At 38.4% G+C, this 72,089-nt stretch overlaps 1 long non-coding RNA gene across 1 annotated transcript; it reads left to right on the top strand.

The window, feature by feature from the left end:
* The first annotated feature begins 27,289 nt into the window (after positions 1–27,289).
* Positions 27,290–51,750, top strand: LOC121267800. The gene is made up of 3 exons (XR_005941084.1): positions 27,290–27,382; positions 27,745–27,747; positions 51,504–51,750. It is a non-coding gene; the product is annotated as an uncharacterized LOC121267800 (long non-coding RNA).
* The last annotated feature ends 20,339 nt before the right edge of the window (positions 51,751–72,089 follow it).

Raw genomic sequence — 72,089 nt, 5'->3', positions numbered from 1 at the left:
TAAACCACCATCATTTCCTCTCCCCAGTAGCTACAAGGGTCCTGTAGATGACTCCAGGTAGTGGGGCATCATTTGGATGGCAGAAGATCCCTCAAACCACCCTTGAAAACAGGTGGATGGAGGTGGTTTTGTTGTGGCAGAAAATCAATTCGGTTTTGAATGTTTTTGGGCAGCAAAAATGAGTCAAAATCCTTCATGATGGTCATGGGACTTATTGGTGATTGGGTGGAGAAGGAGGTGGCATGGGGTGGTGGTGCAAACCCTGACAGGAGGCTGGTTCAAATTCAATCCAAATAGTTCCTACACAAACTAGACCAAGGTGCACTCGGTTTGGTTTTTTGAGTTGGTTGATGCAATCAATTTCGTCCAAGACTTAAGCTGAGTTTGGGAGGGTCTCATGAGGTGTTTAAGGACCATAATAACCTTGAGTACAAACCACAAAAATGTTGGGCCCAAGGGCAAAATAGTCCAAGTATTACAAAGGGCAATGCACAAAACCGATTGAAGCATGGTTTGGGCCTGTTATGTCATTTTTCTTAATGACATGTGGAATAGTTTAGATATGGTATTAACAAGGTCTAATCATGGTTTAAGGTAGTATTAATTCAAGAAAATTTGAATTAAAAAGTTTAAGAAAAGATGAAGCATGATTTAGCTTCAAAGCATAGCTTAAAGTGCACTAACCTCAAGTATGATGGCTAATGGCCTTAACCAATTTTCGAAACTTAATTTGGGTACTTTGAGTGTGATTTGGGCTTAAAGAAACTAATGGTATGGTGTATTGGGCCTTTGGTATTTGAATGGTAAAATGAGTCTAAACATGGCTTTGGGCCATATGAGCTTGAAAAGGGCCAAGGGTCCAATCTACACCAAAAGCCTTATGCCTTCCTATACTTGGGCCAAGACTAGCCTCGATTTTCTAAGGCTTGGTTCAAGGTTTCCTTAGGCTAGGCCCATGAATGCAGTTGGGTTCTAAAAAGTCTCACCAAAATTACTAATGGGCTTGCCTCTCTAATCCTTAGCTCATTAACACTAAGTATCAATATTAATGCTAATCCCACTATCAACCTTAATGAAAGTGATTAACCCAAAAATAAAAGCCTAATTTAGAGTACTTAAGGGTTAATCAAGAGTTAATTAAGTGGGCTGTTACAGAAGCTGTCAAGCTTTCAGGGAGAAACCAAAAGCTTCCAATACACAAAATAAGAACTCCTAATCAATCGTATCATAGGCTTTTGCAAAATCAATTTTCGTCAATATATTGACTCCTCGGAATTTTTTCTTAATATCATGAATAAGCTCCTGAGTGAGATTAACATTTTCGAAGATACTTCTTCCTGGTAGAAAAGCTCATTGTTCCTTTGAAATTATTTTGCTAACAAGTGCTGAAAAACGGTTCACTAGTATCTTAGAACATATTTTATAGACCACAGAATAAAGACTGATCGGCCTACAATTCCCAAATGACGTTTTATTCTATACTTTAGGAATTAGGACAATATAAGAGGCAGTGTAGAACCTTGGAAATTCAATCCGGCTAAAAAAATCAAAAATTGCTTCAAATAAATCATCTTTTACTAATGACCAATAATGCTGATAGAACTCCGAGCCAAAGCCATCCGGACCAGGACTACTATCCTTAGGAATAGAGAATAGGGCATTTTTTACTTCCTCCACCGAAGGAGAACTGCCAAAAATATTATTGTCCTCTTCTGACACTTCGCCCGAAATTAATGCAGCCAAATTCAGCAAGGAACTCGACTGATTTACCTTCAGAAAGTCCTCAAAGTAGACACAAGCCTCTTCATGAATGCCTTCTAGCGTGCTAAGAACACGGCCATTAGCCATTTTCATTTCCATCACCACATTATGTTTCATGGACTATAGTGCTTTAAAGAAAGATGATGACACTTCATCCTGCAAAATCCAATCTTGCTTAAACTATTGAGCAAGACGAGCATCCTCCCTTTTTAATCAAACATCAAGCTCCATCTTATTTGCTAAAACATCCATTTCAAAATCTTCCGAAAACCTTTCTTGCAAGCTAGCTTCACCTTCTTTCACTTTTATCTCTAACTCTTTAATATGTCACCCAGTCCAGCCAAATATCTCCTTGTTCCAAGTTCTAAGTACCTGTTTGAGCCTCTTCAACTTTTCTGCTAACTTCCACAAACCATTTCCATTAACCTCTACCTTCTCAGAACTCGACAAACATCTCCAAAATCCTCATGAATAGTCCACATATAATGAAATTTAAATGAGGTAGGACCATACCTAGATGAAGTCTCCGAGAGACCCAAGAGCATTGGAGAATGGTCTGAGGACCTCCTAGGCAGATAATGATTTTGTACGGAAAGGAACATCTCCAAACATTTCAGATTACATAAGGCTCTATCAAGATGTGCCCATGAGTGAGCCATCCCAGATTGCCCATTACACCATGAGAATTTGTTCCCTAAAAAAGGCATCTCCACCAATCCACCATTATCAATGAAAGAACAGAACTCCTCCATCACCGTAAGCAACCTCGGACTGCCACCATGTCTTTCATATCATTTCACAATATATTAAAGTCCCCTAAAAGCACATGAGGCAACTGTAAATTATTGATAACAAGCAGATCATCCCATAAAGTTTGCCTATCTAAGTACCGACATTTTGCATATACGGCTGAAATCAAAACACTAGAATTGATCATCAAAGAGATATGCTGATTTGATCCACCCATGACATCCACCTGTATCCCAGCATTCCAGAAACACCAAATTTTACCAGCATGGTCTGCATTAGATAGACATTCATTAAATGAAAAATAATTGCTCCAGTAACTCAGTTGGTGATCATCTCAGAACAGCTCCGCCAAAAAAAGAATAGAAGGCTTATGTACCCGAACCAATGTTCGTAATTGCTTTCTCGAGGTGCCAATCCCTCTTATATTCCAAAACATAATTTTGTTCATCATTGAGGATATTGAGAGGGCTTGCTTGGAACCCTTGTAGAACTTCTTAACATTCTTTTAGGAATTACCTTTTTCCTCGTTAATTCAAAGTTAGAGCTTCCATCTTTCTCCTTTGCAGGATGCACCAAATCGGCCTGATCTTCAGAATTCGATTCCATACCAATATGATCTTGGTTAAAAATCACCAGCTGCAAACCCTCTGATATAGAAACCTGTGGAACTTCTAGTTACATGTTTGAATTATCTTTTAGCCCATCCATGGGAGACGTAACCGCAGGCTGTGAAATCTATTCAGAGCCCATCACCAAAATCAATTTGTTATCCGTTTTGGCTCCACTTGGTTCTGCACACATCGTTAGGTCTTTCTCATGCATTAAGGGCTTAGCTTCCTCCCTATCAACCTCAGTCTCTAAAGACACAACCCCTGCATCACCTCTGTCCTTTAATGTATGATCATTGGCCTCTAAGTTTTGAAGAACCAAGACAAGGAAAGACTCTATTGTCTTCCCTGGCGGATCATTCTTTGCTTTGACCTCATCCTCCTTCTCCTTAGGAACCCAAACTCTATTTGATTTCATAGTCCTCAAGTTCTTGAAATCTTTTCCTTCCTTCAGCTTAGCCCTACACGTTTTCAAATTATGTCCTTGCACTTTACAGCAAGAACAAAATGCTGGCAAAGTTTCATACTCCACCTCTTGAAAAATACTTGTAGGGTGCCTCGACGTTCCAATCCAAATGAAAGAAATAGGATCTTGATCAATGTTCCTAAGCACACAAACTCTCGCACCATTAGTTTTGGTCGTACACCGTGTTGCATTATCCCTTCGCAAAAAGATACCAATTGGAGCCACAATATTACATAAATATGATTCTTGATATAGATTTGGAGGGAGGCCAGGTAGCATAATACACATTGGTACCTGCACCGGTTCCTCATCCTCTTTAAAATCTACCGTCCTTTGAAAGGCCCGGTATGCAGCCCCCTCATTGTCACAACTCTACCGTGAAAGGGCCTTCAAGAAGTCTTCTTCATTTGAGAACCTTACAAAAACATTTTGTGCCTTGCGCATCACAGAAACCACTGGCTGCGTCGAACGACCCCATCATCTATGAATGAATCCTCTAATACGATCCAGAGAAGGCCTTTGCCGCAAGAACTTCAAAACCAAAAAGAAGCAAAACAGGATAGTAGAATGATCCAGTTCTTCCTTTGTAAATTGCATAAAAACTTCACCCACCACATGCTTTGGCTGTTGAAGTGGAATAGAAACCTCAGGGATCGCCTAAGGCGTATGTAGCAATAATTCCACAAATGTCCTCTGGCTGGCTGGGTTTCATGGAGGGGATTGGGAGCTCCCTGCATTAGCCATGTACATTGCATGTAAGCACTCCCTAGGCAAGGAGCAAAATTTTCTCTAGCCGTAGTTCTTGGAGCGTTCTTGGAGCTTTACGCCTTGACCTTAGTAGCCTTAATACTAGTTAATTAAGAGTTGAGCTATTTGAGAATAAGAACATTTTTTAATATATGAGTTGGTAAGAGGACCTTATACTTTGGGTTTAGTAGAACTTCTAAAAGATTCTAGTGCAATATTGTTTTTGAGGAAAATGAGAATTTTTGGATCTTGATTGACATAGTAGTAGTATTCTGGAGAGATTTTTTAGTGCTTAATTAATTTTGAGGAAATGTGCCAAGAGATCAATGTTAGAATGACAAGTGGAATATTGGAGATTTTGCCACCTTATTGGGCTAAGTAATTTCACTTAAATTTTTTATGGATTTAGGAAGGCCCAAGAGATTGGTTTATTATGGGCCTAGGCTTTTTGGGTATAAAGGCTTAAGAGAGACACTAAGGCCTTAGGCCCAACTTGATGGTCATAAAATTTTAGGTATCTAATTCGATAAGGATGTGATGGGCTAAGAATGGGTACCATAAGCCCTAGACCAATTTGGGAGTTATAAGAACCTAGGCCTTTTTGGTAGAACCTTAAAAGTTAAGCCTAATGTATAGAAGGCTTGAAGCATTTGGGCCTAACTTAGTAAGAGTGAAGGCCTTTGGCCCAACCTTAAAAATATTTGCCTTTTACACCCAAACTTGGTAGGCCTTTAAGGCCATAGTTAAGCCCAAGAATCTGGACATAAGGTCAATATAATAACCCACTCTAAAGCCCACATCCAAGGCTTACACTTTTGGCCCAACCAAAGCCCAACGCCTTGTCTTTTATTTCATTCTTCCAATTGGAGCTCACATTCACCATACCATTGGTTTTCCTCAAGCCCAAGGATTGCCACACGCTCCTAGGGCCCCCACCTAACCATGGTTAAGCTTCTAACTTGAGTTAAGAAGCATTAATCAACTCTCACATTGTTAATCACCTCTAAACCATGTTTTAAGCTTAAGTTTTCTTCAAATTATTTCTCATATGTTTTTATCTGAAATTTATTGATTTTATTATTGATTTAGATTATTCTTAGACTAATTTAGAAGTTTAATCTTGTCCCAACACATGTCAATAGAAGTAAAGTCATGTCAATGCCCATGTCACCACCAATCGGCACATAGGTGCACCTTCTTGTGCAATGCACCAAATCACTCCTTAGCCCATGCCATTTGCATCATCTTCTCAGGGGAAAATTCATCATTACACCTCACCTTAACCCTCCAAGTTCAGTTCTAGCATTGGACTAATTGTCTCAAAGAAACCAAGCCAACCCAACAAATTCCATTACAAGCCTAGTTGAAACCAAACCGAGTGGCCTTGGGATTCAATTGAATTTTCTGCACCTATTTTGGTCACTACCCCACGCCATGTCCCTTGTCTTTTGCCCCTTGGAAGTGCTAGCTTACCCAAATACCTCCCCAAGGCTGCCCAACTGATTGGTAAATGGATAGGTGCAACTCATCCACCTTGACCGAAACCCATATGCATCCAAACCACTCTCCTTCATTTTCTGCTCAAGCTTAACCAATTAGCCGCCAACCCCACATCTTTACCAACCTGGGAAGGTCACTAAATGATGGTCATAATACCCCCAAACCAGACCAAGAGGATGAGACAAGAAGGGAATCAAAATCTAGATAGCTTTAAAGGAACCTAAAACCGTTGGCCATGGTTTGATTTCTTTGGGAATTTTGGTTTTATTTTTCTAAACTAATGCAATGCACTGCACCTATGGCCTTCTTCTACCTCCTTTCCAAGGCTTAATCATGAAGGTTGAGGTCAATATTCAGTTGACCAAGCCATGACACAAAGCTAAAAAGTTCACTCATCACTACACCTCCTACCTCCACCAATCCCCAGCCTCATCTTCATCCAAAGCCAACGTCCCCCACTTGAAGCCTATAAATACCTCCCTGATATTCTCATTTTTCCACACTTCTCCTCCAAACTTTCTCTTTAGTCTTGGGAGCATTTCTCCCCCTTAGTGTGCAATAAAGTGAAACTGAGTGAAGTTCTTGAGAGTTCTTTAGTAAAGTGGTGTTGGGAGCTTTAAAGGCCACGATTTATGTAAGTAATCTTGCCCTATGTTTTGTTAAGTGTTAGGTTGACATGATAGGATTCAATTTCTGACATGGGAATGAGGTTTTGATTGATTTTAATTGAGGTTTAGCATGCTAATGTCAAATTGGATCAGATTTGATGTTTTGGTGAAATAAATTACTTTGGGTCAAATTTTTAGCTATGGCATGACTTGATATGATTTTATATGTTTTACTAATCTCTTTAAAGATTTATTGGAGGTTTAAATTTGAGGAAAATAACATGTCATGATGATTTTATATGTTTTACTAATGTCTTTGGAGATTTATTGAAGTTTTAAATTTGAGAAAAATAACATGTCATGATAGGTTTATAAATCCATATCTTGTGTTGATCATCTATGTATTCGGTTTTCACTTGTATGAGAATGATCTTAGCATATCATGTTTTATTTCCTCAAGGATGGACTTAATAACCTTTAGGAACCAATTATCATCATGCATACACAGGGTTTGAAGGTTTTTAATGAATTGGGTGTTATTCAATGCCTAAGTGTTGGGATGAAGTCGTGTGGCATTATTCTAAGTTTTAAGTATGTTCCAAGATTAGTTTTATGGAATTATGTTTAATGGAATTGGATCACACATGCATGCAAAGAAGTTATAGGTTTGAAATCACAAAATGGTCACCAAGTTACATGCCACGGGTTGGATGATATTGACATAGTAGTTGTGTGATTTTTGAATTTCCCAGGTCAAATATGGATTTAGAACATAGAAAATATGAAGTTGGTGAAATTTGAGGCCAAATTGCAAATAGTAAAAATTTAGGACTTTAGTGGCAATTTTGGGATAGTGTAGGGGCAATTTCGTAATTAATGGTTCATCATTTTGATTATGAACACCTTCCTTAGTTATGCAATTTCTAACACAAAACAACTCTTATTACAGCCGCACCAATTTTTTAAGCACCTGAAAGTTTGTAAATGAGTTTCAAACTTACTCTTAGCTAATTTATTTATGATTCTTGTGTAAACGTCACACTCATATTAAATGTCATTTTGAGCATGAAACATCATATGATACATCATTGAGCCTTTTATTACTTGTTTACATGACATGTGAAATTTTCACTATTTTTAGCATATTGCATATAAATGTTAATGTTACATAAAAGTTTGCTACATATGCACATGTCATGAAATACAATTTTCAAGTATAAGCATAAAAATGAATTTTGTCACGGCCCCAAAAGCTAGGATGGAGAATTATCCCACTAGAACTCCTTTGTCCACTCCGGAGTGAGTAAAAATGGAGCGGTAACCCTGGGTTCACAAAGAACCATCAACGGGTTTCGAATGGATTTTTTTTTAAAGAATGTTAGAATGAAGTCATATATGGCATTTATCTGAAAACTTCCTACTCTTGTTCTCCAGCTGAACCATCAAAATTATCTGAAAAATATATGGAGATAAGGGGTGAGTTATCAACAACTCAATAAACAGAAGACATATACTAGTGTGTAAACATGAGCATTTACAGAGTTCAGAATGTAGAATAAAATATTTTTCTTTCAAAATGCAAAATCAGAATAATGTTTTCAAAATGCAGCGTCAGAACATGTTATCAAAAATATCAAAGCAAAAGTTCGAAAATATTCATAATCAAAATCTCTTTGGCATAGCATAAACTGAAACATCTCATCTTATCTTATCATATCAGAACAAATACCATGTTTAAGCCCCGTGGTAGGGTTGTGCAAACGCCGGTAGCTAACCGAGCAGAAACAAAATGTGAATCTTCCCCTTATTCATTCTCGGAGCCTCGAGTGTGCACATAGGAAAGACTACGCAGAAAACCACTTTGTTTCCAAAGTGGGTGCACTAGAAACAGAAAAGTTGGTATCAACCCGAACAGAGGCCACAGTTTTACACCCGTGGTAAGGTCAGAACGGAACATAAATAGAAACAGAATGTTATGCCAAAGGTTTTCAGAAATCAAATCAGATCATATAATAGTACAGAAAATCTTCAGAACAGAACAAAATCATATCACAACATAATTTTTGCACAAAATTTCATATTCGCTCTCTTTTCAAAGTTCAAAAACAGAATGTAAAAAATAAGCTCATGTCTACACCAGTCATGACAGAAAATAATTTCTTCTTAAATAGAATCTCATGAATAATGCAAAACAAATAACTGAGGTAGTTCAAATTTCTTTTCATAATCAAATATGTGTATTTTCCAAAAATAACCTCAGCTCATTTTATTTTAATGCAAAGTCTAGCATAGGAACCACGCTTACCTGGACTTCTTAGCTTTTTAGGAATTTTCTCAAAATGCCGAACAATTATTAATTGTCACCTATAACATAATAACGTAATTCTCATTAATTTTCAATTAATCACGTATTTCGATATTTAATCCTAAACTTCTAAAATAACCTATCTAATTCCTCAAAACCTAAAATTACAAATCATCACTGTCTAAAATCGTCAATGCTGATTTAATAACTATGACTAAAACATTTAAAAGTTTGATCTATTTATTATTGAAAACAAACTATAAAGTTTAATACTAGATAATATAATTATCCCAAAATATTTTAAAATATACATAACTATTTTTAAATAGACTAAATCATATCTAAAGTGTAAAAACAACGTTACTCCAACATTTACTCTTAAAACATTGTTTACTCTTAAAATAAATCTTTATTTAATAATATATTTAAATACTTAAGTGATTTACGTAATCATAATTATATAAGAGTGTACTAATACATAATAAATAAAAAAATTAAAAGCACATTAATATAACATGTAGTAAAAGGGCTAATGTAATTTCCTTCATTTCTTTGAAAACCAACAAAAACCTACGGAAACAGATAACTTGCATGGCAGGGGCTTACTCACGGAGGAATCATGCGGTAGCGTGCGACGCAACGAGGGCTAGAGGCCCAGCAACGTAGTGGCGATGATCTCGGCTTAGCACTGGAAGCAAGAGAGAGTGAGAAAGAGAAACATAGTGAAGGTATGAGTGAGAGACGCAGAGAGTATGGCGTACGGAAGGGGAGAGAGCTCACCGTGGGATAGCGAGAAGGCATGTGACTGGTCGAGAGCTATGTGTGGTGGCTTCCGTCGTGTAACGTGGATGAAAAACTGAGGGGCACAGGGAGAAGGAGAGGCTAGTGGAGGAGCTCAGTGGAACGGCTTGAGCAAAGACTGCTCTGTTTCGAGAGTGGAAAAATAGAGTATGCCATGTGTTCCTCCTTCAACGGCTTGTCGATGGTGGTTGGCTTTCTGTGGCAGCGAGGACGGCCTAGACAGTGGTGTGCTGCTTGCAAGGAGGAGTTGCTGTCTGTGAGTTCGTGTGGTAGGGCAATGGCGTCACGGAGAATCAACCCGTGTTGTGCTACAGGCTTGGCCAGTGATTGGATGTTGCACGGCTGTGCTAAGGGGAAGGTCTCACAGTGAGTAGAAGAAGTGGCTATGGTGAGGCTTTGGGCCCTGGGCGATGGTCATTTATTGTGGAAAAGGGTTGTGCTGTGGAGGAATTGTGGTTGTTGTTCATTTGTGGGGAGGAGTGTGCAGTAGGAGAGATAGGCCGTGACTTGTTGGGGATAGAAAAGTGTAAGCGGCAACCCTAGTTTATCAAATTGAGGAACTGCTACACGTGAGTATATATATGTATATCTATTACAAAACAGTTGTCGTGAATGATGCTGGGATAGGGACGTTCATGCCATGGAGAAACGGACGAGTAAAATGCACTAGATGAAGTCGTGTGTGGCGCCCACGACCCCCATGTAAGGAGACACGGGAATCGAGACACCAGGATGGTGACAACACAGTCACACATCCCAACGAAGTGCCAGTGTGTGTACATGCAACAGTGTACAAATAAAATAACGCAGCGGATAGTCAACTAAGTACCAGAATTTATTTACAATCAAACATCAGTAAAAATTTAAATAGCAGTTATACAGTCATCCATAAAAATATATTACAATAGTTTTCAAATAAACAAACGAGTGATCCCAGATCACTCCTCGGGCGGAGCCGTCTCCTCAGGCTCGCCCTCCTCCTCCTCATCTGCATCAAAATCTGCGTTACCACAAAATGGTATCGCAGGTAAGTACGACCCTAAATAACAACGTAATATAAAATGCATCAAATGCAACTAACATGCATGCACATGAAAAATATGCATTTTACTCAACACATTATTTTTCTCGAAAATAATTATTTCAACACACGCCAAAATCTCATTTTGGCCCAAAATATCAGTAAAACATTTTCCCAAAAAATGGTTTACCCAAAAATCCAACTCGTACTATTTTCTCAGAAAATAGTGCATTAATTCCATATGCACTATGCATTAATTTTCATATGCACCATGGCCTCCCCTATAGACCATCCGCACCTCCTGGCTTCGTAGCGGTGCTCAGTTCCACGCCCGGCGTGTACATGGCCAAGCACCCACACTACGCAACGAGCGATGCCCAGTTCCGCGCCCAGCGCGTACTTGGCCAGACATCCTCTAGTCCCCACCAGCAGAAGGACTACGGAGTCAGTACGAGACCATCTCGTCCGATCCCATGGTCGCCCGGCGACAACCCAGGGGACGTTACTCAGTATATTCCGCTCCCGAGTAACCAGAGGAGCTCCACCGAGTTAATGCCCCATCTCGGCTTGGGGTCGTGATACACACGCACCCAAAAATATTATCACATAAAATCATAGCCTTTCAAATCACACATGAGCATGAATGCAATGCACAAAAACCTAGTTTTCTTTACAAACATGATCATACATGAAATAATGATATGAACATGCACCAACACTGATCCAACATCCATCCAGAATCAATCCCAACAAATCCAATCAAAACAACTCATCAACAACCAAACCAATTAAACCAAACCAACCAAACAACTTCAATCACAAATCCATCCGACCCCCGAACTCCTTGAACTCAGTCCGGCATGCCAAAAAATACAGTGAAATGGGTTAGTACAAAAATACATTTAAATTACAAAAGTTCTTTGGAGAAATACTTACAGTGCAATATAGCAATTTCCGAAGGATCACGAAGCTACAAGAAGTGACGTCTGAGCTACGCAACAATGCAAAATGCACTATGGTCGTGGGTCTCAAATACCCACTTTTCAACAGAGACAAACGAAGACCCAAAAATGATAGGGTAGGGCCTAGGGAGGTCGGTGAAGCTAGTGGTGGTGAAGGTTGGCAGTGGGTGGCTGCGTGGGCGGCGGTAGAAGACCAAAAAGCCCAAAACGGAAATGTTGTTGAAAATACTTCACCGGTGACAGATCGGAGGTGGGGTTGGGTCCAATGGGTTGCTAAGAGGTCAAGGATGAAGTGGTGAGAAGATGGTGGCCAATGGTGGTGCAATGGCGGTGCTGGAGCGAAGATGACGGCGCGGCTTGAAGGGCTGGTGGTGGCTAACGGCGGCGCGGCTGAGGCTGGAAATGGAGGGGTGACGTCGCCGGTGGATGGGAAAGCAGGGGAGCAGGGCGGTGTCAACCACCGCCGGCTCACGGCGGCGCTGGGTGGGGAAGAGGCAAACGGACGGAGAGAGGGAGAGAGGCTGGGTCGTGCGCGGGAGGGAGAGACCGAAGGAGAAATAAGGAAAAAGAAAATAAAGAGAAAAGAAAATGAGAGGAAAGAAAAATGGAGGGAAAATAAATGAGATCCAATCCTCATAACTTGGGTCACAAAAAATTGATCCAATGGAAACGATTTCAAAATCACAATAAATAAAATAATTTAAACGTAATGGTAAAGTGAAATTAAAATAATTAAATCTCAGAGTAATTAATTAAATATGAAAAGAAATTTAAATGCATAACAATAAATAAATATTAAGAAAACACATAAAAATAATTTTCACCAAATTAAAATCATAAAAATAAACTCACTAAAAATCCAACCAATTTTAAAATAAGAGAATAAATTTTGAATCTATAAAAATAATTCCTTCAGTAAAAATACACTAAAATATGGGGTGTTACATTGTGCACGACGAGAAAAATGTGGGGCTATCTGATGAACTGTGAAGTTGCCGTGTGAATAAAAAAAAAAATGTTTGAAACAAAACAAACACAAAATGAGGAGCATATAGAGGCGTACGTGCATGTGATGATAGGTGCTTAAATATATATTAAAGGGCGATACGAAAAACCCTAGAGAAAAGAGGGAGATGTGCGTGTGCATGTATAGGGATAAAACTGACGTAAAACTGTGTAGAATCGTGGAGTCTGAAACTAAGGTAACATGGGCTTGGGCTTTATGGTCCAAAAAAAAAATGTAGTGAATAAAAATATAAATGGGCTCTTCCTTAAATTTTCTTGGCCCACAAAATAGTATGTTAAAAAAATTTGAACTGGATTTTTTTCACATTCTTAACCCAAAATATATAATAATAAATAAAACCTTGGCGCTAGGCCCGGGTGTTACAGACGGACCTTGAGCGAAAACTAAATATAATTTTGATACTCATAAGCATTAACTCTTCATACTTCTAAGCGTATGAAAGAGTTGATCTAACCATGGTACTTAGATTAAGTATTTTGTATTAAGGAAATACTATCCTTATGATTATTAATATTATTGGGATGTTTAGTTCAATCTAACATAAATTTTTATAAGTCACCCTATTTTTCATTGTGATTATTGCATATTGCTAGTTGCAAATTAGGATGCACTACATATTAACTGTCATGAATGGAGATATTTAACCTTTTGTCGCATATCCAGACACTCCAAAACACCGTTACATCCCCAGTGGGGTTCTGGGGCATCATAGAGAGAGAGAGAGAGAGAGAGAGAGAACCATACCGACGACTTTCTCTATGACGACAACCAACAGCAACAGCGATTCAGAATGAGTTAGGGTTTTGGTAACCAAAAAGATTGAAGAAGAAAGGGTACCATATCGAGAGGAGAGTGAGAGAGAGAGAACCATACCGAAGACTTTCTTTGTGATGACAACCAACGAAGACATCGAATGATCTAACTTAGGATTTTGGTGACATATATATATATATAGAGAGAGAGAGAGAGAGAGAGAGAGAGTGTGTGTGTGTGTGTGCGCGTGTTGGGAAATCTGGGTGTCAAGACTCGAGAAGACGTGGGTTTTAATCCAGTAATATGCAAAACGATGTAGCTGAACATTGCTAAAATAATAATTAAAAAAAGATGTGATTACCGGATCAATACACGGTATCCACGTACCTAATCCAATTTCCATACCCTAGTCCGCCCAGGTCAAGAGGATAATTGCCCATATTCACCCAAATCATAGGGTTCCAAACCGGACCAGTAAAAATTCTAGTCTGGATCTACAACCCGAGGTATCATATATGGTGAGCTTTTACTACTAAGACTATTGAATTCTCCATAGTGTAGTACACTCAATTGTTTTCTATTGCACCACTCATACTCACACAAGGTTCATTGGCAGCACAATCGTATGCGATCAACTCTAGGTGCAATAACGTTTGGTGGTCAATCTTTAAAGGGCATACATTTAACTAGCATACGAGCTAGTTGAGTTTGATATGGAAAAAAATATATCTTGACTTTAGAATACATTGATTGACCTCCAAGCTGGACAGGTTTCCTGGGCTACTCGGAAAATAGAACTTCAAGCTCATTTTGCACATGATCACGAGGTCTTGTTTTGGACACTAGACAATGTAGATTGTATTCTCCATTGTATGACTAACAATTAAAACATAGATTTCAATTGATTCGAGGTGCAAAGTAGAAGTTATATTCTATTTTACTGCTTTCATAGAGATAGTTGTATGGATATTTTATAATTATCAACATTGTAGGTTGAGGTTTTATGCAATTTCTATGGCTATTTCCTAGACAATTCTTATTTCCATAATGTTCCCACTTTATCCTTGTTTATGCTTAATTACATCCACGGGATGTATAGTACAACCAAATTTGATCATTTACAGTGTCATCTGGTTTTGAAACTTAAAAACATCATTACATCGACACAGGGCATAGCCATGGTATGATCCTTACATTCATATGTACACATTGAAAACATCTAGCTAAAGTTTTCTTCATAACCGCAACTGTACGTCGATTCAAATATTAAGTTCTCCAATATAGGCATTAAATATTTGCATGTACTACTTCCTATACCAAGTAGCCACAACAATTGGGAGATAAGTCGATTAGCTATGTGACTATTTATAATCAATTTGAATGTAAACCACAAATAGAACAATGCAAAGGCTACATGTAATAGCCCGCAAGAAACTCACTGGTGAAATTTCAATTGACTTTAGGAATCTCGTGAAAACCCCTTAAGTTTTTACGAATCGACCAATCACACATGTTTTAATCTATCAACATAGTCAGTGTTATCACTCACTATGGTGATAGAAATATGAGTTTAATTATTTCAGATAGTTAAAAGTGTCAAAATACATTATGGTCTATGCCATTAGACTTAGTTGATTATTTAGGATTTTATACCGCATTAGCCCATTTTCATAATTCTGGACAAAACGCCTGTTCGAAATTGTGAAATTATTTTTAGGGGCACCTCGAGGTTGAATTTCGGTAAACAATTTTCACTATAGGTTAATATGAATATTTAAGATTTTCAGTACTAAGTTTATTATGCATTTTTTTCGAAGCAAATAGTAACCTCGATAAGCACACCCAGTGCAGTGTTTTCAAAATCACAATGTGGAATGTCCAAATTAGGTTAGAGAAGTTTTATTTGGACACTTGGTAAGATCTTACCCACACATAGTTAGACACTTAGTACAAAGAGGAACCACTAGATAATTTTGTGAAGGAAATCAAGGTGTGAGATCATGTCATCTAAACAAAGCTTTGTTTCATCTGATCAACCAAATTGTGCCAGACCAAAGAGTGTTTCAATCCTAGTGAAATCCTAAATAGTTAGAATCCAATTGAAACCCCAAAAATTTGGTTGAAACTGAAACCTAAACGGTTTTCCAAACCCTAAAGTTGGCCTTGAAACCCTTTTCAATCCAATTTCTAGCATGGTGTTTAATCACATGATTAAAACACTTTCACATGCTATTAATTAATCAAATCCTTGTTATTACATCATTATCCAACCTTTTAAACTTTGAAAATTTGTTTGGGTCAAGAAAAATTAGTTTTGGGCTTGATAGCATCTCAAACCCTAACCAAACCTCCTTTAAACCCTAAATTAAAGCCCCCTTGGTTGGGGCCCACCAAGGCCCACGAATTTGGTCACCTTGACAAAGTTTCTTGAAGAAATTTCCTCCCCCACATGGCAAACCATCCACTGCCATTGGCTGCACCCAATAGTGCCTTGATGTGAATGAGAAATCCACCCCATCAACCTCCATATCTCACAACTACTGTAGGAAATCCTTGCTCAATCAAGGGTCATTCAAGCCCATAACTTCCCCCTTCAGAAATCTAAAGTCGTGCAAGGCACATTTCATTTCATTTTATCACTTCTTCACCCCGTTCTTAGAGAGAAACTCAAAAGATCTCTATCGGGCAGATTTTTGGATTTTTTTACGTGGCAATTTTTATCCTTTGTAAGTATTTTCACATAATGGATCCTTATAAAAATTGTTCGTCTTTGAGTGTCGTTTCCGTGGATATCTCATTGGGCTCATTCCATGCTCATTTGATCGGTCAAAAGTATTTTTAACTATGGAAATGTCATTTTGGGCATGAAACTAGAGAGTATGTTATGTTTTGGAATTTTTGACCAAGCTAATGGATATATCTTGGTCCAAAAATTTCGTGGAGTGTTGTTAGCATGTGTTTATGAATGTTCATTGAGGTTTTGTTCCATGGATAAAGCTTTTTATAATAGATTTCCTTAGATTTAGAAACTTGAAAACTGAGAGTGGAAACACAGTTTTTGTTTGGAAAAAGTTTGAATATTTCGTGGTTTGATCTTATTCCAAAGGCTTTGATATTTTTATATGATGATCTTAAGTCTCTTATATACATGTTAGGATATTATTTTGAAGATATTTAGTATTATTTTTAAAGATATGATTTTTCTATATAAGAGGATTTTGGTTAGACCTAAGATTTCATGTTTTTGGGTTAGATCCATGTTTTATTGAGTTTTATTGATGTGATTTTAAGTTTGATGGTTCGATCTTCTTTAGGACACATTTTTAAACCATGATATGTTTTACTTTGAAGATCACGTGTCTTAAAGTCATGGATCAAGAGATTGATCAAAGTTAGTTGAGAGAAAAGTTTCTATTTTTGGACTAAGTGTAAAACCAAAAACTCCAAGTGCTATTTTGTGATTTTGGTAACTTTGGTTTGATGATTTAAAGCATGGTTGATCTTAGGATGATGTTATGAATATGTTAGAAGTAAGATTTGGTTTTTTTGAAATTTTTTAAGATGCTTTTATTAGGATCAAAACTTGTGATTTAAGGGTTTACTTTTGTTAAAAAGTTTGAGTCTTTTTACAAAAAGTTTGGTGTTGATGATTAGCTTTTCTTAATGGATATTTTAAGTGTATTTTTAAACTTAGGATAGGAAGATCCATGTTACAAAATTTTGGTTTAATCATGGGTTTTGAAGATGGAAGCAATTGCAACCAAAATCAAGAGAAATGACCTACGAATGTTTTGGCCATTGTGAGTTTTTCATAGTTGTGAATAGTTTTAAAATTTTCTGAGTTGAAATTTGTGTTTAGGACAAAATTTACATGAGGAATGTAAATTGTGGTAATTTTTGGAGTTATGATATGAAATCATTAAGCTAGGGGTAAAATATGGTCATTTTTCCACATGTAGAGGGTACAATGGTAATTTTACTCTAAGTTGCCCCTTTTCACTTTCCTAATTGTTAGTAATTAAGTTTTTAACTTTTAGAGTACCCTCTTACAGTTCCTCGTGTTTCGCGCTTTATTCTCGTAGAAAGCGATGATCGAGGTAAGTTAGCTCTTAACTTATTATCAGTTTACTGTGTATGTGTGATGGGTAAGGGAACTACAGTATGTTCATATGTTGTTATATGTGCCATGTCATCACATGTTTATCTATTACACGAATTATTCTTTCATGAAATACTTATCTATTATACAATATATTCTATCTCATGTTACAATCTATTGTAAGTATGTCACATTACGTATGCTATTTGTTACATGTATGTCATGTCACATAATATTCACTGTCACATGTTATGCTATGTTACAAAATATTATCTGTTACATGTTATGCCATGTTACAAAATATTGTCTGTTATATGTATGCCATGTTATGAAATGTTATCTGTTACATTTATGTCTCAAAGTATGTCATGTCTGTCGTCTTACATTCATGTCATGTCACGTTACAAAAAATCATGTATGCCAGTTAAGTTATTCATGTCAATCACGATCCTAAAAGCTAGGATAGGATAATATCCTAGTAGAACTCCTTTGTTCACGCTAGAGTGTCTAAATATGTGTGAAATTTCCTGGGTTGATGAAGTACAGTCAACAGGTTGCAAATGGGGCCTAACTAGCTGGTCACCGGAGCGCGCTAGGCACTAACGCCGATGGAGCCACACTTTATGTTACATCTGTCCACAGCAAGTATGGCACAAACAATTCATGGGGCCACAACAACTGTGGAGCATACACTACGTGAGACACAGCGATTGTGACACGTAGAATACGTGGGACTACAGCAACTGTGGAGTACCTATTAACGCACTTACAATTGGTATAGACACCTGTGTTGTGATGCGATAATCGGTAGGGACATACGGCTTAAAGGGACCCGTGTAGCACCCGTATGGTTACTTTTATTAATTAAGTCTATTGAATAAGATTCTAAGTTCATGTATTTCATGCTATGTTGTGTTCAAGTTTACGTTCATGTCAAGTTTCAAGTTCATGTCAATCATGGTAACCCCATGAGATAAGATTACTCAATCATGGTGACCCCATGAGACAAGAATATGTTTCAAGTTCATGTTTATGTCATGTTATGTTCATGTTCATGTTATGTTCAAATTCACGTTCATGTTATGTCATGTTCACGTTCACGTTATGATTCAAGTTCACGTTTATGTTATGTTGTGCTCAGGTTCATGTTATGTTCAAGTTTATGTTCAAATTATGTATGTTCACGTTCATGCTACATTTCAAATCCATGTTATGTTTCAAGTTCACGTTCACGCTATGTTGCTAGTCCATGTTATGTTTTAAGTTCAAGTACATGCCATGTCATATCAAGCTAAGTTTCAGTTTCAGTTCAAATTATGTCATTTATGTCATGCTATATGTCAAGTTATGCTATGCTCACTTAGACTTTGATTATGCATTCATACTTTTATTGCCATGCATGCATCATTAACTTGTGTGAGAGTTTCCTATTAACTTGTTGAGATTTGTAATCAAATCTCAAATCTCACCGTAGTAATCTCAACTACCATTCCCCCCGAATGGTAGGTGATGTGTCAGGATCAGAGTAGGGAGCAAATACTGGCAGATTGGAGAAGGTTGACTAGAGGCCGTAGACGCAACACGTAGCTTGCAGCCTCCATAGTTAGGTATTTGGATAGTATGGAGCCAAGTCTCCGTTGTTTTGGGATTACAGTATTTTAATACCCGTGCTGTAATTATGGATGTTTATTTTGTTAAGTATGCATGGATTATGTTTTAACTATTTGGGATGTTATAAGCTTGGTGCATAATATTGCTAAAAATATATATATATATATATATCCACTGCGAATATTGCATAATGCTAGATGCATGTTAGGAACATTGCATCATATATGTCATGAATGGGGGCAAGTAACCTTGTGTTGAATGTCTCGACGCTTCGGATGTATGTCCGATCCCAAGCGGAATCTAGAGGCGTCACAACATAACTTTGGTCAAACTTGTTCTTTTGTTATTCATGGTCCAGTTCTTCCTCGTCAATAATGGCAACTGGGAGCATGAATATTATCTATCTCATTGGCTATGAAATTGACTCTCAAATCTTTTTTCAATGTGGCAATAGTATTGTGCCGAAAATCTAGCTAGATTTATCGAATAAAGTAGGTTCTAGATATATATATATATATATATATATATATATATTTATAGTTGTTTATGTTGGTGGACTTCCCGTACGTAACTGGTGCAAAGAATGTACAATCGCAAGAGTTGGTAATTGTTGTGCCTAGAACTGTAGCACCTCACTTGTTGGACTGCCCACCTCACAGCTAGGTTACTATTTAAAATCGTGAGCATAACGTAGAAACTTGGTTGTCAAAATAAAAAGTTATCTTAGGAGATTCAATAGTTTTCTTCACCACCGCAAGTGTTTCCAATGATGTGAGGAGCATGTCAGCGAGATAGGGCAGACTACCATCTAGGAGCAAAAAGAAGGCGAAGAAGAAGGCATTTCCTTATCGTGTGGAAGGCAAAGATGATCCGCCCTCGACTTGGTGGAAAATGAGATAGCGGTGGTTTGCAAAGCAAGTGTGTAGGTGAGAATAAGGAGTCAAAGAGGCTCGTAGTTCTAGAAAAGTTTCGCAATGTACAAAGGAGAAGAATCGGCAAGCAACGGTCAAGGACAAGATCCTTGTTGACACATACAAGCTTTCCAGGATTTTAGTGAAGCGCTTAGAAGGTGGCAGTGTCATACGCAGAAGCCCATACTCCATTTGAAGAATCACATTCGAAGTGGGTCTACGAAGGATTACGACTTGGCAGATCATATCATCTAAATCTAGAGGTTTGGTCCGATGCCACACTGGAGACCCTCACTCGAAGAGAAACTAAAGATTAGACTCAATGTAGGCCGTAAGGACATGCGAACCATGCTCTGCAAGTTTGTCTTTATCATCCTACTATGAGACAATTAAGACTAAGGGACTTCTATCCAAGCACGTCTTAATTCAGAAGGACGTCAAAAGGATACCTAATGTAACCGTGTTATAAAAGGCATAATGTAAGAGCTAAAATCTCACTTTTGAGATCGTAAACACCTGATAGCCATTAAATCTTTAAAGCAAGTGATTTCAAAGGAGACAAAAAAATGATCAACGTAGCACTATCGTAATTCTAAGACAGTGTGGTAGATTAGCTTCTAAGACAATGCATGTCGAGGAATGAGGGTAAATGTTGTGTGAGGATGTTATGGAATTTTAGCAATACATACTCTGTAATCTTCTCCTTTCTAATCATGAAATAATAAATATTTTTGCCTTTATGTTTATGAGTAGTTTATATTTGGTGATTTCTTATATTTGAATGCATTTGTTTTTGGTGATTTCTCTGTGTGAGTATTTATATCTCTGAATGTGTAAGTATTGCATGTTAATCATCATGGCATAAGACGGAGAATTCCTGGACCATTCTTGTGATACGTCGCCATGAGCTTCATACGAGTAGATAGAGTCCCTGTGAATGATTAAGGTGGGGCGGTATTGTGTTGACCTCACTTGATAAATGGGATGAATCCCCCGGGCGTATCACATTTTGTGTCTTCAACTTGGTTGGCTGGGTAGGCATTCCCCAATGCAACATGTATATCTCTATGTGAGAGTCGACCTGTGGGAGAGATTTCCAAATTCCAAACGGTGGAGTGGCCACCCCCTATTGGCCCACCAGGCGACTAATGTCTATGTGATGAATGTCTATGTGATAAATGTGAACTGCTACGTGATTGGAGTTGCAAGTTTTACGTGCTAGAGAAGAGGGTGATTCCTTACCTCAACGACATGTACAATTCTATAAATATTAATTTTTGTGTAGACGGTAATTCCTCATATGGTGATTTCTCGCCACGTTTACAAATACATATGTTTTTATTTGAGATGGGGATTCCACGCCACACACTAATACATGTGTTCTCTCATTTTATACATTGTCACAAATAATATTTTGTAACAAAAACGTGAGGGAGAGTTTTATTTCTTGATTTCAACATCAACAACAGTGCCACATTAATATGGCCAATGACACAATTCAAAATAAATGCGGAAAGATTAATATTAGTTCTTTCCTCTCCATGCATGCATTGTTCATACAGGGAATTATTATTTTCAAACGCATAGTTAAAATATATTGTACGTTTAGTTTGGAGCCCCATCAATACAGACCCATTGACCAACGAAGAGTGCATCGCAGTTGAGGTTAGGGTTTATCAAAGTAAAGGTCTCAGCGTTCAACTTGAACTTCTCAACAACCCCAGAGCATGTCTCTCCACTTTCTACAGCATGCACAAGATCACAAAGAATGCCCGCTGCCTCCTCTTTCACCATCCCATCTGCACGCACTCATTTATTCAATACCATTATCAAAGAAATTACATTATTCTTTTAAATTCAGAGACCAATTAATCGCATAAACTAACCAAACTGGTGGATCATGATCTATATAAATGCTTTACTGCATGCAATAGATTTTCAGGGAGTACTTGTAATTAGCCATATGTATAGGCCAGAACTTACCCCAAGAAATCGGCTTTCAGCAACAGAGGAGAAGGAGATGAGGAGAAGAGAGAGCATCAAGACTACGTTAAGAATCACTGCTGTTGCCTTGCTAGAATTGGCCATTGTTTTCTCTTAAATATATATTTTCTAGCTTCTATTCAATGTACTTACCTTTATAAAAGCTCCTCCGGTGGGTTTTAGTCTCCATACAAGCCTCCTATTTATAAGAGTAAGGAATTAGCTAGTGATCAGAAGGTAAGAGTTGCCATAAGAGAGGAGGCCGGCCTTTCTTGTAGCCGAACTTCAAGAAATATAGAGCGGATTACTCAAGATTAGGAACTTGAATAATAATATTTAAGCTTTCCTTGTTGGAAACAAAGTTGTGCCAATGGTGGTCGCCCGGGCATCCATGGTTTTTAATAATATTATTAATACTTGTTAATATTCTATAAATTAACAATATTTTAAATATATCTTCATCTAACCTATCACTATTAATAATATAAAATTTTAAATATGTTATTAACACTTCATGTTAATATTCTATGAATTAACTAATATATAATATCAATTAGTTAATTATATAGTAATTATATAAATTAGTAATATAATTTTCATCTAATTTATTATCATTGACCATATAAAATATCTTTTTATTGAGTTTGTTACATAATCTACATTAATAAGTCACTTAATTTAATTTAGTATTTTCAATAAATTTTTTTTATTAATTATTTAAAAAAATAAAACAATAAAAAAAAATAGGCCGGACCGACTGGACCAGACCGGACCCCGAAAATATTCGGTCCATCGCCGGACCGGACCATTTTCACTCCTAGTTTTTATTTTTATTTTTATTTATTCAGATTTTCTTAACAAAAAATAATTTTTTATTTAAAATTAATTTTAAGGAAAGTAGTTTTAATGATCTACTATTTATTTCTAGATCAATACTTTTATAATGGCTCATTGAAACAAGAACAATACTTTTCTAATGTGCTAAGTTAGAAGATCTTCCTAGAAAACCTATCATAGTACTTGTGCATAATCACTCGTGTGTGCAGCTCTGATGCAGGCCGGCCAAGTACTGTTACTTTCCCCAATTTCTTGGTAATTGCACTGATGGAGTATTATAAATAGGAGGGGTCGATGGAGAGAACAAAACCCAACTTCAAGAACGCCTATTACAAAAGTAAAAGAGAAGCAAATAGAGATCTATATATATCAACATGGCCAAGTCTAGCAACTCAACAGCAACCAGTCTTAACATGGTTTTGATGCTCTCTCTTCCTCCTGATCTTCTCTGTTGCTGAAAGCCAATTTCTTGGTGGTAAATTTTGTTCTGAGACTATCATCTATTTTTCTGTTTAACATGTCCAATGGAAAGTTGACATCGTTTTGCTTTCGATGTTGAAATACGTTGCAGGGTTCCTGAAGCCAATTCCCACCCTTGTTTGTAATTCCATCTACGGTGTTCAAACCGGAGACATTTGCTTTAACATCAAGCAGAAATTCAACTTAACTGACGAGTTCTTTAATTCAGTCAACCCCAACCTCAACTGTACCGCAATCTTCACCGGTCAATGGCTTTGTACTAACGGGGCTCTACAGTAAATGGCTGAACTGCGTATTATTTCAATTGTTTGAATGGGAATAAATCACATAACGTGATAAAATTCAATTACGTTTTCCCGCAGTTTTTCTTGATCCAATTACTGGCTATTTGGATTGTCAGTCAAATATTGCCGGCATTTGAATTTTTTCTTCTAGTGTTGAAGATATGGAATAAAACTCTATGTGGATTGGTGCAAGAAGACATTTGATGCCATAGTAAATTCATTATCTGCCAAAGAACCCGCGCTATGCATGTGATCAATTGTGTACAGACAAAGAAAAACAGGCCAATTAACTCAGATCAAGCTGCAACTCAGACAACCTTCAGGTTTCAAAATATGGATCTAAATGTCAAAGCCATATGAAATACAAGTGAAGGAACATATGTTAGAAAATAAAGAGCGGACGAGTTGTTGTTTCCACAAAATGGTAACAATCCTGTTAAGGTGCTTGCATCATGGGTTGGTGTTTGACTGAGTAATTGCAAGCACACGAGTTGTGCACAAATGGTTTCTATTTTATATAGAACATAAGGCACTGGTTGGCAGGCACAACCATTGACAAGGGACAACCGTTTCACTAAATCAAACGATTGTCTTTTGACACTTCCTCAACCAACACTCCTATGGGAACCATCACTAAATTCCTACGAATACTAGTTTTATATAATACGTCACTAACTAAAATAATGGAACTATTCATTTAAATTTACACGTACATTGCCCCAAGACATCACAGTATATGTTGTTGCTCATATACACTATGTACTCACCTGCTTGATTCTCTTTAAGATTGACAAACAGCTCTCTGTTCCTACATATATGTCTTTTTGCTGCAGAGTCAATCCACCATGAATCTGATCAAGCATTACTTTTGAAACCGTAATCACAATTTCCTTGATTTCTTTTGTTTTTTCTTATTAGGAAATTGTGACTTGTAATGCTTATTCTTCCCACATTAGAAACAATTTTTGGTAAATGATTTATTTTGCCTCTTTTTCGACCATTTCTATTTCTTAAACTGTTTTGGCTTCATTTTTTTCTGTATAGAACACATGTCCTAAGACATCAGTAAATTGGATTATTTACTCTCTCTATTCCTCCTCTTCATCCTTTATCCTTCATGTATTAAAAGTATTAGAAACGATGTCATTGTTATTTCATTTCTACTATATGTTAAAGAAGTAACAATATGATCACAAGATGAAGGAAGATTATTTAGTATAGTTGTAACTTGCATTTTATCAATGAGAAGATGACCGGCATCGTGTAATTCTTTTGCATTCAATTGTATTTGGACTATGTCATTATTCTCTTTCATGCATATTTGGTTATACTTATCCAATAATAATTATATATAAGTATCCGACTTTAAATCATACTTTGCCTCAACTGCATCAATAATCTCTTTGGCAGTTTCAAAGTCTTCAAAAAAAGGAACGATATCATCATTGATGCAATGAAAAATCAAAGTTTTTGTCCATGCATTGTGTTCTTCTCATTTGTCTAGAGTTCTTACGCTACTTCCATTTTCTTCTGGTCATTTTCTACATTATCATATGACTTTTGTGTTTTTTATGTTTATAAGGTCTTTTCATGGGTTATAAGAAAAATTATATATCTTTTTCAGGCCCAAAAATCCTTTTATTTAATTTTTCAATCCTTGACGGATCAATGCTTTCTTCGGTGCCATAAATAACAAACCTTAAGATTAACAACAAAAAAATATAGAAATTATATGTGTACTCAATTGAGTGTTCACACAAACTTTTCTTGAAGTTTTTCTTTTTTCAAGAAATTTTTGAAGATTTTCTAGGATAATAAATGCTCTATAAAGATTTTGCATAGAATCTGGCTTTAAATCGGGCTTAAAATGATTTAGAATGGCCAAAAATTTCAAAATTGGTCCGAACCGGTTAAAAAAATAGAGTCAACTTGTTCAAGCACTGTGAAACGAGTCAACCTGTTTAGGCATAGGTGATTAGTTTTTGCCTCGGTCAATTTGACACCCCATATAATAAGGATAAAAGTAAGTAGTGTATGAGATCCTACATTGATTGTGAAGGAAAAATTCTTGCTCTTTGTAAGGTTCCAATTGTATTATTGACTAGTCTTTTTGAAGTATAGGTCATACGGTTTGAGTCTTTCATTGGAACATTACAAATGGTACCAGAGCCTATCCCAACAAAAAATGTGAGATTTGAGCCATGTCACCTACAATGGAATGGCCCGACGAGGACATCCGGAATTTAAGAGAGGGAGATTGTGATACCCCATATGATAAGGATAAGGGTAGGTAGTGTATGAGATCTCATATTGTTTGGGAAGGAGAAATTATTACTCTTTATAAGGTTCTAATGAGGCTCCAATTATATCACTGACTAGTCCTTTTGGAGTATAGGCCATGTGATTTTGACCTTTCATTGAGACATTACAGTCAATGGCTCGGTCAACAACTTAATGTGTGACTCCTAACTTGTAACACCCCGCTTAATTAACTCTTGATTAACCCTTAAGTACTCTAGATTAGGCTTTTATTTTTGAGTTAATCACTTTCATTAAGGTTGATAATGGGATTAACATTAATGTTGGTACTTAGTGTTAATGACCTAAGGATTAGAGAGGCAAGCCCATTAGTAATTTTGTTGAGGTTTTTTAGGACCCAAGTACATTCATGGGCCTAGCCCAAGAAAAATCTTCAACCAAGCCCTTAGGAAATCAAGGCTAGTCTTGGCCCAAGTATAGGAATGCATAAGACTTTTGGTGTAGATTGAACCCTTGGCCCTTTTCAAGCTCATATAGCCTAAAGCTATGTTTAGGCTCATTTTACCATTCAAAGACCAAAGGCCCAATACACCATACCATTGGTTTCCTTAAGCCCAAATCACACTCAAAGTACCCAAATTAAGTTTTAAAAATTGGTTAAGGCTATTAACCATCATACTTGATGTTAGTGCACTTCAAGCTATGCTTTAAAGCTTAATCATACTTAATCTTTTCTTAAACTTTTTAATTCAAATTTTCTCCAATTAATACTCCCTTAAACCATCATTAGACCATGTTAATATCCTAGCTAAACCATTCCACATGTCATTAATAAAAATGACATAACACACACAACACGTTTATCTAGAAAATTAGTAACATCCAGTACCTTGTATAGGTAACGCGCTACAAGTCAACAATCAGGAAGCAGTGCTAAGAGGTAAATAGTATGATCATACAAATGCATGCGTACTGCAAATATTATTGTTATGTATGAAAATATGATATGCTTATGATGGTTATCTATGCTACGCCAAAAGCCAAGTCAAGGTTAGATTCCTTTCACGATCTTTGATGAAATATGACATTGTGCTTGTATGAATGACTTTGTTGTTTAATGGATTGAATGTTACTAAAATCACACGGAAACCATGAAATGTTCATGTGGTAATTCTAAGTCAAGTATGCCATGTTCATGTAATACTTAGATTATGTATCCCGTGTTCATGTAGTACTTATGTAGTACTTGGATCATTTGTGCCATTTTATGTTAGGTCATGTACAAGAATATGCCATGTTATGTTATGTCATGTACAAGCACATGTCATGTTAGAAAAGTTCATGAAGCCTAATAAATTCTCATGCATTAAGAACGAGAAAAAGTTTTAAAGTGACACGGACCCAAGCGTGTTCACCAAGTTATGATAAAGTGCGACAGACTCAAGCATGTCTCTGAAACAAAGACTCACATGTGTTTTCAAGAGTGTTTCACTCCATATTATGACAAGTTATGCAAGTTAGGTAAAATATGGACTCAAACGTGTTTCACTTCATGTTAGGACACGATATGCAAGATAATTGAAACACAGACTCAAGCGTGTTTCACTCCGTGTTATGACAAGATATGCAAGTTAAGTAAAACACAGACTCAAGCGTGCTTCACTACATGATAAGTCAAACGGTGTCACGGACTCGAGCATAGTTCACCATATGTTAAGTGAAATACACGATAAACAAGTTATTTATGCATCCACGTTACATGTTTTCCATGATTATCTATGTTTTCGCTCATGATTAAGGATAAATAGATATGCTATGTGAATATATGATGATATATGTATGTATGTAGAGTCTTTCAAAAATTAAGTCTATGCTAAGCTAAATTATATTTTATGGTATGATGTGCTACTAACTGAGTATTCGACTCATTTTGTTTGTCTTTTTGTTTTCTTCTATGCTTAATTCTCCCAGATGGTGATTATGATGATGCAGAGCTGGATGGCCAAGGGTAAATCTAGTACAAAGACTTATGAAGGAATAAATGTTATTCACACAAGAATTAGACTTCATTTATGTCATTCATAGGATTAATTTATTATCTTATTACTATACGTTCAGTTTCAAAACAGTTATGTTCAATTCAATTTTAATGTTTTTATGATTTTTAATAAATGAGGTATTTCAGGATATGAATCTCTTTACCAGGCATTATGTTATGAATGTTTCGTAATATTCTTAACCTACGGGAAAGGGTGTTACAAATTGGTATCAGAGCCCAGGTCAAGAGATTCGGTATATTTTTAGAGGAAACAATTCTAGAATAGGAAATACGTAGGATTCCTCGCAACCTCCACTGAACGAACCAGAGGTGATAGCTGCTGCTGCTACCAGACTTCTCTGGTATTTTGCTAATGATCAAGGCTTGGGAGCCAGGAATCCCAGGGTTAGTTATACCCTAAACCAGTTTACACAGTAGCATCCTCTGACTTTTGAAGGCAAGGCAGAAGCACTCGATGTCGAAAGTTGGATCAAAATAATGGAAAAGATTTTCAGGGCTCTTTTTTGTACTGATGAACAGAAAGTGTAGTATGCCACTTACATGCTGGCAAATGAGGTGGATGAGTGGTGGACCACTACACGAGAACTACTACAGCTCGTACTTGATGAGACGGTACCCATCACTTGGGATCATTTCAAACGAGCATTTTTGGACCGATATTTTTCTCAGCACTCCGTGAGGCAAAAGCTAGGCAGTTTATTGACCTAGTATAGGGAACCATGATGGTGGAAAGCTATACCGCGACGTTTGTGGCATTATCACGGTTTTCAAGTTATCTAGCTCAAGATGAGGAAAAGAAATGCGAAAAGTTTGGACGAGGCTTGCATCAGAGAATTCAAAGTTGCCTGATACCCTTGAGGATCCATAACTTCACCAACTTGGTTACACGAGCCACTTTGATAGAAGAAGACATGAGTGGGAATGTGAAATTAGTTCCAGCTACAAAGTGGCCAGAGGGCTACCGCACCAACCAAAGTTTTTGCCATTACCCCAAGAGACGTAGAGACATCTAATAATGTGGTTACAAGTACCCTTTTATTATTTTCTCGTTATGCTACTTTTTTATTGGATTCGGGTTCCACACACTCTTTTATAGCACGTGCCTATGCTTGTTTGGATGAAAGAGTACCAAAGAGTCTTGATTGTTCACTATAGAGATTTGAAGCAACAGTATGGTGGAGTGGTATGAAGCAAGAGATAGCTAGCTACTTGGTTCAATGTTTAACTTACCAGCAGGTCATGGCAGAGCATCATAGGCCTTTTGGGTTATTACACCCACTCCTTATACCTATTTGGACGTGGGATGAAATTGGTATGGATTTTGTGTTGGGATTTCCTAAGGCACCAGGAGGTCAGGATGTAACTTGGGTAATCGTTGACAGATTGTCAAAGACAGCTCGCTTCATTCTGATTCAGATAATGTATTCTACAGATAGGTTAGCAGAGTTGTATGTATGTGAAATTGTCAAACTGCACGGAATCCCCTCTAAGATTGTGTCGGACAAGCACACCCATTTCACTTCAACATTTTGGAGGAGTGTACAGAAAGAGTTAGGGACAGAGTTGACTTACAGTACAACCTTTCACCCCCAGACAGATGGACAGTCAGAGAGGACAGTACAGATATAGAGGATATGCTTAGAGCCTACGTAATAGACTTCAAGGGCAGCTGGATTAAATACTTACCTTTGATTGAATTTGCGTACAAAAATAGTTACAAAGAGAACATTCGAGCGGCACCATATGAAGTTCTTTATGGTTGTAAGTGCCAGTCACCCCTCTATTGGGACGAAGTGAGAGAATGTAGAATCCTTGGATATGAGATTATTCAGGATATGCATGAGAAAATAGCAGCCATTCGGAAGAATGCTCGCCATTGCACAAGAGCAACAGAAAAAATATGTGAATCAGACGCGTTGATAATTGCAATTTGAAGTAGGAAGCAAAGTGGTCTTGAAGGTGGCGCCGATGATGGGAGTTATGCGGTTCGGTAAGAAAGGTAAGCTGAGTCTGAGATATTTAAGCCCTTTCGATATACTAGAAAGGATTGGAGCTGCAGCATACAGGTTGGCCCTCCCACCACAACTATCCACCATTCATGATGTTTTCCATGTCTCTCTGCTTCAAAAGTATGTTCCAGACCCTATACACGTACTAGAGTACGAGCTCTCCAAGTCCGCAAGGATCTCACCTATGAGGAATTTCTAGTAGGGATTCTTGCACAAAAGGCTCAAGTACTTCGCAAGAAGACCATTCCTATGGTCAAAGTGCCTTAGAGCAACCACACGGAAAAAGAGGATCAAGTATCCATATTTATTCGATTGAGGTACGTTATCTTGAGGACGAGCTTTTTTCTTTGGGGGGGGGGGGGAGAGGGGGGAAGAATTGTAATATACGAACCCAAATAAGACTTAAGATCAATTTTTTTTCAATTCTATTTATTTTTATTTATTTATCTATTTAATTTTATTTAGATTATTTTCGAAATTGACAACTAATCAGATTAAAGGGTTTGTATTTCATTAAGAAGTTTCCTTATCGACATAGTTATCCCTTAGTTTCTAGTTTAAACAATATCCCTAAATTGACACCAACTCCCAACTCCAAACTCTATCCAGTCTCCTAAAGACTCACGATATTCCCTCTCCATCGTCTATAAAATTTCAAGAGACCCTTAGAAATAAACATAAGAAACATTATACACACTAGCCCAACATAGCAATCTCTACAAATAGAGAAAACCATTCTCACATCCAACCTAGACATTTACCTCACCTAATTCCACCATAGAGGCCACCGACAGTGAGCTTTTCCCCCACCAAGACTTGCATCATCGCTGTCAAACCCTTTGTCCATCACTTTCTCTTGGTCATTACAGACCAAAACCACTGGGTGTTGTGGCCAACCACCGTCGACCACTCAGAGGACGTCGGAGGTGTAACGTCCGTCCTTGTGGTGGGACTTTTTATAAAATAATTTTAGAAAGGATAACGGGAATTACCGTTTGATTTAAAACTTTTTACTTGCATACCCAGGGTGCAAGACTCAACATTTATAGAATAAAATGTGCTTTTAGAATAAAAGAGGTTTACAGTGAAAAACATTAATCTTACAATAAAAAGGTATCTCGTACGATTAAAACTCATGCCTAGACTTCCGTGCTCTTCCCCATGGGCCGTGTCTGTCCTGATCATTCAGTTCCTGTGAGGGGAAGGGACTTGTATAAAAACTAAAATGAGTCGATGACTCGTAAGCATTACTTCATATAGTTAAAATATAACAACATAGGTTTTCATTCATGCATTCATCATTCCATACATACTATACGTACATGCGTGCATGCATACGTGCGTTCATTTGAAAACATCACTGGACGGGGTTTTCTTTTGAAAGGGGGCTTTCTTTTGAAATGGAGCTTTCTTTTCATAAAACGTTTCCCCCGTCAGTGCCTTCAGTTCTTAAAAGTTTGTGCGTTCTTGCGTTCATGCATACATGCGTTTATACATTCTTTCTTATCACTTTCATAGGCCAGTACACACTGTTACGCCCCGTGTGTTGGGGTCAGTGGTCTTCCTTTGGACCCAGACTCCGCTAGTGGCCACCGGTTGAGAATCCGTTTTCAATCAAAAGGCAGCACTGGGTGCACTTCCAGTACTACTTACCCGTCATTGCAATCTGCCCATTCATTGGTATCCTTTGCATTCATTCATGTGGCTGTTATGTATCTTCATACATTTCATGCTTTCATGTCTTTCTTTGCTTTTCATTCATTCGTTCATGTCAGCTCTAAAGGGCTGGAGCTTTCATTCTTTTCTTTTCTTTCATTTAACAATCATTTCATAAGAAAACATTCCTTTTCATGAGAAAACATCATATTCATGAGAAAAATATCGTTTGGGGCATAAGCCCGAAAATCGTCTTTCATTTTTTAGTTCATTTCAGCTCTATCTTTCATTTAACAGTTCGTTCATGGGAAACATCATTTAAAACATGGCTTAATGTCAACTTTCATGGCATCCATAAGCATCACCTTAAACGTCAACTTTTATGGCAACCATGAGCATCACCTCATGGCACACATGAAAGCGTCAGTTCATAGGATCCATAAAAGCGTCTATTTTCATGTCTTTCGTGCATTTTTATCAGTTCATGGATTTTCTTAGAAAATACATACAATAGATACAGCGTATAGTCATCCATTCATATGCGTGCAATCAATACTTTCGTTGCGTAAAAAGGACTACCAAGGAGGGTCGTACATACGTATACCTTTAAACAATTAGCATTTTCTTTCGTAAAACGTCTTTCGTGTCTTTTCGTAAAGCATCGTGAGGACAAGAGTTTCGTTTTCATTTTTTTATATTTTAGAAGACTCTAGAAGAGTATGAACATAACACTTACCTGGACTCCATGCTACTTGCATATCATGCAGTCCATTCATGTGCATGTCAGATGGCAACCTACATGCATACTCATAACCTTAACGTCATTCTCTATCTAATGCATAAGCAACTTAAACTAGAAATAGAGCTACACATCACTTGGAACACTCTCCTTCTATCCCGTGCTCTTGCGTGTACTTTACTATGCTAAACCCTTCGGGAACCACTTACGGTCACCACATCTTCCAACTCAAGGTCTTGCCTCGAGTGCTCATCCACTAAAGTGAACTCGTGATTCACCTTAGGATTAAGACATTAAGACATTCGTCTTCCTTTTCCTGTTAACCACATTCCGACGCATGATTCAGACTGATGGAATTCCACATCCCAATACTAACAATACACCCTGTCACTACCTTCATGTACCTTAGCCCATACTAAATCCTCATTCCCATCCATACAAGCCACACGGCTCTAAGCCAACTCTGAGGCTTAAGCACTGTGTAACTGTGCAAAGGACTGATTATCCATTACATTTGGTGAATCCGTCCAGCACATGTGTCTAACCAGATTACACATGTACCTTCCCCTTTATCACCTGAGACCAACATATAATATGTTGATCACCTGCTCGTATGGACAAGGCCCATACTCCGATACCAGACTTCTCTTAACCTGGCTAACATGACTCTTCATGCTACCTGTCCTTCTTGATAGTTCATCCCAATACTTAACACGACAAGACGCCGTCCACAACCATGCCTTATGTCACGTCATATAGCTCGAGACTACACCCAAGCTACACCGTGACCTTGTCACGTCACCTGATATCCCACTATAACATTTCTTCTCCAACTCCTAACTCATCACGAGTACAACTCTTCACGTACTCCTGTCACATCGTGACATCTCGTCACGTTCCTGCTACACCATTTCTACACTAACTTCTCACCCATCACGAGCACAACTGTCAGTAACCACGTCACTTCGTGACGTTCCCCAATCATGCTTCCGCTGTGTACTCTTACACTTGTTCTGCTACTTCATGCATACTCCTAACCGTAAGTCCATCATGGTGACACTTGTCACCTCAAACTACAGGCTACGTCATAACTACTTCGGGACACTGTTCCACAGTTTCCGACACTACTCATCACATTCCATGCGCATCAATCACATAACCATCATTATCTCTGCGACACGCCACACGGAGTGTCGCTGCCTTGTGGAGTACACTCCACGTATACTCCATTTTCATATGCTACGACCCATCACCATTACAGCATACGCACCACATGGTGCATTGCTCTACTACAAGGAGTACACTTCTCGTGTACTCCCTTCACACACGTTACGTCACATCACCACTACGACATACCCGCCGTATGATGCATCACTCCACCACATGGAGTATACTCCACGTGTACTCCCTTCAAACACACTACGCCACATCACCATTATGGCATACCCGCCATATGGTGCATCACTCCACCACATGGAGTACACTCCACGTGTACTCCATTCACACGCACTATGCCACATCACCATTATGGCATACCCGCCATACGGTGCATCACTCCACCACATGGAATACACTTCACGTGTACTCCCTTCACACACATCACACCACACAGAGTACACTCCACGTATACTCTTCACATTCCACAATACGTCAGGAGGGTATAGTTTACATATACTCTCTTTATCCCACACTACGCCACACACAGAGTACACTCAGCATGTACTGTTCCCATTCCACATGCCACGTCACCAATAAAGCAAATACTCCACAACCACACTACACAGTACAGTCCACAACACTTCACAGCACACTTCCCAACTATGTCCAACACTTCACAACGCACTACACAGATATGCCCAATACTTCACTACACATAATGCCCAACACTTCACTACACAGCACATCACAATACAGCGAATTCCACAATACTAACATCACAGTCCACAACCTAATCAACTAATCAACAGCTAACATAAATAACGAGGGATAGAGGGTTATACCATCGACAGGATAACCCGTGCGTTGCTCGTTGATCGTCACAGCCGATGATGTCGGAAGGGTCGTATGTGGCGGCTAACCCATGTACAGTGACTATTTGGGCTTTTGGATAGCTAAGTGTGGTCTTGGAAGGGCTCAAGGTGGCCTTGTGATGGTGGCAAGGAGTGTAACACGGCAGATCTAGCTGTGTACAGTGGCGGTCAGCCATGCACAGCGGCTGTCCATCACGTGTAATAGCTACCCACCACAAAAAGTGGTGGTTTGAACCTAGGATTCGGCTAAGGGAGGTTGTTGGTGGAGCCATGGAGGCTCGGAGGTGGTGGCACGGTGGTCCACGGTGGTGGATAGAGGAATGGCCGTGTGTGAGGGGGAGATGCCGTGAGGGAGAGTGTGCATACATAGGTGGCAGATTGGGGCCATGGGTGGTTGGGATGGGTCAGTGGTGGCTGGAAGAGGCTGGAGATGGCGGTCACACGCCGATGGTGATGGAGGGAGGAGAACCTATGCATTGTAGAGGGGAGAAGCCCGTGCGGTGGAGGGACGCTATGGGCCTCGGGTCACTTGGAGGAGGAAGGGGGAGATCAGGAGGAGCTCGTGGTGGTGTCTGGTGGCCAAGGCAGTCACGCAAGGCAGCGCTAGGGATATGTACAGTGAACCTGTACGTGCATGGGACGAAGGTGGCCGTGAGGTGGAGGCTGAGCTTACCAGAGGATGATGGCCGGTGGAAGGGGAAGCTGTTGTGTAGGTGGTGGCGCTAGAGGACGGTACACGGCGGCGCAACAACATCAAGCCCATTCTGGTTGTGCACTGCCGAGGGAGAGGAAGAGAGAGCGTGAGAGAGGGAGACCGCCATGGGAGAACTCACTGGAGGGAGGAGGTGCCGGTGGGGGCAGAGGTGACCCTCACCGGTGCACGGCGGCGCCGGGCTGGGCAGTGGAGGAATCGTGCATGGTGGAGTGTCATGCAGTGCAAGCCGAAGGAGAGAGAGAGGGGAGGGAAAAAGTGAGGGAGAAGGAAGAGGGGACTGGGTATTTAACCCAGTCCCTTCGTCTTGAGATCTTCAAAACGATCTCACGGTGGAGGATTAAAACACTGATTTGAAAATGCGTAAACATTAACTTAGTTCAATAACACTAAAAATACTCCTTATAAATATTTCCAATACATTTAAAACACTGGGCGTGCCTTAGAAGTCACATAATATCTTGAGAGACACGCCATCGTGGTTCGGCACTCATGACGAGGCTCGCAGTCGTTAGGGGGAAGGATAGGCTGTTGCATAATCTCATCCTTGGAATTTGCTTACGTCAGAAAAAAGGAACGTACGTCAGAAAGAAGAAGCGTACGTAAGAAGGAAGGAGAGGGGTATTATAGGAGGAGCACCCACAGTGCTAGAAACTGTAGGCCATCCTAGTCCCATCGCACCACTTCCTCAGGTAAGCCACGACCATCACACTCACCCTTCCTCCCTCTCGGTTATTTGAGTTTTCAATTCCATCTCTCTCTAAACTCTCTCTCTCCCTCTCTTTCTCCCTCTCTCAGTTTCGCACCACCTAGGGACTTCCTAGTTGCGCCGCCTTCACTTCCAGCCACCCAAAGCCACTGTCGCACTCAACCACTCTCTCAATAAGTTATCACAAGACTTCCCCTGTAACAACCCGCTAGAAATTCAAAGGTGGAATTTCTATTGGCTTTTGGAATCTAGTAAAAACCCCATAAGTTTTCACGAATCGACCAATCGCGTAGGTTTTAGTCTGTTAACATAGTCAGTGCTATAACTCATTATGGTGCCAGAAATGCGATTCTAATTATTTGCGGTAGTTATAAGTGTTCGAATGTGTTATGGTCTGCACCATTAGACTCAGTTGATTATTTAAGATTTTATGACACAATAAGTCCTTTTTCGTATTTTTGGACAAAACACCTTTTCGAAACTATGAATTCATTTTTAGGGGGCCTTCAAGATTGAATTTCAGTAAACGATTTTCACTATAAGTTAATATGAATATTTAGGATTTTTCAGTACTAAATTTATTATTCACTTTCTAGAGTGAACAGTAACCTCAGTAAGCACACCAAATGTAGTGTTTTCAAAATCACAGTGTAGAATGTCCAAATTAGATTAGAGAAGTGTTATTTGGACACTTGACAAGATTTTAGCCACACTTAGTGAATAGTATTAGACACTTGGCACAATGAGAAACGTTTGATGAATTTGAAGGAATTAAGGTGTGAGATCATGCCACCTAAGCAAAAACTTTATTCCATCCGACCAACCAATTTGTGCCAAACCAAAGATGATTATTACCCTAGTGAAATCCTATATGGTTGGAGTCCAACAGAGAGGCCAAAAGCATGGTTGAAATCGAAATCCTAAATGGTTTTACCCAAACCATAAAGTTGACTTCCAAAACTTAAATGAATCAGTTTCTAGCATTGTGTTTAATCACTTGATTAAAATACTTCCACATGCTATTAGTCCTTCAAATTTGTATTAGAACATCATTATCCAACCTTGTTAATCTTGAAAAATTGATTGGGCCAAGTGATATTTGATTTGGGCTTCATAGCAATCCAAACCCTCTTAAAACCCTAAAATTTAGGCCCATTCGGTTTAAGCCCATTAAGGCCCATGAATTCGACCATATTAGCATTGCTTCTTGGCTAAGTTTTGCACCCCCACTTGGCTGGCCAGATCTTTACAAAAGAAGGGCCTAGAAGGTTCTTGAAGTACAAAACTAAAGGGCCACCTCACTCTTTCACTTTTACACTCCACCTTGAGAAAAGATCTTGGACTAATTTTTGTTTATTGTAATGGGAAGAAAAGGCCAACACTCAAGTTTTCCTTCAGTCCTATCACTTTCCATAACTTTCGTAGGAGGCTCTCAAGTCCACTTCCCTCGAAAATTAACCCTCCTTTACACTTTTCCCTGGTAGAACACAAAAGACACTTCCGGGCAATTTTTCTTATCTCTTTTGCACGCCTAATTCGAAGATTTTGTAAGTGTTTTCTCGCAAAGTTTCCTTCATTAAAGTTGTTCCTTTTTTAGTCTAATTTATGTGGATACCTTTATTCCATTTGTAGATAATTTGATTGGTAAAAAGTTGTTTAAACCCTAGAAAGGTTATTCTGGAAGATAAACTGGAGAGCGTGTAACATTTTAGAGTTTTTGACCAAGCTAATGAATAGTTGTTGGTCCAAACTTTTTATGGAGTACTGTTAACATGTGTATATGATTATTGGTTGAGGATTTGTTACATGATTAAAAGTTTTGGTGAAAGGTTTTGTTAGATCAAGAAACTTAGAAACTGGAAGAGGAAAAATAGTTTCTGTTTTTAGAAAGTTTAAATCTTTTATGGTTTAATCCTAATCCAATGGATTTGATATTTTTATTGGAGGATCCTAAGCCTCTTATATACATGTTATAATGTTAGTTTGAAGATATTTGATGTTAGTTTCGAAGATATGAAATTTTATACGAGGAGATATTTGGTAGGGGTGGGCAGCGGGGCCTCGCCCCTCTTCCGCTCCGCCCTGGTTTAAAAGGGCAGAGCCTCCTATCCGTCCTGCCCACATTTGAACCCCAAGGCGGGGGCGACCCCCTCCCTGCAAATCCCCCGCCCCGTTTATATATACATATATATAATTATATATATAAGTATATATATAAAAAATAACCCAGGCATGAAACAACGATGCCTGGGTTGTTTTTAAAATATACAAATAATGAAATGACATCGTTTCATCAATGAAAAAACGGCGTCATTTCATTTTTTGTTTAGATCCCCACCCCCCGATGAGATTATCCTACCTAGATTCTCTCTCTCTCTCTCTCTCTCTCTCTCTCTGGTGTCTTGCTCTCGCTCGATCGCTCGCCGCTCGGTCGCTTGCGTTCGTCAATCTGCATCTTCGTCACCGTCGTTGTAGCTTTCCATGACTCTGTCTTCATCTCCATCGCCGAAGGTAAGAAATCCTAAATCTACTTTAATTTTTTGTGATATTTATTTTATGAAATGAAGATTGGAGGAAGGATGGGGTGTAATCGAAGATGGAGGATGGGATTTTGTGAATTGTGTGCAGTGGAGACTTGATTGTGCATGTGGTTTGAATGATTGATGAACATCGTGTACTGTGTAGTCGTGTGTGAATCTGTCCGTGACTGATGACTACATGGTTTATTTTTTATTTTTTTCGAAATATCATGAAATAATTTAGGAGTTTCAATTTTTAAAACCCCTAAACTAATTTAGGGTTTCAAATTGGAACCCTAAATAAATTATTTTAGGGTTTCGATTCACCCTAAAATAATTTAGGGGTTTCAAAGATTGAAATCCCGAAATTAATTTAGGGTTTCCCAAGTAATCATTGTGAAGATGACTGTCATTGTGCGAGATTTTGGATATTTGGTTTTGAGAGTTGTTTTTATTGTTTGTTATGTTTTGATTTTTTGCTTTCGAGATAGTTTCAATACGTAGAATTCCAAAGTATGAGCAAAAGGTTGTTGTGACTACGGGGGCTACACTTGTGACCACAACTCTATGGTGATCTTTTTAAATAGGTGTCACTGAGCTGTGTTTAACTTAAAAGGTGATAAAGAATGTTTTAGTAAAGTCTCTGGTCAAATGGGGGTCTTTATCATAGCATCCTGATTTAGAGATATGTTCATGATTCTAGGTTTAATTGCTTGATTTCATATCCTTCGCTAGTAGAAATTTCTCAATACATTTTTTTTACCTGTAAAAAGAAATTTCTAAATTAAAACATGTGGTGTTTGTTACATTGCAAAAGCCAGTTGCTAGACCGGAAAGCAGCAGTGAATTGACTTCTTTATGTATTTAAATGAAAATTATATATATTTTATAAATGAAAAATGTTATTATCAATTTATCAGAATATATTTCTCTAATGATTTTTTATTTTTTAAATACTTTTTATTTTTATTATGATAATGTCCAATAGTGTCCAATAATGATATTCATTTTCATCAATTGAATCCAACTAAGGGTGTAAACATTTTCATTTTTTTTATGTTTGATGTTTGATCATTGATGTTTGATCTTCCAACTTCCAATATATATGTTAATACTTGGATGTTAATTGTTTGGCATGTTGCTCTGTTTGCTATAATTTCAGATTTCTTGTTTACTTGACTTCATGGATATGCCAGCAGATTCTAGTGCAAGCTCTCATTTCCATGCCCAGGGTACCCCTACCCCTACCCTTACACCTACCCCTACTCCTACCCCTATCCCTGGCCCAACACCTACCCTACGGCACTTTGCCCAGCCCCAAAGCCCAGTAAGAAACCTCCTTCTATAATTTGGGCTCATTTCATCAAATTAGAGGATGGTGACCCCAATAACCCCCAAGCCAAGTGTAACCATTGTGGAAAAATCTATGGATATCATTATAGGAAACAATGTACCTCACAATTAAAGGTGCACTTAGAAGAGCAATATAAAAAAAGTCCAATATTAAGATCATTACAAGAGAAGAGCCAATCTAGGCTAGAAATTGGACTTCCAAAAATGGCAGATGGGTCTAGTGGGAGTGCAACTTTGAGGAGGTATACTAAGTATGATCCCAATGAGTGTAAAAGACACCTAGCTCGTATGGTCATCATGGACGAGCTACCTTTTCAAGTTGTTGATAGGAAAGGGTTCCAAGCATTTGCTCGCTACTTGGAACCAAAGTTTAATATTCATTGTTACCACATGGTGGCAAAGGATGTAAAAAAATATTTTTGGTCTGAAAAAGAGAAGTTGAGGGGTGAATTGGCGGGTCAATTTGTTTGCCTTACCACTGATACTTGGACATCAATCTAAAATTTTGTCAAATCACTGATCATAAGGATGAGACAATTGGAAAGGCCTTGGAGGCCGCAATAAAGGAGTGGGGGTTGACCCGAGTTATTACAGTTACAGTTAATAATGCCTCGTCTAATGATCTCGCACTGGAACATCTGAAAACCTATCTTAGATAGGCAAATAAGACAATCTTGGGTGGTGAGTGTCTGCATGTGAGATGTGCAGCACATATTTAGAATCTTATTGTTTACTGATGGTTTGAGAGATCTTCATGACTCGATTGCTCGAGTCAGGACTGTTGTGAGATGGGTGAGATCTTCTCCATCGAGGTTGGAGAAATTCAAGGTTGCTTCGAGGTCAACTGGCCTAAAATCCAATAAGGGCCTTTGTACTGATATGCCTACACGATGAAACTCAATATTTTTTATGTTGAAGGCGGCCAAAGAATATAAGCTGGCATTTGCACTATTGGTGATGAAGACATCCAATATATTAAATGTTTTGATAATCACGGGGGATTGGGGAAACCTGTAGATGATGATTGGGAAATTGTATCTATTTTTGTAGAGTTTTTTAGGCTTTTTTATGAGGTCACCACGACGATATCTGGAACTTTGTACCCTACATCTCATCAATTCTGTCAGCAAATATGTAAGGTAAGAGAAGAATTAGATGACATGGTCGCGAGTAGTCACATTAGGCTACGGGAGATGGCATTGGTTATGAGGTCAAAGTACGACAAGTATTGGGAATATTTTACTAGGGCTAATATTTTGTTATATGTGGCTGTCGTCCTTGACCCAAGGTTTAAGGTGGATGGCATGGTATTTGGATTGGGCCTTGCATACGGGCAACCATGGGCAGAGCCTATTGCAACAAGGGTTCGGGAAACCCTTAGTAGATTATTTGATGAGTTTATCGTCCTGCAGGGTAGTAATATTGCGGCACCTACACCTACCCCCCCCCCCCCCCCACCGGTTCAAGAAGTCAATAGTGAGAAAAGATGTAGATTGGATTGGGGTGAGAGGTTTGAACAAACCCCCTTCATCTGGAGTTCTGTACAGGCTTAGTCAAAGACAGACAGATACTTAGCAGCAGAGCTTCTACCATTTTTACGAGACTTCGATATATTAAGTTGGTAGAAGATGAATGCCGTGAAGTATCCTATCCTTTGAGAGATAGCCCGCAGTCTTTTGGCCATCCCTCTTAGCACCGTAGCCTCGTCGGCCTTTAGCACCGAAAGGTGTGTATTGGATTCATTTCAGAGTTCATTAGCTACTACCACTATGGAGGCTTTGATTTGCACGCAGAATTGGAACAAGGGAACTCCAATTCATGTTCTGGATGTTCTTGAGTATGAGAAGGCCGACGTCGAGGAGAAGGGTGGTGATCAGCCTGGATCTAGTATTTATTTTAATTTTATTTTCTAATTTCTTTTTAATTAATTTATTTTCATTTAATTGGTATTCATTAAGATCATTTCAAATTATATTGTTATAGTGTGACGCCCCGACTCCCACGTACAGAAACTCAGGAATCGTGATGTCGAGATGATGACAACACGGGCCACGCATCCCAACGATAAGTGCTCAAGTGTGTGCAACATGCAAGAAGTGCACAACAAAAGTCGCAGTGGTTAATTAAAAGTTAGCCAACTAAATACCAGAAATTTAAATACAGATATCCAAAATAAATTGAATTTAAAAAAGTTATACAGTCATCTAATGTAAATATAAAACAAACCAAATACATAGCCAAAAAGTGGGAGACAAATCCTAATACACGAGCAAGTGATCCCAAATCACTTCTCCGGTAGAGCTGAATCCTTAGGCTCTTCGTCCTCATCTGCATCAAAATCTGTGATACCATAAAACAGTACCACAAGTAAGTAATAATCCAAACAACTCACGAGATAAAAATGCATTAATGCAACCAACAAACAAACCCTAAAATAATTATTTTCCAACACACGCCAAAAACCTCATTTGACCATAAACACGTCCTGAATAATATCCGTCATTTTTCCAAAAAATGACCCAAACCAAAACCAACCATTTTTCCAGAAAATGTGCTCGTAACTATTAAATCATAAACCGACAACGTAATCATTTATTGGACACTGTAGGTGAGAATCACAGGCGGGACTCTACCACCATCCCTACTGCATGCACCGTAGGCAGGAATCATAGGCGGGACTGTAACCCCCGCTCCTCTCTTCTGATGTAAGCTTCTCTCTTTCTTACGTAAAGCTCCTCCTTTCTGACGTAAGCAAATTCTGATAACAGAATTATACAACAATTTGCCATTCTTTCCAGCGACTATAAGCATTGTCATGTGTGCCGAATCATGACGATGTGCCTCTCGAGATATTAGGTGACTTCTAAAGTACGCCCAGTGTTTAAATGTACTGGAAATATTTATATGAGGTATTTCCAGTATCGTTGAGTTAAACTTGTTTTTAAAAGAGACAATTATAATATTTTGAAGAGTTCCAAAATATTATAATTGTCGGAGATCATTTTAATATTAATTATTAAAATGATTCCAGTTATTTGAAATATTATTGAGATTTAAATTATGTTGAAAGCTTTAATTAAATTAAATGGTTTCATCCTTTTAAATATATTAAATAAGACTTCATCATTTATTAATGATGAAGAAATATTATTTTATAAACTAAAGTTAGTTTAAAATAATATTTACCTTAATTCCTCTGAGTGCTTTTAATTAAGTTAACATTTATGCATTTTCAAATCAGTATTTTAATATCTCAACATTAGATTTTTTTGAGGATCCCCAGGCGAAGGGACAGGATTTATAAACCCAGACCCTCTCTCTTTCCCCCTCACTTTTCCCTCCCCTCTCTCTCTCCTCCCTCTCTCCTTCGGCGTATGCTGTACGCAGCCCCTACACTCGTAGCTTCTCCCTCACAGCCCGGCGCCGCCGTGCGCTGGTGACCATCACCTCCACCACCAACGGCTTGCTCCCACTCCGATGAGCCTCCCTATGGCAACCTCTCCCTCTCACGCTCTCTCTTCCTCTCCCTTGGAAATGCAAAGCCCGAATGGGCTTGAAGCACGTAGCGCCGTCGTGCGCCGCCCAACGACGCCACCACTCCCACAGCAGCTTCTCCTCCTGCGTGCCATCATCTTCTAGCAAGCTCAGCCTCCCTCTCCTCCTCCGTCGAGTACACACATCATACCCAAGAAAATGGGTTTTAACCCATTTCTCCACCATGCGCCGCCGTACACGGCCACCCACGGCCACCTAGCACCACCGTGGACCTCCCCTTACCTCCTCCTTCCTCCTTCATGTGACCCATGGCCGGTCGCCTCCCCTCCATGCATGGGTTTCCCCCTCACGCACGCATGGCCTCCCTCACCCACACAAGGGTTGCACGCCGTGCACGGCAGTGCACGGTGGGTAACCACCATCATCAACCTCCTTAGGCCACCACCAAGTCAACCCAACCACCCACGGCCCCGATCTGTCACCCATGCACACACACTCTCTCTCACTCTCCCACGGCTTCTCCTTCACTATGCGGTCAGATCCTCCGCAGTGAGCCACCGTGGCGCAACCTCGACGCCACCACGAGATCCACCGCATTTTCCTTAGCCAAGCCCTAGGTCCAAACCACCACTTTACATGGTGGGTAATCACTGCATGTGATGGACAGTCACTGCACATGACTGACTGCCACTGTACACTGTTAGGTACGCTGTGTACCGTCCTTCATAGCCACCAACACAGGGCTTTCACGAGCCCTTCCAAGACCACACTTAGCTATCCAAACGCCCAAACAGTCAACGTACGTGGGTTAGCCGCCACATACGACCTCTCCAACGTCATCGGCTATGACAATCAGCGAGCAATGCACGGGTTATCCCGTCGATGGTATAACTCTCTATCCCTCGTTAATTATGATAGATATTGATTAGTTGATTAGGTTGTGAACTGTGCTGTTAGTATTAGGGGAATGACTGGGTTGTATTGAGATGCGCTATGTAGTGTGCTGTGAAATGTTGGGCATTCTATGTAGTGAAGTGTTGGGCTTATCTGTGTAGTGCACTGTGAAGTGTTGGGCATATTGTGTAGTGTTGTATATGTGAAGTGTTGAGCGTATGTGTGAAGTGTTGTGGACTGTGCTGTGTAATGTAGTTGTGGAGTTGTGTCATAATGATGGTGTGGTTGTGCTGTGCAGTGTAGTTGTGGGGCATGTACCGTATGGATGGTGTGGCGTTGTGTGAAATGGGAAGAGTACACACTGAATGTACTCTATGTGTGGCATAAAGTGAGATAAGGAGAGTATATGTGAAATATACTCTCCTGACGTATTGTGGATTGGGAAGAGTACACGTAAAGTGTACTCTGTATAGCGTCGTGTGTGAATGAAGTACACGTGAAGTGTACTCTATATGGTGGAGTAATGCACCATGTGGCGGATATGCCATAATGGTGATGTGGCGTGGTGTGTATGAAGGGAGTACATGTGGAATGTACTCCATATGGTGGAGTAATGCACCATGTGGCGAGTATGCCATAATGGTGATGTGGCGTAATGTGTGTAAATGGAATACATGTGGAGTGTACTCTATGAGTGAAGTGATGTACCATATGGCGTGTACGCCATAATGGTGATGTGGCGTGGTGTGTATGAAGGGAGTACATGTGGAATGTACTCCATATGGTGGAGTAATGCACTATGTGACGGATATGCCATAATGGTGATGTGGCGTGATGGGTATGAAGGGAGTACTTGTGGAATGTACTCCACGAGGCAGCGGCACTCCGTGTGACGTGTCGTAGAGATAAGGATGGTTGTGGTTGATGGATGTGGAACGTGATGAGTAGTGTCGGGAACTGTGGAACAGTGTCCCGAAGTAGTTATGGCGTAGCCTGTAGTCTATGGTGACAAGTGTCACCGTGATAGACTTATAGCTGGGAGTATGGGTGTAGTAGCAGAATAAGTGTAAGAGTGCGCAGCGGAAGCATGATTGGGCAACGTCACGAAGTGACGTGGTTATTGACAGTCATGCTTATGATGGATAAGGAGTTAGCTTTGGAATGGCGTAACGAGAACGTGATGACATGTCACGATGTGACAAGAGTACGTGAGGAACCATACTCGTGATGAGTAAGAAGTTGGCGTAGAAGTGGCGTAACATGATGTCAGCTGACGTGACAAGGTCACGGTGTAGCTTGAGAGTAGTCTCGAGCTATGTGACGCAAGGCGTGGTTGTGAATGGAGCCTTATCGTACTAAGTGTTGGGATGAACTGTAAGAAGGGATGGATAGCATGAAGAGTCATGCTAGCCGAGTTAAGAGAATGTTGGTATCGGAATATGGCCCTCATCCCTACGGGCAGGTGATCAACATGTTATATGTTGATCTTAGGTGATAAAAGGAGTAAGGTACATGTGTAATCTGGTGAGACACGTGTACCAGACGGATTCACCATATGTAATGGGTAATCTGTCCTAAATATAGTTACATGGTGCTTAAGCCTCAGAGTTGGAGTAGAACCGTGTGTCTTGTATGGATGGGGATGAGGATTAGTATGGGCTAAGATGCATGAAGATAGTGACGAGTGTACTGTCTAAGGAAGGGATGCGTGACTTAGTTGGTCTGAGTCATGCGTCAGAACGTGGTTAATGAGAAGAATGAGACAGAGGTCTTAGTGTCTTAATCCTAAGGTAAATATGGGTTCACTTTAGTGAATGAGCACTTGGGGCAAGACGTTGAGTTGGAAGATGTGGTGATCGTAAGTGATCTCCGAAGGTTTTAACGTAGTGAAGGGCACGTAAGTGCACGGGATAGAAGGAGAGTGTTTCAAGTATAGTGTAGTTCTATTTCTAGTTCAGTTGCTTATGCATTAGATAGAGAATAACGTTAAGGTTATGTATGTATGTAGGTTGCCAGCTGACACGCGCATGAATGGACTACATGGTATGAAAGTAGCATGGAGTCCAGGTAAGTATTATGTTCATGCCCTTCTAGAGTTTTCTAGAAATTACGAAACGAAAATGGAAAGCTTTCTCTTTAAGAAAATGTTTACGAAAGAAGATGTCTTGCTTTCAAACGTATATGTACGTACGGCCCTTCCATGAAAGTCCCTTTTTACGCACCCAAAGTTATTAATTGTACGCATGCGAATGGATGACTATAAGATGTATCTATTGTATGTATTTTCAAAGAAACGAACTGATGAAAATGCACGAAAGACAAGCTTGAGTCGATGCCTTCGACGGATCCCACGGACCGACGTTGTCGCGAGCGCCGCGAGGTGATGCTCCTGGACGCCGCGAAGGCCAACGTTCAAGGTGATGCTTAAGGATGCCGCGAAAGGCGAAGTTTGAGCCCGTGCTTTATGTTTTATGGACGGTGCGAACTGATACTTTTGTGAACGCCGCGAGGTGATGCTCGTGGATGTCACGAGAGAGGACGTTCGAGCCCATGCTCACGAAATGATGTTTTCTCATGAAAAGAAATGTTTTCTCATGTTAAATGAAAGAAAGAACTGAATGAATGAAGCTCCAGCTCTTCAGAGCTGGCATGAATGAATGAAAGAATGAATGAAAGCATGAAATGTATGAAGATACATAACGGCCACATGAATGAATGAAAGGGTACCAATGAATGGACAGATTGCAATGCCGGGTAAGTAGTACTGGTAGTGCACCCAGTGCTGCCCCCTATGAAAAGGGATTCCCAACTTATGGCCACGGGTGGAATCCAGGTCAAAGGGCCGCTAACCCTAACACACGGGGCGTAACAGTGTGTACCGGCCTATGAAAGTGAAAAGAAAGAATGTATGTATGTACGTATGTATGCATGCACGAACGCACTTTAAGAAATGAAGGCACTGGCGGGTGAAACGTTTTACGAAAAGAAAGGAAAACCCCGTCCAGTGACGTTTTCAAATGAACGCACGTATGCACGCATGCATGTATGTGTAGTATGTACGAATGATGAATGCATGAATGAAAACCTATGCTATTATATTTTAACTGCATGAAGTAATGCTTACGAGTCTTCGACTCATTTTAGTTTTTATGCATGTCCCTCTCCCCCCACAGGGAAGGAAATGAAGTACGTGTCAGGACAGACACGGCCCATGGGGAAGAGCACGGAAGTCTAGGCATGAGCATTGAAATGTAAGAGAGGTATTTTTATTATTAAAAATGATGTTTTCCGCTGTAAACCTCTTTTATTGTAAAAGCACATTTTTATTTTATAAATGTAGAGTCTTGCACCTTGGGAAGAAGCAAAAAGTTTTAAATTGGACGATAATTCTCGTCGTCCTTTCTCAAAATATTTTATAAAATGACCCACCACAAGGACGGGCGTTACAGGGACTATACTACCATCCTTGCTTAGCAACATCCTTACCGCGTGCATCGTAGGCGGGAATCACAAGCGGAACTATACTACCATCCCTACTTACCACCATCCCTACAGTTCATTTTCACACAATAGGTACTTATCAGAGCACTGTAGGCGGGAATCACAAACAGGACTCTACCACCATCCCTGCTTACCACTATCCCTACTGCATGCACCATAGGTGAGAATCACAGGCGGGACTATACCACCATTTCTGCTTACCACCATCCCTACCGCGTGCACCGTAGGCGGGAATCACAGGCGGAACTATACCACCATCCCTGCTTACCACTATCCTTACAGTCTCTTTTCCTTTCTCTCCAACCAGTCAATCCATTCATTTCAAACACACTCAAAATCATTTCTCACATGAAAACTCAGTATTTCAAGTAAATACCTAAACATGTATCCAATTATACGAAAACCTAGTTTTCAGTTACAAACATGAACATGTGTGTAAATGCATTGTATATGACACAACACAAATATTCAACAACCAGCAAATCAAAACATAGTCCAATAACACAAACAACTTCATCCTCCAATCCAACCAGCCCCTTACTCCTCGGACTCAGTCCGGCACAACCAACCAATTCGCAGTAAATATAAATTAGTGCAAAAATACATTTAAATGTCAAAAGTTCTTTGAAAAAATACTTACAGTGCTATAATATAATTTTTGAATGATCACGGAGGTGCTAGAAGTGGTGGCACAACAACGTTACATTACAAAATGCACTATGGCCGTGGGTTTCAAAATGTTAGATTTTGAACGGGGACAAAATAAAGACTTGAGATTACTAGGGAATAACTTAGGAATGTTGGTGAAGCTAATGGTGGTGGTGGTTGGCCGTGGGTGGCGGCGTAGAGGACAGTTAAAGTCCAAAAAACTCAAAACGGAAATGAGGGTGGATGGGCTTCACCGGTGGCAGATCGGGGTTGAGAATGAGTGGGTTAGGTAGCTGGGGGTAGCCGGTGATGTGGTGAAGAGATGGTGGCCAATGGCAGCATGCGAGCACAAAGAGTGCCACGGCTTGAAGCCGTGCGTGGGGACTCATGGCGGCACGAGAGGGGCTGGGATCGGAGGGGGGTGATCGCCACCCAGAGGGGAAGAGATTGGAAGGGGCGGTGACGACCACAACAATGAACAGCGGCACAGGGTGGAGGACGACGCACGGATGGGGAGAGAGAGAGGGATTCACGTGCGGGAGAAGAGAGAGAGAGGAGAAAAAGAAAAGAAGAAGAAAAGGAAAAGAGGAAAAGAAAAATGGAAAAAGAAAAGGTGAGGGAAATAAATGAGATCCAATCCTCACATCTTGGGTCACAAAAATGATCCAACGAAAAGGATTTCAAAATAGCAAGTTAAATAAAATAATTTAAACGTAGTGATTAAATAAAAATAAAATAATTAAACCCAACAATAAACTAATTTAAAATAAAGAGTAATTTATATAATGAACAATAATTAATAACAAGAAAACATATTGAATTAACAATTAAAAATCTTAAAATAATATAACGTAAATCATCTAAAATTTAAAACAAAAAAGCCCATAATCTTAATAAATGCAATAATTTACTTAGTTAAAATACACGCAAATACGGGAATCACATATAGTGATACATGAGACAGCGTCTACAACTACCTCCGATGCAATATGATTTTGTATTAGACCCACCATTGCCAAGGCTTGCACAATTTGTCCCTTACTAGTTTTTTGCATTTATAATTTTATATCATATTTTAGTATCTAATTATTTTGCTTGTATGTTTTTTAGCTTTTATATTCTCAATATACATATGCCGAATCCTAATGACCGATCTATGCTCATCCGCTTCATCTTCATCTCAAATTCCAATTGCCCAATCCTAAATTCCCAATCTCATCTTGGTTAGTATTTTTAATATTTGTATTTTAATTTTTTAAATTTTTGCTTCATTTTATAACTTTATAATTCTAATTTGTTTTATTTTTAACTTATTAATATTTCAGGTTTTATAACTTATTAACTTTTATGATCTTGATTCTAGTCTCACATCAGTCGATACAACTCACTACTCAGTGAACTCACCACCACAGTGTCATCCCAAATTGATCAAATTGAAAAGTTATGAGTTATAATTGTTAATTTACAATTAAGTATAATGTTTCTACAGTAATTAATAGTACAATTTGTAATATTTAATATTTTTAGAAGAGTTTATAATATTGTAATAGTTTATTAGTTCTCCTAGAATCTTAATTTGCATAATTGTAAATTGTAATTTATAATAGATTAGTGCCTTAATGATAATTATTATTTAATTAGTTAATAGTTGAAATTTAGTATATAGTTAATAGTTCTATCTATATATATTTTATTTCCAATTTTTAAATATATTTATATATTTGTAGTTAAATTATGGGCTCAAATTGTCCCAAAAATAGATTATGTGCCCAATCTGGCCCAAAAATAGATTATGGGTCATTTAAGACCCAGAAAATAAGAGGGATGAGGGGACGGACAGATGGGGGCCCACCCCGGCGAGCGGGCGGGGTACTGGGAATAATTTTCCACCCCCGCCCATGCAGGGGCGGGGGGCGGGGGAGGGGTGGCCCCTCCCCCTAGGGGGCAGGTAGCACCCCTAATATTCAGTTAGGCCAAAGTGATGATGTTCTTGGCTAAATTTATGTTTTGGTTGATGTTTAACCATGTGATCTTGAGTTTGAAACTTGAACCTGTTTTAGGACACCTTTTTAAACCATGTGATATGTTGGTTTGAAAATCACATCTTTATAAATCATGGATCAAGAGGTTGATCAAAACAAGTTACAAACAAAAATCTATTTTGAACTTAGAAGAAAAACGAAAAAAAAAAGTTCAATATGGTTTTAGTGATTTTGATGACTTTTGTTCATGATTCAAAACATGATTATTCTTAGAAATATGTAATGAGTATATTAGAAGAATCATGAGTTTTGAAATTTGAAAGAGTTACAACAATAATCAAAGGAAATAGCCCATGTAACTTTCAGTCCTATAGAATTTTAATGGTTGCCTTTAGTTTTAAATTTTTCGGAACGGATGCTTGACTTTAGGACAAATTTTACATGAGGTATGTAAATTTTGGTATTTTTAGAGTTAGGATGCAAAACCCTTAAGTTAGGGGTAAAATGGTCATTTTTTCACATGTAGAGGGTAAAATGGTAATTTTACTCTAAGTTGATATTTTTCTATATTCCTAATTGTTAGTGATTAAGTTTTAATTTTTAGAAATCACTACTTTCAATTTCTCATGATAGCACTTGAGTTTTGTTCAGAAATACGAAGACCAAGGTAAGTTAGTTTTTAACTTACTAAGTTTAATGTGTATGAGTGATAAGTAAGGGAACTAAAGTGTATGTATGCATGTTATCATATGTGTCATGTCAAGTGATTAGATATTTATCTGTTACACAGCATTTATTCTGTCACAAATTATTCATCTGTTACATATGATATTCTGTCACGTATTGCTATACATTGCTATACATTGCAAGTATGTCATGTTAAGTATGCCATTGGCTACATGTATGTCATGTCATGTAGTATTCACTATTGCAAATATGTCATCTTAAGTATGTTGTCTATTACATGTTATGCCATGTTACGAAATGTTTCTATCTCAAGTAAGTCACATCTTTTGAGTTACATTCAAGTCAGTTATGTCTATGATACTCACGATGTAATCACTATGATTGTCTAAGCATCTCCATTAGTAATTCACGCGAGGTACTTCTGGCAAAATAATTTTGATCGTCAAAATTCAGTTCAAGTTCAGTTATGCAGATACTCCTGGCGTAATCATTCTCATTGTTATGGTATCCCATTTAAAATACTCATGATGGAATCATTCTAATTGTCTGAGTATCTCTGACGGAATGAAGCCTAATAAATTCACATGCATTAAGAAAGATAAGAAGTTTTAAGGTGACACGTACCCAAGCATGTTCACCACAAGTTATGCTAAGACGGTACCACGAACTCAAGCGTGGTTAACCACAAGTTAGGTGAAACATAGATTCAAGCGTGTTTCACTTCATATTATGACAAGTTATGCAAGTTAAGTGAAACACAGACTCAAGCGTGTTTCACTCCATGATATGACAAGTTATGCAAGTTAAGTGAAACACGGACTCAAGCATGTTTCGCTCCATGTTATGACAAGTTATGCAAGTTGGGTGAAACACAGACTCAAGCGTGTTTCACTTCATGTTAAGACTCGATATGCAGGATAAGTGAAACACGAACTCAAGCGTGTTTCACTCCATGTTATGACAAGATATGCTAGTTAAGTGAAACACGGACTCAAGCGTCTTTCACTACATGATAAGTCAAGTGGTGTCACAGACTCAAGCGTGGTTCACCATATGTTAAGTGAAAGACAAGATAAACAAGTTATTTATGCATTCACGTTACATGTTTACCATGTTTATGTATGTTTCTACTCATGATTAAGGATGAATAGATATGCTATGTGAATCTATGATGATATATGTATGTATGAAGAGTCTTTCAAAAATTAAGTTTATATTAAGCTAAATTATATTTTACGGTATGATATGCTACTTATTGAGTATTCGACTCATTTTATTTGTCTTTCTGTTTTCTTCTATGTTTAATTCTCACTGATGGTGATTATGATGACGCAGAGCTGGATGGCTAGGAGTAAATCTAGTACAAAGACCTAGGAAGGAATAAGTGTTACTCACACAAGAATTAGACTTCTTTTATATCATTCGTAGGATTAGTTTATGTTCTTATTACTTTACGTTCAGTTTCAAAACAATTATGTTCAGTTCAGTTCAGTTTTTATGTTTTTATGCTTTTCAATAAATGAGGTATTTTAGGATATGAATCTCTTTACCGGGCATTATGTTGTGAATGTTTCGTAATATTCGTAACCTACGGGAAGGGGTGTTACGGGGTCTCGACTTTATCTCTCTTTTTTTTTCTTCATAAGGGATCGGGCTTCACTCGTTTCTCCAAGGTTCAACCCTTATCCCAATTGATGCACCATTTAAACGACTCAATATTATGAAGTATCTCAGTGATTGCCTCGTCAATCGTCTCAAGGTGCTCCAAGTTGAAAGGCTCGGGCGAGATCATGACCATCTTATGCACGATTCTCTCTGGAGGAGGTGTTGTCCTCTTCCGCTTTGTCATTGGAGTTTTCAATACCTATTACAGCTTCTACCATTCTGAGTAGAGAAATGATAGTGGAAATTAAAACAGTAAGATTTCAAGAAATCTCAATAAGTAAACAAATAACATGTTACAGATATCGTAAGCATATGTAAGCAAACTTAACAATGAATGCATGAACATGAGACTTTACTTATGTATTTGATTTTTCAAAAAGATACCCTGTACATCATAACTTTCATAACCCTTTTCTTGCGTAAAATATGTTTTCATCATTTTCATACTTATTTGTTTAACATACTTGTGAGCTCGGGTTATTGTTCATATATCATAGCATAACTTTGAGCCCAAAACCTTTCTTTGACTTTTAACATGTAAATAGATACCTCACGACTCCCCTATGTACCTTGTGTTCCCGGCTAGTTACCGTATCAACCATTGGCCACTTTGACTAAGGTGAATACGTCTTACTTTTGATCATTCATATTATGGCAGTTCGCTTTTTTCCTTCACTGTAGGGCACCCACTAGCTTTTGGTGCAACCCCACTCCGGTATTCTTCTCTTTTAGGAACCATTCGAGATCCATCGACTATACTTCATCGACCTATGGGCTACCACTTCATTTTAGACACTCCTGAGTGGATAGGGGAATTCTACTAAGACATTTCCCATTCCTAGGTTTTAGGGTCATGACAAAACTTTAAAAATGCTCATTTTCTTTTTGAAAGATTTTCACAATCCCAATGAATGTGACATGAACTATGAAACTTAGAACTTTCATCGGAGACATGCAATGCCGAATGCTTCATCATAACCATATAACATAAAAACATGCATATCCATGTACATTTCACATTACGGCTTGAAAATATTAGAACATGCAACCATGTTCCTTTATATAAATTCTAAGGCATTTGAACAACAAGCAAGAAACAAACATTCAAACTTTACATCTAGCGACCGAAACATATAAACCCTAGCATATCTAAGAAGTGGTTTTAAAATCATTAAAACTTCAATCATAAAATGTAATACTTCATCCATGGTAATGGCTGAGACCTTTAAAATTTGAAATATACAATACACCAACTTTTCATGAACTTAGAATTTTCTAATGCGTTAAATAAAACTTTATCAATGAAACAAACATGTGTAGCTGAAACATGTTAGTGATCATACTTATAAAAAGACAAATACTTCATGGGCTTAATCCTATAAAAGATTCGGTCATATAACACATATCCATGAACATGTCAAGCATTATGCAATCTGAATCCTAAACCTAGCTTCTCATTCTATTTTCATAACATGAACCAATCAATAAAACATTTCAACCATATATTGAAGAATCATACAAGGAAAAGATTATGTCACATGGGAAAACATCATTATGTCAAGTATCAACATGCAACCAAACAACAAACGAGTTCACATGGCATATACATCAAATATCCAAATACAAGTTAAAAATTTACTTACAAAAATCCACAATCGAAAACAAGCAAGCTTCTATGATTCTCTCCTTAGAAGTATCGTCTAGCTTTGCTTACTCTCAAAATGATGTTTGGGTGAGAAAAGAGTAATGTGAAGAGTGTTTTGATGGTGAGAAAATGATGGAAAGTAGAGAAAAAGGTGGTGGCCGAATGCTTCTCAAAAGAAATCCTCCAAGTGACTAAAAGAATGGTGTTTTTGGCACCCTCCCTTTTTATAGACACAAAAAGCTTCTAGCACAAGCCAAACTCATTTGCATGGATGCCAAGTGGCATCCCACCCTAAGGCCTCTTCCACTTTCTCATCATTTGATTGTGTTGGGAACACATAGAACTTTTGGATAAGTGGCGCCTCCAACCTCAAAACCGAAACCCTATTACACTTTTAACATTCACCTCATGTCTTGGTTCAATGAGCCTCATGTCTAAATGGTCTTTCATCAAGCTAGATCTTCCTCAATCTCTTACATGTGTGCATGTGTGCCAAGTGGCATGTGAGGAGTGTGAGTGTGTGCATGGTGGCCGAGATCTCCATCTCTTCCCAAGGAGATTTATCTTCTACAAATTTCTTGGGCATTGCGTGATTGGTCATTGGGGGTGGCAATGCACAAGTCCCCTTTCCCTAGCCGTCCACCTCAAGTATACCCTTCACAAAATTCTTCTAGAAGCTCCATAGGTACGTGGCTCTCTCCATTTCCCATGTAGATTTCACCCCTTCCCAAGACAAGACATCCTCTCTCTTTCTCTCTCTCTTTTGCATGCATGACATATGGCAAAAAGCAAAAACTTTTTTCTCTATGGATGTCATGGAAGGTCTCTTGGCCTTCCCTAGGCTCCACTTTCCATAACCTCATCATCTTTCTTTTGGAATCTCTCTCTAATAGTAACAAGTGTCAAAATGCTTCTTCTTACAACGCCCTTCCCAATATAAGACATCCTCTCTCTCTCTCTCTCTCTCTCTCTCTCTCTCTCTCTTTTGCATGCATGACACATGCCAAAACGCAAAAACACTTTTTCTCTATGGTTGTCGTGGAGGGTCTCTTGGCCTTCCCTAGGCTCCACTTTCCATAACCTCATCATCTTTCTTCTGGAATCTCTCTCTAATAGTGACAAGTGTCAAAATGCCTCTTCTTACAAGCAAGCCTTCTTGCATGCATGACACATGGCAAGAAGGTGGGTGATCCTCTATGGTAGGCATGCAAGGCTAAACCCTAGACTCACTCACCTCTCTTCCCTCAATTCAGTCCAAATTCATCAAGTCCTAGCTATAAGCTCTATTGGATGACATGTGGTGTCCAAGAATTTGGGTTGGGCGTGTGCCCTAGTTCTATTGGGCTTCAAAACCCTAATTCCTTATAGAGGCTGAAACACTATTGGTCTTTGGCCCTTCTCAAGGCATTAGATACCTAGTACCAAACTAAATTTCTAATTGGGTCACTCCATCTCTCTCTTGGCCCAAATTAAAAAAATATATAAAAATGCATAAAAAGCCTAGCAAAAATCTTGGTAGTCACAAAAGGCAAAGAATGAGCTAAAGGCAAGCAACGGTCAAGAACAAGATCCTTGTTGACACGTATGAGCTTTCTAGGATTTTAGTGAAGCGCTTAGAAGGTGACAGTGTCATATGTCGAAGCCCATACTCCATTTGAAGAGTCACATCCGAAGTGGGTCAACGAAGGATTACGACTTGGCAGATCATATCATCTAAACCTAGAGGTATGATCCAATGTCGTAAGGACGTGCGAACCATACCCTGCCAGTCTATCTTTATCATCCTTTAGTGGGAAAATTGAGACGAAGGGACTCCTATCCAAGAACATCTTAATTTAGAAGGATACCTTATGAATAAAAGGCTTAATGTAAGAGCCAAAATATCACTTTTGAGATCGTAAACCCCTGATAGCCATTGGATTCAAACTCTTCTTTAAAGCAAATGACTTCAAATGAGGAAAAACAAAAAAAAGGAGTAATGTAGCGCCGCCATATTTCTAAGACAATGAGGTAGATTAGCTTCTAAGACAATGCAAGTCGAGAAATGAGGGTAACTGTTGTGTGAGGATGTTATGGAATTTTAGCATATGCATACTCTGTAATCTCCTCTTTTCTGATAATGAAATAATAAATGTTTTTGTCATTATGTTTATGAGTAGTTTTACTTCATGATTTCTGAGATTTGAATGCATTGTTTTTGGTGATTTCACTGTGTGAGTTTATATCTCTGCATGTGTAAGTATGGCATGTCAAACATCATGGGACGAGATGGGAAATTCCTTGAACCATTCCTAAGATACATCGTCGTGAGCTTCATACGAGTAGAGAGAGTCCCCGTGAATTATTAAGGTGAGGCGGTATCATGTTGAGCTCACTTGATAGATGGGATGAAAATTTTCCTCCAACTCTTGTTGGAGTTAGAGCTCAACCTCCGATGAAGAATCCCCCGGGCGTATAATGTGTTGGTGTCTTCGACTTGGTTGGCTGGGTAAACATTCCCCAATGCAACATGTATATCTCTGTGTGACAGTCAACCTGTGGGAGAGATTTCCCAATTCCAAACAGTGGAGCAGACTACCCCCTATTAGCCCCCCAGGTGACAAATGTTTATGTGATGAATATCTTTGTGATAACTGTGAGCTACTATGTGATTGTTGTTGCGAGTTTTACATGCTGGAGAATAGGGTAATTCCTTGCCTCAGTGACAGTACAAGTCTATGAATATTGATTTTTGTATAGAGGGTAATTCCTTAGATGTTGATTCCTTGCCATGTTTACAAATACATGTGTTTTTACTTGAGATGGTGATTCCACACCACACACTAATACATGTGTTCTCTCATTTTATACATTGCCACAAATAATGTTTTGTAACAAAAACGTGAAGGAGAGTTTTATTTCTTGATAACATCAACAATAATGTCACATTCATATGGCCATTGACACATAATTCAAATTAAATGGGGAAAGAATGTTAGTTCTTTCCTATCCATGCATGCATCGTTCGTGCAGGGAATTATTATTTCCAAATGCATAGTTAAGATATCGTACGTTTAGTTTGAAGCCCCATCAATACAGACCCATTGACCAACGAAGAGTGCATCGCAGTTGAGGTTAGGGTTGATCAAAGTAAAGGTCTCAGCATTCAACTTGAACTTCTCAACAACCCCAGAGCATGTCTCTCCACTTTCTACACCATGCACAAGATCACAAAGAATGCCCGCTGCCTCTTCTTTCACCATCCCAACTGCATGCACTTACTTATTCAATGCCATTATCAAAGAAATTAAATAAATGTCAAAGTCTTCATTGTGATCTATTGAAATATTTTACTGCATGCAATAGATTTTCATGGAGTACTAGTAATTAGCCATATGTATAGGCCAGAACTTACCGTCAAGAAATCGACTTTCAGCAACAGAGGAGATGGAGATGAGGAGAAGAGAGAGCATCAAGACTAGGTTAATAATCACTGCTGTTGCCTTGCTAGAATTGGCCATTGTTCTCTCTAAAATATATATTTGCTAGCTTCTATTTAATGCACTTATCTTCTAAAAACTCCTCTGTGGGTTTTGATCTCCATACAAGCCTTCTATTTATAAGAGCAAGGAATGAGTGAGAAGATCAGAGTTGTCATAAGAGAGGAGGCCGGCTTTTCAGCTTGTAGCCAAACTTCGAGAAATATAAAGCGGATTACTCAAGATAAGGGATTTGAATAACATTGAATGTTTCCTTGTTGGAAACAAAGTTGTGCCAAGGCTGGCCGCCATGCCTTTTTTTTTTTTTTTTTTTCATTTTTTTAATTATTTTTGTTTATATTTAATTTAAAGAAAGAATTAATGGCTCATTAAAACAAGAACAATACTTTTCTAATGTGCTAAGTTCTAAGATCTTCCTAGAAAAGCTATCACGTTTACGCATGACTCAATCCATTCCGGCCAACAAGAAAACATTGTTGATGTCCATGGTCGCTCTGCTTTGCAACTGATCTGATGCAGGCCAAGTACTGCTATCTTTCCCCTATTTCTTGGTAATTTCACTGATTGTGTATTATAAATAGGAGCGGTCGATGGGGAACAAAAGCAACTTCAAGAACGCCTATTACAAAAGTAAAAGAGAAGCAAATAGAGATCTATACATATCAACATGGTCAAGTCTAGCAACTCAACAGCAACGAGTCTTAACATGGCAGTTTTGATGCTCTCTCTTCTCCTTATCTTCTCTGTTGCTGAAAGTCAATTTCCTGGTGGTAAATTTTGTTCTGAGACTATCATCTATTTTTTATCTGTTTTAACATGTCCAATGGAAAGTTGACATCTTTTCGCTTTCGCTGTTGAATTAATACGCTGCAGGGTTGTTGAAGCCAAACCCCACCCTGGTTTGTAATTCCATCTACGGTGTTCAAACCGGAGACATTTGCTTTAACATCAAGCAGAAATTCAACTTAACTGACGAGTTCTTTAATTCAGTCAACCCCAACCTCAACTGTACTGCAATCTTCACTGGTCAATGGCTTTGTACTGAAGGGGTTCTACAGTAAATGGCCTGCTGAAGTGCAAATTCTTTCAATTGTTGGGTATGAATCAAAATTCTATTATCTTCTCCAGCAGTTTTTCTTTCTAGCACAAGAAATCAATTTTATGGGCTTCTGGCCCGCTAATATAATCTTCATTTTAGCACAATAAGATTGGTCTAGGGTTTGTCCAACTCTGTCTTGTATAAATCGGGCCTGCAGAACTTAACTCCCAATTTAATAATTTTTCATGGGTCGAGCCAAAATCGAGTCACATGATACCCAACTTATCCAATAATCATTAACAGGCCTTTAATAAATTTTCGAGTCTATGGCCCAATTTCAAATCTAACTCTAATATACTTAAAAATAGAAACCCTAATTTTCCTAAAACTCAGGCCTGAAAGTTTCGAGGTGTTACAACCTCAAAGTTGCGAATTTTGATTAGTAAGTGATCTTTGTGAAATGGATTATCGAGGACATCTTCGATTTGTACGTCTCTTGATTGATAAAATCTGCACATCATTTGAACTCGACCCTTTTGGATGGTAGTATGTGAAAAGGAATCAGTATGAACTGTATCATATAACTCTAATAAATATGATAACCCTAGTCCATACTCAATACGGTTCACTTCCAATAAAGTGAAGAGCTACAAATATAAGCAAAGAGATTACACAAAATAAACTTACAAATTGATATGGTTTCATGAGATCTGTTAGATCTACTTTACAGTAAAAGTAATTTTACAATCTAATGTACCATATCAAGTCACATCAGTTTGTGAGTTTATTTTTGTGTAATCACTTTGTGCCTAAAGTATTTTCCTTTCGAGAATAAAAGAGACCGTGGGGCATAAGTGAGATTGTTCACCCAAACCTAATTTGTTAGGGTTGGGAGAGAATTTTGACTTCTTGGCCAAAGTTCTGACTCGAAGTTTAGTTCCGAAAAAAGATGGGATTTCCAACCTGAACTAATTCGATTCAAAAACTACATCTCTTTTTTTATTTTTTTTATTATTTGTTCTTCTCCATCCTTTCTCTCTCTCTCTCTCATATTGGAGTTAAAATATTTAATATTTATATATTGAAACTCAAGCTTGTTAATTAGAAATATTAGAGAAAAAATTCAATAGATAAAGGCATAAGTATTCTTACTCAAGAGAAGCTTCCCCATACTAAATTTAAATATACGCAATGAATTCATCACATAATTTAAATGGTTTAATGTATCTAAAAAAAATGTAATTTCCTAATAATCAGGGCTTGAGAAGAATTCGCAGCACTTCTTACGGTCGTCTAAATTCGCAACTCCTCTAACGTCTCAAATGTCTAAAAGTGTTCGTGACACCTACCATTGTGACGTTGAAACATGAAAGACATCAACTCATTCACAGTTCAGCATCCTCTTTTGACCAAAATTGAGTTCGAATATTATATCTTACATGTGGGTTGTGAGGATTTGTAATTTACAAATCTTTTGTAACCTACCTAGCAACATGAAACAATTTTGGATGCAATTGTTTTATGTTAGCATATATGGCTAAATGCAGATGATATTAGTATTATTATTATTACTTTAGTATTCATGAGATGTTATGATTGCGTGGGAAATGGGGTGTAACTACATATTTCATGCATGTTTATAAACTTGTAAGCTTATATAATCATTCTGACTGATGAGATTTGAAAAGCCATGCAATTGGGATGTGGTTAGCTACTGCGATGAAATTTTGTCTTATAATGGCTAATGTATTCAACGGTAAAGACAAAAACATAGAATTGAACCCGAGATGGCTGTCCGTTGTATGTGGAGGACTATCTATGAAGAGCGATCAAGGACAGGTGAGGATAACACAGGCCACAAAGTGAAGCTACATATTAATTCGCACCCTATGACACCATTTGCTGCTAGAAATAAATCTAATCCGTCATTTTCTGAGCCGGACGAGGATCGACTCCACACGAACACCGTTTGTTGAAATGAATAGTGATGGTGAAGAAACTAGATTACAAGAAAATGGCACATTTAACCTTACTAGTAAGGACAAATTTTAATGCATCCATATAAATAATGCGTGGATTTTGGCTTAATAAACTTGGAGAAGGATCTAGTTATAGGAAATTAAATTCTGACCCAATAGAAATTCAATAAATAAATTTCTTTGGACCTTAGAGAACGTCATGGAATCCTTAAAAGATTTCACGAATCGATCGACTGATTAGATTTTAATTAGTTTGTTAGTATAGTCAAATTCCAACCCATTATGGTGACAGAGTTGTCTTTTTATTTATTAAAGGCATTTAAGAGTAAAGTTGGCAAAACAAATTATACCATTAGCCTCGGATAAATATTTAGGATTTTACGATGCAATAATACGTTTCCCACTTTCTAGATAAATAGTAGCCGGGAGTACCTTTCTATTTAATTAAGGTACTTATGAGTCAAATTTCACGAAATGAATTGAATCACTAGACTCGTATGATTATTTAGAATTTTATTTTCAGGTAAATGGTAACACCGAGGAGAGCGCCACGTGGCAACCTAATTGCCATGTAGAATCTCCAAATCCATTTAGAATCACTAGTATTACTTTTTGGTTGGACACATAGCACAATCCTAGTCATTCATTGGAATAGTAATATAACATTTGTCACAAGAAGAATGAAGTCTGGTGGAATGTTTCGAGATGAGTTTAACTTTTTATGGGAAGTTGAAAAAGTAATGGGTCTCATCAATTATTGGTTTGAGATGGATTGAGGTGATCTTGACATCCAAACATAAACCATTAGAAACCAACTGAAACCCTAAATTTCATGTATTGGCTGAAACCCTAAACTTGGTTTCCAAACCATAAAGTGGCCAGTTTTGATTAAGTGTTTATTCACTTAATTAAATCACTTCTACATGATATTCACCACTCAATTATACACTTATACACCCTTAATCACTCTCTGACATCTTGGTAATTACTTTGAGCCAATAAAATTTTGATTTGGACTTGCTCCAACTAAAACCCTAAATGAAATCTTCTCTATAACCCAAATTGAAGCCCACTCAGTTAGGCCAACTTTGGCCCAACAAAAACCAGCACCAAGCCAAGCTTTTTGAGGAAGTTTCTTCCTCCTCCCAAGGCCAAGGCTATGGCTGACATGCCACTCATTTGCTAACCCCATATAGTCACTTGATGGGAATAAAAAAGGCTACACAAATCCTAGCCATCCACTCGGCCAGACTGTAGCTGGAAACAGTAGTTGTGCAACCCTCTTGTCCCTCTTCTTTCGACTACCACCCTCCCATCCAAGGGTCACTCAGCCACCCACATGTTGGCCCCTCTCATATATCACATGCCCCATGCATTTTATCTCACACTTTGCATTTTTCTCCCCACTTTTCTAAAGAGAAACTAAGAGAGAGCTTGAAGCAGTTTTTCTCTAGCATTTCTAGCCCTTTGTAAGTCGATTTATATAGCTCAATCTTCATTTTTTTTGTTCCATTTTTAATCTAGTTTACGTGGGTATATGTTGAGAAATATTTCATGTAGTTTTGATTGGTAAAAATATGGTTGGATGATGGAAAGGTCACGGTGATGACAGTTTTGATGTTTGTCTAAAAATTTGAAAGTTTTGTGAAGGTTTTGGTGAAATCTTGGGTAGGTCTTGCTATGGTGAAGTTTTAACATGTTAATATGCAATTTAGCTTTGGATCCTAGTATGTTAATTTTTTTATAAAAGCTTTTTGCATGATTATGAAGTGGTAGAAACTCAATGACTTAAAACAGTTTCTGCTTTGGTGAAGTTTTAATTTTTGGTTATAGAAGCTCGATCTAATGTCTTTGATCTTCTCATATTTTCTTCTTGAGGTTTTGATTTATGTGTTTAGAGTTTATTTTTAAGGATTTATGGTTTATATCTTTGTTGGAATGATGCTTTACATGTAAATATTTGTTTAGGACTCAAACTAGAGGATCTTGAAATGGTATTGTGTTTAATCGAAAATTTTTCCATGTGATGCTAGATTTACTACTTATATCAAGTTAGAGCTTGAATATGAAGTATATGGTTATATTTTGTTAAGATTTTTTGCATGAAAAGCAAGGACCTAATGGTTTTATTTCAAGTCCAAACAATGATATACTCAGTTTTGGTGTTTTAGTGCATGACAATTGGTTATGAAATGTTTTGTGATTTTTGGTTGGTTTGTCAAGCATGATAGGACCTAAGTTTGAATAATGAATATGTTAGGACAATGTTTATGGAAGTCCTTGGAGTTGATTTGGAAAATGCTAGACTAATAACATCAAGGGTTGGTTATATTTGACCTAAATTTGGTATTTTGGCTTTTTTGTTGATGTAGTGAGTTTAAAATTTTTATTAATGGCGTATTTTGATGTTTAAGCATGTTTTCAGAACCTAGAATGTGATTTTTGAGTATTACAAAAATTGATTTAAGCATGTTAGTTTGATGGTTGGTCAAATTGCAATAAAAAGCATGTTTTTGCCTATAAAATGCATTGGCCAAGGAGTAGTTCTCCTAGTTTTTTTTTTTTTTTAATTTTTCTAATTTGATTTTAGATTTATGACAAAATTTATATGAGGAATATAGATTTTAGTAAGATTTGAAATTAGTATGCAAAATCTTTATTTTATGGGTGAAATTGTAATTTCCCACAAGTAGAGGGGTAACTTTACAATTTTGGTCATAAGTCAATAGTTTTTATGTTTCTAAGTATAAAGTAAGATATTCTAATGTAAGATGTTTATGCTTATTTTTCGTAATGCTAATCACTGTAAGTTAGCCTCTAACTTACTCTCAGTGTATTTATGTAAGTATGGTGGTAAGACTGGTACTGTTTTATTCTTGTCACTTATAATCATTATAAATTGTTAGAATATGATATGTCATGTCATTTATTACAATTTATCTATTACATGCCACGATATGTCACGTCATCTGTCACACATTCATTTTGTTATATGTCATGTCATATCACATGCATTGAGTATGTCATGAAACATTTCTAGTCATTTGGAGTCTTTTATTTTTATCACGACCCCAAGTGCTAGGATGAGGAGTTATCCTAGTGGATTTCCTTTGTCCATACTAAAGTGTTTAAACTAGTTGTTAAATTTTTTAGGTTGAGAAAGCAACGTCAACAGGCTTCAAACACCCAACGCCGGTGGTGCCAACTACATGTTTATCAGTTTTAAATTAGTTTCGTTATCATGATGTACTCACAGTTGGCGTAGATGTCTGTGATGTGATGCGGTATTGGTAGAAGCACACGGCTCAAGGAAACCTATGTAGTATCCATAGTTTCACGTTTAATCAACAATGTATATGTTGAACATCTCAAGTTCATGTCACGTTCATATCAAGTTATGTCACGGTTAGTTCATTCAAGTCATGTTATACCTATGTGTAGTCACGTTATTCTTTTAAGTCAAGCATGTGTCATACTATTTGCCAAATCATGTCACGCATGTTCATGTCCATGTCAGGATGCATCTATGCCATTTTGTTGTTTTGCATGCCTATGAATATTGTTGATGGTTTAGTAGCTTACTTGCTGAGATCTGTAAATAAATCTCATTTGGTAGTCTCAACTACCATTCTCTTCAGAATGGTACACGATGTCTCGGATCTCGAGAACCCATGCACGGTAGACTGGAAGAGGTCGAATAGTCCACAAAGCGACGACGAGGAATTGATAGCTTCGGTTATCCACTTTTTGGATGTATTTTAGACGTTATAGCCAAGCTATGTGAGCAGCTCAACAATTTAGTGCAGTACATTTATTTCAAGTCTAATTCTAAAGCACTGTCTCAAACACTTATTTTGTTATAGACTTGTTGGACAAGTATTGTAACCCTTTTGGATATCAGTTTATTATGTGATTTATGAAGTATGTTTATGTTGGGATATAGTACTTCTGTTACATTGTGTATTGCTTAAAGAAAAAAGTCATTCTCTGTGAATATTGCATACTATTATATGCATGCTAGGTACACTGCATCTTTAACTGTAATGAACGGGGGTATGTAACATTGTATTGTATGTCCCGATACTTCAACCACTATCAAATCCCAAGTAAGGATTAGGATGTCACACTATATACTTCTCAATTACAATATAGACATAAATGACAGAATTATAATATGCATTTTTCTTCTAGTGTCACCTACAAGCAAGGATGTGGGTAGCAAGTTGCAAACTCTTTGACCAACTTTGAAAGTTGGGTTCTATTTCTCGTGTAATACTGGATGTACATACCTCGCCCTCATGGGATAATGCTATATGTAAGAGGATTTCCCCCCACTTCACAAGCCCACTGGGCTTTGACCCGATACCCAGCCTGAGGGTCCAAACTTGCCCATAAAGTAAATCGCCTATAAGGAAAAGTAAACAAGGATGGTTGATGGGATGGGCAGGGTTGACGTCACTCGGTCACACTCCGCTCATGGAAACTTGTACAGGACAGAGCAGAAAAGACGGAGAACCCCTGATCCTCTAACATGGGGACATCAATGGACCTTCGAAAGTAAAGCAAATTGAAGAACCACATTACATTAAAGGCATCACTACCCAAGCTACACGTCACATTAATGACGTCGTCGTAAAGGCACACCGCATTAAAGGACTATGACAAAAGGAACAGTACAAAGCACATGGACTCCACTGGGGTAGACACGATCTGTCCCCCCCCCAGACTCCCGATATAAATAGCAACTTACAAGTACAAGAACACTCTCTGATTCTTAGACTCTCTTACTTATTTACAAACTTCCAAGATACTTTACTAACTTTGACATCGGAGATTTCCCGGCTCCAAGGCCGCCCTCTTCCAGTTTTCTTTATTTTCGCAAGCCCAATTTTGAAGACCTGAGTTGCTAGAACTTGGCCCAAAGGCGTACGAAACACGATGTTAACACTATGATCTATTCCTTAATGGTAACAAGATTGTCAAACACCATGCTAACGTTGTTCATGATAGTTGGAGGTTTGTTGCATAATGTAGTTGGACGACGCTTATGTTCAAACGTATTTTACTAATCATTTGCACTATTGATAATATCTAAATTGTGCATAATTTTACTATTTTAAATAAAGTATTATCATAATTATGTAGTGTTAATTTTTATATTTATTAGTTTTGAAATATTTATTATTTTTTTTTATAAGAGTAGTTAAAAAACCACTTCAGATGTAAGCATAAAAGGAAAGGTAAAGAAAAAAAAGATGATGTTGGACAGAAGGAACAAATGAACAACAGATATAATGAAATGAAAAAACAAAAAGGCATGAAAAGAAGGGTTGGAGTGCGGCTGGACCCAAAAAAAAGAAGAATAAGAAGAAGAAGGTGGATGCATAGGACACAGAAAGAATTAAAAGGGAAGTTGGCTTCTAAATCTAAAGTCCATAGATAGACCATAAATATGGGCAGCAGCAGGGAGATTAGAGGGAAAAAGTGACGGGCACGCCGAATGAGAAAGAAAGAAAGAAGAAGGGAAAAAAACAAAACAAAACAAAACAAAAAAAATTGGCTGCGCCGCAAGGCTAATACGGTATTGAAGAAAAACTGGATTTTTACCTATTTATAGTTATGTTTACGTTTTGAAAGTACGGTACTTCTTATTTTTCTTTATTTTTTTTAAATACTATTTTAATATTTATTTATGTTCAATTTCTGAAATTTATTTTCATAGATATGTTTAGTTAAGTTTTCAACTAAGGTTGAGGATGAAATCAATTAAAGATCAGTAATATTATTTATGAGATTAACTTTTTTTCCAATTATTTATACGTTTAACGATCTATTGTTATTGTTTTATATCATTTGAGAGATGACATTCTTGATTTGACTTCAATCATGTTTTTCTAATGAAACACCCCGCTCTCTATGTTTAATAATAAAATTATTTTTCTAAAGATTTGGAGAGCTAGAGTGCTACTACTTAATCTGATTTAAAAATATATTTGTTTTTTTTTTTAAAGAAAGAGCCAAGTACAAAGATTCTTTATAATAAATAGAGTCGTTTTGTATTAAAATATTAAAATCATAAATGACAGTACGTGGAAGCATTTATTAAAAAATTTCAAATTTTTCACCTTACTTATTCTTATTATGTACTGAAGGTTTTATCTCATTGATCAAACACGCTGAGAGAAGAGGGGAAATTTCAGCTGTGAAGATTTGTAGAGGTGCTCCCAAGATCTCTCATTTACTTTTTGCAGATGATAGCCTTTTATTTTGTAAGGCAAATATGCAAAAAAATCAGAAAATTCAATCACTTCTCATTTTTATGAAGCATCTTCTAGTCAAGTGATTAATAGGGAAAAAAAAAGGCCTTGTGTTCAATTCAAATGTGCAACAACCAAGGATGCAATTATGGACTTTTGGGGAGTAGAACAAAGTCAGGAGTATGAAAAGTATTTAGGACTCCTATCTTTTGTTGGGAGGTCAAAGACTAGAGCTTTTTCAAAAATAAAGCATCGAGTGTGGAGGAAGCTGCAAGGATGGAAAGAAAATGTACTCTCGGCTGGAGGAAAGGAAGTGTTGATTAAAGCTGTAGCCCAAGCTATTCCTACCTATTCCATGAGCTGTTTTAAGCTTCCATCTTCTTTGTGTCATGATCTTGAAGAAATGATGACAAAATTCTGATGGGGGTAGAAAAAAGAAGATAAGAAAATTCATTGGATGAGTTGGAAGAAGATGTGTGAAACAAAAAAGGAGGGTGGAATGGGATTCAAGGATTTGAGGATCTTTAAAGATGCTCTTTTGGCCAAGCAGGGATGGCGCATAATGACAAATACAAACTCAATGCTACACAGTTTGTTTAAGGCAAAATATTTTCCAAAGAACTGAAGCTGGTTTGGGAAGCAATCCTTCCTTTGTTTGGAGAGGAATTTGGGGCACAATTTCAAAGCTGAAGGAAGGGTGCAGATGGAGAATAGGTTCGGGGAACATAGTGAAAGTATGGACTGATGTATGGGTACCAGGTTTTAAAAGGATTACTGCTATGAACTATGTGTCTATTATAGGTGCAGAGGAAGCCAATGTGAATTCATTATTTCTCCCTGGGTAGACAGTTTGGGATGTTAACAAAATTACAACCATGTTCCCTCCTATAGTGGCACTCCAGATCATGAAGATTGTGTTTAGTCACGGAAATTCAGATGTGACATGTTGGACGATTGAAGCTCATGGTAGATACATAGTCAAGAGTGGTTATAATTTTTTTAGATCAATTAATATGGTGACACAAAGTGGTGAAGCATCAAATACTGCTCTTTTAAGGAAATTGTGGAAGTCTATCTGGAATATGAAACTTCCTCCAAAAATAAGAGTGTTTGCATGGAAAGCTGTCAAAGGAGTTTTACCTACTAAGCATAATCTTTGGAAGAAACATGTAAATATTGTAGAAAATTGTGCTTTCTGTAATGATAGTAGAGAAGATATTTTGCATGTGCTACTCTCCTGCCCATCAATAAGAGAAGTTTGGATTAGAAACTTCCCAAAGCAGTTACAAGTTGATGACTTCAGCTCCTTTATTGATGTTGTTCTAAAAATGCAACTCTATAATTGTGCCGAGCTGATGGAGTTGTTCTTTTTAATATGCTGGAGCTACTGGTATAGACGAAACGGGAAAATTTTTTAGGGAAAAGATGTTCATGCTGAAGATATATTGGGAAGTGCCTTGGCTATGCAAAAAGGGTTTCGTGAATTGAGGAACAAACCTCTATCTGTAATTAGGCAACACTGTAGATGGGAAGTGCCACCACCTGGCACTTTCAAATTGAATGTAGATGGAGCTTTCTCTCAAGATGGATCTGTGGCAAGTATAGGTGTTTGCAAATATTATGACATGCGTGCTACGTAAACATGGACTTCCAAAAAACTGGCTTTAATAATAATATATATAACTAGCTAACATAAGTTATTCTTAATTTATGATCCAGCTACTTACCTCGCAGCGTTAATCCAATATTTCCGGCATGAAGTCAATCACGTGAAATAGGAGAGTGAAAACGTGAGGGATGTTGTGAGAGGAATGAGACAGACAGCTATTGGTGTGGTGAACATGGGATACGCACGGTATTGCATGAGGGTGCATGCTACCCTATGGCTAGTCAAAGAAAGGATGATCCACCTCAATTTGGACCTTGGATGCAAGCTGTTATGACTTGTAGGAGGCAACGAAATCAGGCAAGAGAAAGACCCAATATGATGGAACAATATGAGCGAGAGGTGGCTAGGGGGATTTGAGTGCGCCAGAAGACGGTGGCTCTCCGACGAGGGAGTCTCAATGGTAGGTGTGAGGAGATTGGCGGAGATCATGGAGGGAATCATGGAGATGATCATGTAAGTGATACTATGTCTAAAGGAAAGAAGCCGTTAGAGGAGGATGGGAGGGAAAACAATCACAAGGAGCGGGAATTAAGGGATATCATGGAATTAAAAGATAAAGGTGCAAATGTACTCACGGAAGACTTAGTTGGTGCTGAAAATTTGAATATGGAAATGGCTACAAGTATGGTAAGTATTGAAAAGGCTGTAAATCACACTGAGATTTCTATCGGGCCTGGCATTATTGAGCCAAGCCAGCCAATTGAATCCATAGCCCATCAACTTTCTTGGACATGCAGACACGATAGAAAACAAGATTGTGGAAGAAACGTGCATCGATTTCAGGTACTCCTTCTGAACCTTTAGTTGAGAAAGGTTGTAAGAAAAAGGCCTTAGCTTGTGATGGTGTTGAGAATATACTCAAAGAACAAAAGATACCGGATACCGGATATGTGGTATTGGGTGATAGTAAAATGGAAAACAAAACCTTTCACAAATTGGGATTAGTAGAGGCTGTTAATTAGCCCTGCTGAAATCAATGATTTCTACTTAGTTGGAATTCACGTGGGCTTGGGAACCCACATGGAATTCATGTCCTTTGTGACTTGATCAAAAGGGAAGTTTCCGAGGTTTTGTTTCTTCAAGAAACAAGACTTAATGCTAGGATGACGGAGAGGTTAAAGTTCAAGTTGGGTTTTGAGAATTGTTTGGCTGTGAGCTGTGAGGGGAAGAGTGGAGGTATTGCCTTACTGTGGAAAAAGGAAATTGATATCAGAATATTGAATTTTTCTATCTCACATATCCATGCTCAAATTAAAGTTGATGACCCTGCGATTAATCCATGGTTCCTCATTGGAGTTTATGGGCAGCCTTGTAACACCCCGTATTTTAGTGTATTTTTACTAAAGGATTATTTTTATTTATTTAAATTTTATTCTCGTATTTTAAAATTGGTTGGATTTTTAATGAGTTTATTTCTATGATTTTAATTGGTGGAAATTAATTTTTATGTGCTTTCTTAATATTTATTTATTGTTGTGCATTTAAATTGTTTTTCATATTTAATTAATTACCGTGGGATTTAATTATTTCAATTTGACTTTACCATTACGTTTAAATTATTTTATTTAACTTGTGGTTTTAAAATCATTTCCGTTGGATCATTTTCGTGACCCAAGTTATGAGGATTGGACCTCATTTCTTTTCCCTCTATTTTTCTTTTCCTTTTCTTTTTCTTTCTTCTTTTCTTTTTTTTTCTTTTCTTTTCTTTTTCTCCTGCTGGCTTTCCTCTCCCGCGCGATCTCTCTCTCTCTTCTCCTCTCCTCCGCCCGTTTCCATCGTCCCCTCCCAGCGCCGCCGTCCGTCGGCGGTGGTCGACACCGCCCGGTCCTTTGCGTTCCCCAGCCGCCGGCCGTCCTACCCCACCAGTATCACCGCCGCTCGTGCCGCCGTTAGCCTCCACGAAACCCACGACGCCGCGGCACACTTTCCTCCATTGCACCGCCGTCGCACCGCCATTGGCCACCATCTTCCTACCACTTCATCCCCGGCCTCTTGGCAACCCATTGGACCCAACCCCAGCTCCGATCCGTCACCGGTGAAGCCCCACCAAGTCCATCTCCGATTTGCACATTTTTGGCCTAAACCCACCCCTTGCGCCGCCACCCACGGCAAACCACCACCACCACTAGCTTCACCGACCTCCCTAGGCCCTACCCTATCAATCTTGGGTTTTCGTTTGTCCTCGTTGAAAAGTTGGTATTTGTGACCCACGGCCACAGTGTATTTTACACTGTGGTGTTGCTCAAACGTCGCCTTTTTCAACTTCGTGATCCTCGGAAAATTATTATATTGCACTGTAAGTATTTCTCCAAAGAACTTTCGTAATTTAAATGTATTTTTGCACTAACCCATTTCACTGTGTTTTTGGCATGCCGGACTGAGTCCGAGGAGTTCGGGGGTCGGATGGATTTGTGATTGGAATTGTTTGGTTGATTTGGTTGAATTGGATATTTGTTGTTGATGGGTTGGTTGGATTTGTTGGTTTGGATATTGTGTTGGTACATGTGCATTTCATTATTTCATGCATGATCATGTTTGTAAAAGAAAACTGGGTTTTCGTGTATTGCATTCATGTTCATGTGATTTGAAAAGCTATGATTTTATGTGATAATATTTTTGGTGCGTGTGTATCACGACCCCAAGCCGAGATGGGGCATTAACTCGGTGGAGCTCCTCTGGTTACTCGGGAGCGGAATATACTGAGTAACATCCCCTGGATTGTCGCCGGGCGACAATGGGATCGGACGAGATGGTCTCGTGCCGACTCCGTGGTCCTTCTGCTGGTGGGGACTAGAGGATGTCTGGCCACGTACGCGCTGGGCGGGGAACTGGGCATCGCTCGTTGCGTAGTGTGAGTGCTTGGCCATGTACGCGCTGGGCGCGGAACTGAGCACCGCTGCGAAGCCAGGATGTGCGGATGGTCCATAGGGGAGACCATGGTGCATATGGAAATAATGCATGGTGCATTTGGGATTAATGCACTATTTTCTGGGAAAATAGTGCGAGTTGATTATTTTGGGTAAATCATTTTCTGGGAAAATGTTTTACGGATAATTTGGACCAAAATGGGATTTTGGTGTGTGTTGGAAATTTATCATTTTCGGGGAAAATGATGTTTTGTGGAAAAATGCATGTTTCCATGTGCATGCATGTTAGTTGAGTTTAATGCATTTTATATTACGTTGTTGTTTGGGTTATACTTACCTGCGAGACCATTTTGTGGTATCGCAAATTTTGATGCTGATGAGGAGGAGGAGGGCGAGCCTGAGGAGACGGCTCCGCCTGAGGAGTGATCTGGGATCACTCATTTGTACTTTTAAAACTATTGTAAATTATTTTATGGATGACTGTATAACTGCTATTTAAATCTTTACTGATGTTTGATTGTAATTAAATTCTGGTACTTAGTTGACTATCCGCTGCGTTATTTTATTTGAACACTGTTGCATGTACACACACTGGCATTTCGTTGGGATGTGTGACCGTGTTGTCACCATCCTGGCGTCTCGATCCCTGTGTATTTATATAAGGGGGATTGGGGGCGCCACAGGTGGTATCAGAGCAGTTCGGCTCTGGGTAAAACCACATGT

This window comes from Juglans microcarpa x Juglans regia, chromosome 5S (assembly GCF_004785595.1).
Source record: "Juglans microcarpa x Juglans regia isolate MS1-56 chromosome 5S, Jm3101_v1.0, whole genome shotgun sequence".
Classification (NCBI taxonomy): domain Eukaryota; kingdom Viridiplantae; phylum Streptophyta; class Magnoliopsida; order Fagales; family Juglandaceae; genus Juglans; species Juglans microcarpa x Juglans regia.
Note: the sequence above shows the minus strand (reverse complement) of the source record. Positions and strands in the feature narration are given on the sequence as shown.